The 72,089-nt window shown below is 38.7% G+C and overlaps 2 protein-coding genes across 5 annotated transcripts; one reads left to right on the top strand and one right to left on the bottom strand.

Moving 5' to 3' along the window:
* The first annotated feature begins 37,436 nt into the window (after positions 1-37,436).
* LOC104245312 (AP-2 complex subunit alpha-1-like) lies at positions 37,437-55,161 on the top strand. Of its 4 annotated transcripts, none has more exons than XM_009800903.2 (27): positions 37,437-37,757; positions 43,074-43,205; positions 43,694-43,819; positions 43,923-43,985; positions 44,075-44,172; positions 44,253-44,460; positions 44,716-44,787; positions 44,923-45,015; positions 45,442-45,543; positions 47,862-47,959; positions 48,342-48,423; positions 48,554-48,642; positions 49,120-49,225; positions 49,310-49,375; positions 50,254-50,360; positions 50,444-50,548; positions 50,666-50,786; positions 50,982-51,161; positions 51,258-51,503; positions 51,911-51,991; positions 52,079-52,243; positions 52,333-52,419; positions 52,657-52,782; positions 52,958-53,038; positions 53,135-53,206; positions 54,424-54,503; positions 54,596-55,161. In XM_009800903.2, exons 1-27 carry the CDS (start codon positions 37,626-37,628, stop codon positions 54,744-54,746), a joined length of 3,069 nt encoding a protein of 1,022 aa, XP_009799205.1. In that variant the 5' UTR covers positions 37,437-37,625; the 3' UTR covers positions 54,747-55,161. The 4 variants fall into 4 exon arrangements, with proteins under 4 accessions (XP_009799205.1, XP_070018510.1, XP_009799206.1 ...); XM_009800902.2 differs by lacking the exon at positions 37,437-37,757 and adding an exon at positions 39,980-40,362; XM_070162409.1 differs by lacking the exon at positions 37,437-37,757 and adding an exon at positions 39,978-40,362 and having other exon boundaries at positions 49,120-49,375.
* A 630-nt stretch (positions 55,162-55,791) lies between these two features.
* On the bottom strand, positions 55,792-65,870 carry LOC104245313 (DDT domain-containing protein PTM). The gene is made up of 10 exons (XM_009800905.2): positions 65,693-65,870; positions 64,519-65,424; positions 63,540-64,223; positions 62,189-63,377; positions 58,981-59,272; positions 58,708-58,832; positions 58,125-58,582; positions 58,014-58,042; positions 57,441-57,911; positions 55,792-57,336 (listed from the first exon to the last, which is right to left on the bottom strand). Exons 2-10 carry the CDS (start codon positions 65,328-65,330, stop codon positions 56,300-56,302), a joined length of 5,097 nt encoding a protein of 1,698 aa, XP_009799207.1. The 5' UTR covers positions 65,331-65,424; positions 65,693-65,870; the 3' UTR covers positions 55,792-56,299.
* Positions 65,871-72,089: the final 6,219 nt, after the last annotated feature.

Genomic DNA, 72,089 nt, shown 5'->3' with positions numbered 1-72,089 from the left:
ACTGAATACTCACCATGGGGTAGGAAACTTGATCACTTGATAGAGACTGGAAGGGACCGCTCGCATGGCGTGTATCCACGGACGCCCTGTGATGGTGTTGTAGGTTGTTTCTTAGTTTATGACATGAAACGTCGTTTCCATGGTGACTCCTCCGGCTAGAAGGGATAGAACTATCTCTCCAGAAGTCCGTTCAACTGCATTATTAAAACCTGTTAGCGTTATGCAGCGCGGTATTATTTTGTCTTCGAGTCTCGTCTGTACGAGGACTCAAGGATGGATAATACACGCGACGCTCCCGTCATCTACCATTATTCTTTTTACATTAGTATTTGCAATACGTAAAGTGATAACAAGAGCATCATAGTGAGGTAAAGACAAACCGTCGGCATCTAACTTATCGAAGATGATACGGCCTTCGAGGTCATCAAACCGTTCATAGGTGATTGATCGTTTGAGTTTATGTGTGGTGGTGAACTTGACATGATTGATTGTTATGCCATCGCCCCCACCGATGATCATCTGTATAGTGCGAGCAGGAGAAGGCGGTTTTGGAGTTCCCTGGAGCTGTTCGCGTCTGGGGGCGAAGTTAGCTCGTCCTCGATCGCTCAGCAACTCTTTCAGGTGTCCCTGGCTTAGCATTCACACTACCTTATCTCGCAGTCCTATGCAATCTTTGATTTTGTGACCCCTTTCTTGGTGAAATTCGTAGAAAGCATTCGACTTCCGAGTGCTGGGGTCTGACCTCATCTTTTTCGGCCATTGCACCTTTGTACCGAGTTCTCTAGTTCGTATACTATTTCTGAAGGAGAAACACAAAAATTATGAGTAGATAAAAGTGGAGTCATACCTTTCTCATGTCGATATGGTGTTGTATGTCGAGAAGGGGCATCCGTGTGCAGCGGTGGAGGCGGCACAGACGTCCTGACGTAAGGCTGATACCTTTCTCGGCCGAGACGGGGCCCAGACTGATCTCTTCAACCGTCGTTGCGATGATCTTTCCTTGCTTCAGTTTGAAATGACGTCAACTCTTGGGTCGGACCATTAAGGTCGTCCTCGTCGGCTCGTACCTCAGCGCAGTAGGCGTTATGGATTTCTTCCCAAGTAGTTGGAGGGTATTTCATGAGCCTTCTTAGCAATTTTTTGGTCGCTCTCGACCCGTTCCTATTTAGTCCATTCTGGAAGGCTGCTACTGCCATTCCCTCTGACACATTCGGCAAGCTCATTCTCACCCTCTTGAAACGAGCCAAGAAGTCTATGAGTCCCTCGTCGTGCATCTGTCTTACGGCAAATATATCGTTTACCCTAGCTTCTGCCTTTTTGGCTCATGCATGGGCGGTGACAAATTTGTCTGCCATTTCTAATCGGGTCCAACCCTACACCATTATAGAGTGGCAAGAGCGATCGATGTAGCTTTTATCCAAGAAGGTCGGGATCGAATCCACAGTGAGCTAGAATGATTGGTACTTGGATTCCTATCTAAGTTAGTAGTGTGTAGTACTTTTAATTACACTTCCAATCATATTTGTTTGTTTGTTACTTCTAAGTTTATGCTAATGATATGCAAAATTAAACTAAGTATGAATGTTTGTAAGGTTTTCTAAATGGTTAAAGAGGCACTAGGGAAGTGGCTTTCTCCTAGGTGAATACTTGACGGGTTCTAAAGCCTAAGGCAAAGTTATTATGTTGGGGATTGCGATATAGCCAATACACGAAAGTACTCACTCTATACCTCTCGGTAGCTTGAGTGACTTTGCCCTAATTGACTTTTTCAAGACCAATTGGTTGTCAAAATTGTGCTAGCAATATAGGCTCAAGTTGGGTATTACTATCTCTAGGTTTAACTCTTTAATTGGGGCTATCAATCTCTTGAATACACCCTAATTCCTTGTTGGACTGATTTTCCTAGACTCAAGCTCTCTTTCTCAAGAAGAGCCCAAGTCCAAAAAGGCACAAATTAGTGTTTGCAACCGCTAATTCAACATGGAAAACATAAATCAGTTCAAATATTAACCACCCATAAACATTTAAGCCTTAAAACAAAAGACCCATCAAATACTCACACTACAGTTGAGCCACAACCCTAGCTAATGGGTCTAGCTACTCATAATAATGAAAGAAATCAGATATTTAGATGAAGAATAACCCATAAAATATGATTACAAGCTAAGATTAGAAGATACAATGTTAAACTAGCTACCAAATTACTGAAAATAGCTTAAAATCGTCGTTCACGTGCTCTACTAAGATAAAGATACCCTAAAATATGAAAAAGAAGTATTTATACAAGGCAGAATTTTTTGGACAAAAATACCCCTGACGGAGGTACCGCGGTCCGCAAGAAATGGGTTGCGGCCATGGTGAAGCTTTTAGCTTCAATTCTCTGAATCTGGCCACCGCGGTCCGCATAAAATGGACCGCGGCTAGGGTGGCTTCACCGCGGACCGCATAAAGTGGATCGCGGACAGCGGTGTCTTGAAACTTCCAAAATCCCAACTCTCTAAATCCCCTCTCTGTGGACCGCATAAAATGGATCGCGGCCACAATGAGGTTATCGTGGACCGCAGTGCTTAGAACCCCAGAATTGCATCTTTCTGAACTTATCCACCGCGGAATACACAAAATAGACCGCGGCCGCGGTGGGTCTTTTGCAGCTGCAGTAGATTTTATACTGCAGCGGTGCTTTGACTTGTTCTTGGCACTTGTGCAGGTTTCACTCCTTTTTGAGCTGGTTTTGACTTCTTGTCACTTTTTTGACCAAACACTGCAAACAAGCACAACATTTAAGCTTTCGAGACTACTTGTATATATTTTAAATCCAAAACTCAAGCAAAAAGGAGTATAAAATAGATTAGAATCCCTAGTTATCAACTCCCCCAAACTTAAGCTTTTGCTTGTCCTCAAGCAAACAAAATAAGTCTCACCTCCTTAAGAATGAAACCAAGAAAATTTAGCTGACCTAAAGTGACCTCATCTAGCATCAATTGGGACTAACAATTGCCCTCAATTCAAATAAATCATTAACAACATTCAACCTTTTAAGCTCCATGGTTTTAGTGCGACATAAAAGCATCAAGAATTGACTCAACTCATCAAGGAAACTCTTTCTACTACTTTGGTCATTGTGGAACCCAAACTCATACTCCTCACTCTTCCTTAAGCAAGACCTCACTTTTAGATTGTAGCACTCAGAACGATGATTGTGGAAAACACACTCGTCCCTCTCAAAGAAAGGTCACAAGTCCGGCTCTAAGTACCATAAGCTTGTCCCTTATGTGAGTCATCACTAATGTAAGTTTCATTAAACTCAAGATCATATAGGGGTTTTGTGGGGATACAATGAAGGCTTTTGGTTCAAGGTAGGAAATATTTGATCTAAGTAGGTTTCATCTTCCTTTAAGCACTTCATTTGCTTCATTTTGGCACACATTCTCTTGACTTTTTGAGTCATTCACTTTTTTGGGGGGTTAGAGAGACACACTATCACCCTTTCTTGTTCATTTCAAACCTTTTTCTCCTTTCTAAACTTTCCACACCTTTCATCTATTTACTTTTATTGAATCCCTTCATTTCTTCTATATTGCTCATTCTTTTTGACTTTTTCATTTTTCTTTCTTTTTCTTTTCTGCTTTTCCTTTTCTTCATTTTTATACCTTTTACCACTTTGTTGCATTCCTCGTCTCTCCCCCCAAACCTATACTTTTGCTTTGTGCTAAGGAAAGATCTGGTGCCAAGAGAGGGGCTTTTTAGAACGGGTAAAGGCTTGTATCATGGTCTTTGAAGAAAAAAGAGCTATGGCTCAAAAGGGGTTGACTAGGGATATTATCATTGGTAGGCTATGGATGTTTTCAAGATATCATTCGGATCAAGGAGAGCGTATAATCACCTCTCAAGTCAAGCTATAGGATTGTTAAAGAGATACAGTCGGGGGCCTACAACAACCTTAGCTAAGATTTGAGCAATACAAATGGTCCCGAAAAATCACTTGATGATTATCGGCCAACACAAGAGTCTCAAGGTCACAACTGTCACCATCCTATACACACCAATTTGTTTTTGACCATAAGATCAAAGGCAAATGTGTTAGGCCCAAGTGAAGCTTTGCTTGAGTCACTATTGCTCATTAGCTACTATTTACACAAAAATAAAAAAAACAGATTCAAACCCTTAAGAAGGTTGTCATGTCATCCATCATCGGGAAGGGCCACCCGGTTTACACAAATTCTACATTTGGAAAGAACCGTGGCATTAAGAAAACCAATGACTTATTGAACGCAAAACTCAAAATAAGAAGCTACGAAAATGAAGTAGGAAGCTATGAAAGAAAATGCAGAAAGTAAATTGAATATGTATAATAGGGGATTTAAACGAATATACATAAGAGGGAATAAATATATACATCAGAAAGTAACTTTATATACAGACCAAGGTTGCAAAGTACAAAAAGTGAAATAAACTGGTAAAATTATATACATACCAAAAGTTGAAAAAGCATAATAAAAATGAAAATAGTATCATATTTGTAATCCAACATCATCAAAATAGGGCTACCCCCTCAAATGAAAGTTAGCATTGTCCTCAATGCTAACTAGACAAAAATAGCTCAAGAAAAAGATAGAGAGTAAAGAGAAACTCCCCATTGGTCCTCCGTCTGCATGAGATCATGAGCCTGGCTCCTTGGGTCCTATGACTGCTCGGGAACCTATGACTGGATCCTGGTATCCTGTGCCTGCACTGGGACCTGAGGCTGCTGAGCTGCTCTGGGGCCTGAGGCTGGCTCGAGGAACCTCCATGCGGGTCCTCCAACTCTATCACTGCATCATCCGTCTGTGGGATCACTCTCCTCCTTTTTGGTGCCCTCTCCATCTCCTGCTCCTGCTCCTGCTCCTGCTCCAACTCAGTATGAGTTGCTAGAGGATGCGCATGCAATAGTATGTCCAATGATAGACGATCAACAACCTTAATCTTCTCCACTTCTACCCTCAACTCCTTCACAGACTCCTTTAAAGCTCGAGTCTTTTTCAGCTTCTTTGTCTCCTTTTTCATCTCCTTCAATGCCTTCCTATGAGTACCTACAGCCTTCAATATCAACTACTGGTTCTCCAAGAGCTTCTTCTGATTGTCCAGAATCTCCTTGAGAGTCTCCTCCACTGAAGCTGGAACCTGTGGTTGTGGTGGTACGGACTGGGCTGCCACCGAGCTAGAAAGCACAAACAGCTTAGAAGTAGCTGTCTGCATCCAGTTGTTGATACTGGCAAGGGTTTGGCTCAAACGGTGGGCAGTCAATGGGTAAATTGAGGATGAGGGGATATCTGGAGCAGTGGCAGTAGAGGGTCCTGGGGCAATATCTGGTGTGGCTGAGGGAGGCTGAGAAGAAGTGACTACTACTACTGGCTTTTCAGACTGGCCAGTAGAAGTAGTGGCTTTACCTTTAGGATCTTTAGGGTTGTCATCACCTTTGAGGTTGTACCAGGAAAAGGGCATCTTTGGTTTTACCTTCATATCAAACTTCCTTTTCTCCACATCCTAGTCCTCAAAGTACATTGTCAGGAAATTTGGGAAGGGGTAGGATCTTTCACCTATATTTACCACCTTTGTGATCACCCCAGACATAACATTCCCGATGTTGATCGGGTACCCCACCATGATAGAAGCCATTAATATTGCACGGGAGACAGGAAGAGAGTTATCATGAGTAGTGGGGTCCAGCCTACTGCATACGAAAGTCTCCCACCCATTTGCCTTGAAGTTTAAAGTTCTCCTCAAAATTGGGACTCCTTATGTCAATCATTTGGGGTGGTACCCGGGAGTGCCAGGAATTCTGCTAACCACGGACGGGCTGCCTCATCCAATGCTACCTTTTCCAAGTATAATGATTCATCTTCCTCCGGAAAGCCCAAGTAGTCATTAATTGTCTTCCCATCGAACTTCACTGTTAAATTTCGCATCTTAGTTACTTTAGTGCCCTTTTTTATGTGGGCGACATTAGCGTAGAACTCTCTGACTAAGTGTCCGTTTGCATCCCAAACTTTTCTTGTAAAATATTTCCAGCACAGTCTCTCTCTGAATTGCCTCTTCACATTAGGGTTGTGAGGAAGAAGGTCCCCTCTCAATGAATTTTCGCTCAAGAATCAATTTCCTCTCGGGCCACCACTCTCGGAACTTGTGGTAAGCAATCTCACTAACAAATCTTCTTTTCCACACCTCAGGGTTTCTAGTTCTCTCCACACCCCCGGGTTGGGGCACACCACCTCCCTCTTCATCTGGTACCTCATCATCTATGTGATCCTCTCCAGGTGAAGAAGTTGTAGGGGAAGCAGAGGCTGCACTATCACTGCTCTCAGCTGAGCCCTCAGACGACTCAGAAGAAATTTGAACTAAAGCTTGAGCAGTAGGAGATCCCGGAGGTGTGGGCACGTCTCTCAATCTAAACCTCCCCGAGAAGTCAGGCACATATTCCGGCACTGAATCAGACTCAGATGCCTCCCGGAAGGGAACATACTCACTTCCCTATGAATGGGAAGCAGCTCTATCTGCAGCCTTTATTTGTTTCTTGGTTTCCCCAATTGCTTTCCGGACTTGGGGGGTCAATTTGATCATTCCTCGTCCTCTACCCAGGGAGGACTCTTCTTTTCCTTTCTGTTTTTCACTACCTCCTCTTGATTTAACCATTGTCTGCAAGTGGAATTCAGTTAAAGCTTGTCAGTATCACAGTACCAGAAGAAATAGTGAAGAATATGCATGAAAACAGCTTACTGCGGACCGCATAAAAAGCATTGCGGCCGCAAAGAAACCACCGCAGACCACATAAAAGAGCACCACGAATCGTAGTGGAGTGGGGTTCATACTACCCACTCTCTGATTCAGCTCACCGCGAACCGCAAAAAATGATTTGCGGCCGCGGTAAGGCACCGCGGGCCGCGAAAAATCAACCACGGACCGCAGTCCTTAAAGTTCAGCTCTTTAAATGTTTACCACCGCGGACCGCGGGAAAACACATTGCGGCCGGGGAGAGGCATCGTGGACCGCAAAAAATCCACCACAGTCACGGTAGGCCATACTTAGTAACACCGACCTAGGGTTTCAATATTTTTCTCATCTTTAGCCTTAATCTACATATTAGAAACTCACTAGGTAGTCAATCATTATATTTAACTAACTAATCCTAATCTAAACAACATTATGCAACCCTAATCTAAAAATTGAAAGAAAAGGGAAGAAAAAAGAAGTATGAACTACGAATTAAAAGAGAATAAAACAAAATTAAAGACTAGGAGAAGATTTGAAGTACCAGAGATGAGATGCAATATAGATGATTGATAATCAGTGTTTGAATTTGTGCACTTAGGGCGTGATGAACAGTACTTTATCTTTTTACATAGCAAATGAGCGAAAAGTATAAAAAGGGGCCTGAGGTCCTATTTATAGAAAAAGGATCTGGGACACACGCTACTTACCCACTGCGGTCCGCATAAAATGCACCGCGGACCGCGATACTTAACCATAAGAAGCACTGGCAAGGAGTTCACCGCGGACCACAGAAAATGCTTCGTGGCCGCGATAAGGCACCGCGAACAGCATAAAATGCATTGCGCCCGCGGTGACAACTTCAGAGAACCTCCACTTTTGACCATTCAACACTGCGGACCGCAATGAAATTTTGCCCCCGCAATAAGGCCATTGCGGCCGCAAAAAATGCAATGCGGTAGCGGTCCAAACCTCAGAGAGTGCAACATTTTTCTAATTTGGTCCTGCACTGCATCAAAACAACCCTACACACATCTCACAACCAGTTAGTCCAAAAGGAAATCCTACACTAAAAAGAAAATCAAATAAAAACAAAAAGAAAGACACATGGGTTACCTCCCAAGAAGCGCCTGATTTAACATCGCGGCACGACACGGGCTACTATCAAATCACTTTAGATGGATCAGTGCCACCATGTGGCTGTCATCAATCTTGCCAAGATAGTACTTGACTCTGTGCCCATTAACTGTGAAGACCTCTCCATTTTTGTTTTTCAAATCAAGTGCACCAAAAGGAGTCACAAGCACCACTTCAAAAGGTCCACTCCATTTTGACTTAAGCTTTCCCGGAAACAAACATAACTGAGAATTGAACAAGAGAACCAAATCACCCACTTTGAACTCCTTACGACGAGCATACTTGTCATGAAGGTACTTCATCTTGTCTTTATACAAGGATGAACTGGAGTAGGCATGAAATCGGAATTCATCAAGTTCATTAAGCTGCTCTACACGAAGATTTGCTGCCACATCCCATTCAAGATTCAGCTTCCTCAAAGACCACATGGCCTTGTACTCTAACTCAACCGGTAGATGGCAAGCTTTCCCAAACACCAACCGGTACGAAGACATACCAATCGGAGTCTTGTAAGCAGTCCTATAAGCCTATAGAGCATCATCCAATTTCTCTGACCAATCGATCCTATTTGCATTGACCGTCTTTGACAATATACTCTTGATTTCCCTGTTTGAGACTTCAACTTGGCCACTCGCCTAAGGATGATAAGGGGTAGAAACTTTGTGATTGACACCATACTTTGCAACCAAAGTGTCAAATCTCTATTGCAAAAATGAGACCCCACATCACTTATGATTGCTCGAGGAGTGCCAAACCTAGTAAAAATACTCTTCTTGAGAAATGCAACAACACTCCGGGCCTCATTATTGGGTAAAGCCACGGCCTCAACCTACTTTGAAACATAGTCAGCTGCCACTAGAATGTATGTGTTGCCATATGAACTAACAAACGGCCCCCATGAAATCAATGCCCCACACATCAAAAATATCAACTTCGAGATAGTATTGAGAGGCATCTCATCCTTCTTTGAAATTCCACCCGCACTTTGACATTCGTCACATCTCTTCACAAGATCACCCGCATCCTTGTACAATGTTGGACAGTAAAACCCATAACTAAGAACCTTTGAAGCGGTCCTCTCCCCACCATGATGACCACCATAGGGGGAGGAATGACAAGCCTCTAAGATACTCAATTGCTCCTCCTCCGGGACACAACTCTGGATCACACCGTCAGTGCAGATCTTGAACAAGTACGGCTCATCCTAATAGAAGTCCAAACTATCCCATTTAAGCTTCTTTCTTTGGTTAGAAGAGAGCTCACACGGGACAATCCGGTCACAAGGAAATTAGCAACGTCCACAAACCATGGCATACCATTCACCGACATGGAAAGGAGTTGCTCATCAGGAAATGAATTATTGATCTCTAGGCCATCACGAGGCCTCCCATCCTCCTCCAAGCGGGACAAGTGGTCCGCAACTTGGTTTTCACACCATTTCCGGTCCACAATCTCCAAATCAAACTCTTGAAGTAACAAAACCCATTGCATCAGCCTAGCTTTGGAATCCTTCTTTGTCATCAAGTATTGGAGTGCGGCATGATCGGTATGAACTATGACCTTGGCGCCCATGAGATACGGCCGAAATTTCTCCATTGCGAACACAATAGCCAACAACTCTTTTTCAGTCACCGTGTAATTCACTTGAGCATCATTCATTGTCTTGCTCGCATAATACACCGGATGAAACATTTTATTCACTCTTTGACCCAAGACCGCTCCAACCACAACATCACTCGCGTCACACATGAGCTCAAAAGGCAAGCTCTAATTGGGTGCAGTAATAATAAGAGTGGTAGTCAACTTGTACTTGAGGAGTTCAAAAGCTATCATGCATTCCTCATTGAACGCGAACTTGACATATTTTTCCAATAACTTTCACAAGGGATTCACTACCTAAGAAAAGTCTTTAATGAATCTTCAGTAGAACCCCGCATACCCAAGAAAACTTCTAACCCCCTTGACTGAAGTAGGAGGAGGAAGCTTTGAGATCACTTCAATTTTAGCCTTGTCTACCTCTATACCATGCTTCAAAATCTTATGGCCGAGGATAATACCCTCCTCGACCATAAAGTGGCATTTCTCCCAATTAAGCACAAGATTGGTTTCTTCACAACGGGCCAATGCCCTATCAAGATTTTTCAAACATTCATCAAACGAATCACCCACAACACTGAAGTTGTCCATGAACACCTCCAAAATGTCCTCCACCATGTCGGTAAATATGGCCATCATACACCGCTGAAATGTAGCCGGTGCATTACACAAACCAAATGGCATCCTAGAAAAGGCAAAGGTGTCATACGGTCAAGTGAAGGTTGTTTTCTCTTGATCTTCCGGAGCAATCAAAATTTGGTTGTACCTAGAATACCTATCCAAGAAACAATAGAAGGCACGCCCAGCAAGTCTATCTAGCATCTGATCAAGAAAAGGTAATGGAAAGTGATCCTTGCGGGTCACTTTATTCAACTTGCGGTAATCCACGCACACCCTCTATCCGGTGATAGTCCTGGTAGGAATCAACTCATTTTGCGCATTGGTAACCACTGTCATACCACCCTTCTTCGGCACATATTACACCGGTGAAGTCTAAGAGCTATCAGAGATAGGGTACACAACCCCGGCATCCAACCACTTGATCACCTCCTTTTTCACAACTTCTTGCATTGCCTCGTTCAACCTCCTTTGATGTTCCACGGAGGACTTTGCATCATCTTCAAGAATAATCTTGTGCATACAAAAGGTGGGGTTTATCCCCCGAATATTAGCTAAAGTCCATCCAATTGCCTTCTTCCATTTTTGGAGCACCGCCAAAATGGGATCTACATGTATGTTAGTAAGACAAGAGGAAAGAATAACTGGCAAAGTTGAACTAGGGCCTAAGAATTCATACCTGAGGTGTAGAGGCAACGACTTCAACTCCAACACAGGAGGTTCCTCGATTGAGGGCTTTGTTGGTGGAGTATTCCTATTCTCAAGATCCAAAGAGAGTTTCCAAGGCTCATAAGAGTAAGAGCTCATTCCATGTAAAGCATTGACACACTCCACCTGGCCTTCATCCTTATTTACATCAAGATTCAACAATACCGCCTCTAGAGGATCCTCCACATTGATCATTGAACTAGTATCATCAACTATCACTGCCGTGACAAAATCCACAAAAGAGCACACTTCAGAACTGTTGGGCTGCTTCATTGACTTGCACACATGAAAGACCATTTTTTCATTACCCGCCCGGAAGGTGAGTTCCCCTGCTTCCACATCAACTAAGGCCTTCCCAGTTGCAAGGAAAGGTCTTCCCAATATGATAGGAACCTCATAATCAGCCTCATAGTCCAAGATCATAAAGTCAGCAGGCAAAATGAACTTGTCCACCTGAACAAGAACATCATTAATAATACCAAGCGGCCTCTTCATTGTTCTATCCGCCATTTGCAATCTCATGGAAGTCGGCCTCGGTTGCCCAATACCCAAAGTCTTGAAAACGGAGTAAGGCATTAAGTTGATACTCGCCCCCAAATCACATAGAGCTTTTGCAAAGTCTGCACTCCCAGTGGTGCAAGGAATGGTGAAAGCGTCGGGATCTTTAAGCTTTAGAGCCATCGAATGCATAATTGCACTAACTTGGTAGGTTATCTTAATGGTCTTATAATCCATGGATCTTTTCTTTGTCACCAAGTCTTTCATGAACTTTCCGTAACCCGGCATTTGTTCTAGAGCCTCCACCAAAGGCACATTAATTGATAAGCTCTTCATCATGTCAATAAATTTCTTGAACTGGTTCTCATTTTCTATTTCGCGAGCCTTTGAGGATAAGGTGGAGGTGGCCTTGGCAAAGGGGTCTTAGCTTTCGGCACAACCATTTACGGCATGTCTATACGTGTTCCCTAGACGAGTTAACGTCATTCTGAGTTTCTACCTCGGTATCTTGTATATCAATACTCACTTCCTCATTCACGTTCTTATCAATCACATTCTCAACCACCAAAGGGATCTCATCCTCTTGCAACTCAACTTCATCACTCAAAATTTCTTTTTGTTTGGAGGCATTCACATCACCGCCTCGTCCACTTCTTACAGTTACCGCCATTACATGCCCGGAATTGTTCTCACCCTTCTAGTTGGCTACCATATCACTAGGTAGAGCCCCCTTAGGGAGAGTATTCAAGGATTGTGAGATTTTGCCTAATTGAACCTCCAAGTTTCTGATTGACGTATTATGGGATGCCAACTAGGCATCAGAGTCAACATTCTTTTTCATCATCTGTTCAAACATCATTTTGATTCTCCCAATTTCATTGTTGAAAGAACTAGGACCTTGGGATGGAAATGGGGGTGGATTGTTCGGTTGTTAATACATCGGGGGCCTTTGAAAGTCTTGCCCCCGATTTTCTTGATTGTCATTATTCCAACCACCCTGATTGTTGTTTCCACCCCAGTTGTTGTTGTTGTTGCTACTCCAATTACCCTAATTGTTCTGATTATGGTTCTGGTTGCCCCAATTTGTATTTTGGTTGTTGTTCCCCCAATTGCTATTCCCTTGTTGTTGTTGTTGATTTCCCCAATTGCCCTGGGGTCTCTATTGTTGTTGGTTAGAAGAATTGCCCATTTGTCCTTGATGGTTATTCACGTATTGCACTTCTTCATTCTACTCATCATACCCATTCTTGGAACCAACCACTATCTTGGTCATATTGATCCGAACTCTCTTGGTTCTGTTGACCTCTTTGTCTTCTTTTGTTCACTAACATGTTGACACCCTCCATAGCATTTACTTGTAATGGAGATTGAACCTATTGTAATTGTGCATTTGCTAGTTGGTTCATTGTTGTTGTCAGTTCTGCTATTTCTTGCCCATGATCATGGAGCTCTTTATGCAAATGAATGACCGTGGGGTCATCCTGTGGCACATTGGCTCTACTTTGCCAAGCAGAGGACGTATCAACCATCTCATCCAATATTGCATTAGCCTCATCATACGATGTGTTCCTAAAATTGCCCCCGAGAGTTGATTTACTATGCATTGATTTGTTGTGTTAATGCCTCGGTAGAATGTCTGTTGTATCATCACCTCAGTTATATCATTATTTGGACATTCCTTTACCATGGACCAGTATCCCTCCCATATCTCATGCACTGGTTCATTAGGCTCATGTTTGAAAGCTAAGATTGAATCCCTCAAGGTTGACATGTGGCCCGACAAGAAGAACTTTGCAATAAATTTATCCGCCAACTCATCCCAAGTAGTGATGGAATGGTTGGGAAGCCTTTCAAGCCAGTCCAAAGCCTTCCCTCTAAGTGAAAAAGGGAATAATCTCAGTTGAAGTGCATCCTCTAACACATTTGTTTGCTTGCTCCCCCAACAGGTATCCACGAAACCTTTAAGATATTTGTAAGCATTCTGATGGGGAGCACCTGTGAAATACCCTTGTTGCTCCAACAAAGTCAGCATCACATTTGTAATTTGGAAATTGTCTGCCCGGATCCGGGGTGGGACAATTACACTAGCATATCCTTGGTTTGGAAGCACCCGAGGAGCCACTCTTGGAGGTGGCGGGGGAGGGTCTGGAACATTATCATTAGCTTGGCGGCCTCTCCTTTGAGCTTGAGGCACTATAGGTAACTCATCATCAATATTGCCATCTACCTCCTCCCCCGGTGGAAGATCTCCAAGAGGTGCATTGTTGTTGTTTGCTGCCATTTTGTACCTAAGTTGGCAACACACACAAATTAGTAACACAGAAGGAAAGAAAAATAATACACAAAACTATTTAGATAGATAGCCAAAACCATTAGCTCCCCGACAATGTCGCCAAAATGTGATCGGGTCCAACCCTACACCACTATGGAGTGGAAAGAGCGGTCGATGCAGCTTTTACCCGAGAAGGTCGAGATCGAATCCACAGGGAGCTAGAATGATTGGGAATTTGATTCCTATCTAAGCTAGCAATGTGTAGTACTTTTAATTAAACTTCCAATCATATTTGTTTGTTTGTTACTTCTAATTTTATGCTAATGATATGTGAAATTAAACTAAGTATGAATGCTTGTAAGGTTTTCTAAATGGTTAAAGAGGCACTAGGGAAGTGGCTTTCTCCTAGGTGAATACTTGACGGGTTCTAAATCCTAAGGCAAAGTTGTTATGTTGGGGATTAGGATATAGCCAATGCAGGAAAGTACTCACTCTATACCTCTCGGTAGCTTGAGTGACTTTGCCCTAATTGACTTTCTCAAGACCAATTGGGTGTCAAAATTGTGCAAGCAATATAGGCTCAAGTCGGGTATTACTATCTCTAGGTTTAACCCTTTAATTGGGGCTATCAATCTCTTGAATACACCCTAATTCCTTGTTGGACTGATTTTTCTAGACTCAAGCTCTCTTTCTCAAGAAGAGCCCAAATCCAAAAAGGCACAAATTAGTGTTTGCAACCACTAATTCAACATGGAAAACACAAATCAGTCCAAATATCAACCACTCATAAACATCTAAGCCTTAAAACAAAAGACCCATCAAATACCTACACTAGGGTTGAGCCACAACCTTAGCTAATGGGTCTAGCTACCTATAATAATGGAAGAAATCATATATTTAGATGAAGAATAACCCATAAAATATGATTACAAGCTAAGATTAGAAGATTCAATGTTAAACTAGCTACAAAATTACTGAAAATAGCTTAAAACCGTCGTTTGCGTGCTCTACTAAGATACATATATCCTAAAAATGTGAAAAAGAAGTATTTATACAAGGCTGAATTTTCTAGACAAAAATACCCCTGACGGAGGTATCGCGGTCCACAAGAAATGGAATGCGGCCACGGTGGAGCTTTTAGCTTCAATTCTATGTTCTATGAATCTGGCCACCGCGGTTCACAAGCCACCGCGGACCGCATAAAGTGGATCGCGGATCGCGATGTCTTGAAACTTCCAAAATCTCAGCTCTCTGAATCCTCTCTCTGCGAACCGCATAAAATGGACTGCGGCCGCGATGAGGTTACCGCGAACCACAGTGCTTAGAACCCCAGAATTGCATCTCTCTGAACTTATCCACCGCGAACCGCACTAAATACACCGTGGCCGCGGTGGGTCTTTTGTAGCTGCAGTAGATTTTATGCTACAGCGGTGCTTTGACTTGTTCTTGGCACTTGTGCAGGCTTCACTCCTTTTTGAGCTGATTTTGACTTCTCGTCACTTTTTTGACCAAACAATACAAACAAACACAACATGTAAGCTTTCAGGACTACTTGTATACATTTTTAATCCAAAACTCAAGCAAGAAGGAGTATAAAATAGACTAGAATCCCTAGCTATCAATTTCCTCGAATGTTGCTATCGAGCGTGCCGGTAGTTGAGAGTACCATGTCAAGGCTCCCCCTATTAGGGTTTCGCCAAATTTTTTCAATAGTACCGATGGTACCTGCTCTTTTGAAAGATCGTTACCTTTTACAGCTGTGACGTAGTGGATGATATGGTCTTCTGGATCGGTAGTACCATCATATATCTTTAGGTAGGGCGGCATTTTGAAGGTATTTGGAATGGCGTAGAGGGTCTCTTCTTCACTGTATGGTTGCTCGATGAATCGACCAACTGTCATACCTCCTTTTTGCGCGCCTACCCCGAGGGATAAATGCGCGAGGGAGTTTTTCCAAATTAAGTGACAATATTCGAATTGGGATTATTTATTTAATTCAAAGTCGCCACTTGGGAAAGGTTTGGCTTTTGGTGTCCCAAGTCACCAGTTTATCTTGAATCCCAAATCGAGGAAATTTTTGACTTTTCCAAATGAAGTCTGCGAACCAAAAATTCTAAGTAAGGAATTATGTTGACCCGAGGGAAGGTGTTAGGCACCCTCGAATCCCGTGGTTCTAGCACGGTCGCTTAAATTGTTATAATGGCTAGATATCTGATTTAAATACATGGTGTGACTTATGTGCTTTTATTAAGTTTAAACCGCTTTTATTATTATCATTTATTTTTAAAGAATTATAACGTCGTGAAAATGCATCTCGAACCACGTCACAATCAATGCACCCGTAGTTGTTAACACATTTCGACTTCGTTGAGATTTGAATTTGGGTCACGTAAACGTGCACCCGAATTTAAGAATGTAATTTAATTAAATCGCGCCTAAAGAGTCTGACGCGTTATTATCTTTGGGGAAGGCAGTGAAATTCACTAAACAGTCCTTCCCAAATTTGAAGTATTTATTATGATCAATTATTGAGGGCCCCGCGATTTGCATTTTTTATTTGGCGAGGCTCGTCTCATTATTTGAAAGGATAAACCTACAGCGACTACATTTCTATTATGTTTGTCTCTAAAAAATAGAAGAAAGAAAATACATGCTAATTAAATTACATGCTTGGCCAATTCTGGCCTCTTATTAGTTATTGGATTAATTATCTGCGAAGTGGGGAATTTTGCGCCTTATTGAACATGCTTTCAATTTGATAAAAGAAATTGCATACAAGGTAAATAGCATGCTAAGCTCACCCTAGACGTCCTTCAAGTTTAAATTTAAGCAAACTTTTCAACTAGATTAATAGAATTGGTTACTAGAAGCTACTACCAATGGGATTCGGACGTGGTCCTATAAACTGCCTAACGGGATCCGATAAAGTTAAAACTCGGAAGATTAAGACTACATTGTGTAACCCTATACATGCAACATATAGTTGAAAGGAAATCTAGTTATCACTATGCCAATTAACTCGTGCATTCCACAAAATTGTATGATTATATCATTTGTACAACCAAACAAACTGTAAATCACAATACTTAAATAGACTAAGCTTCAATTAAGTACAAAAACTAGCTACTGTATTATGCTATTGAGTTACAACCTAACAAGTTGCACAAATCTAACAAACATCTACAAAGCTGTAATCACGCAACAAATGATTAAACTTCTTCACATCTTTCATTTCATGTTTTCACCGTTACATCAGTGTGGAATTCAAAATGTGTACCTGGATGCTGAAATGCAAAGAAGAAGAAGAAGGTAGAGAAGTCAGCAGCAGTAGCAAAGGATAGCAGCAACGACAACAAATACAGCAGCAATGACAAACCCCAGGCAGAATAATCCAAGCAGTAACTCAATGAAGCAGTACCCAATGTCCAAGTAAAGAACAAAACCCAGTTGAGACCCAGGAAAACTCCAATGTTATTCCAAACAGGTAATGGATGGATCCGATACAATAATAGAACACAGTTTCTGATTTTTCAAATACTCAAAGGAAAGACCCTAAGTCTGACAGAAACAGTAGCAGATTAATGCTAATTTCCAAACAGAAAAGATGAGGAAAAGCAGTGTTTTCAGTTTCAAGCAAACAACAGAAATTTCTCTTTTTTTTCTATCTCCTCCCCTGATTTCTGGAACCTCTCTTTCTGATTTTCAGAACTGTTTTTGCCTCCCTCTTTTTAGAACTCTTCACTATCTGTTCTGATTTTTTGAACTACTTTGCTGATTTTCAGAACTTATCCCCTGAACTCTCTACTCTCTTTTTCTAGTTTTTTTTTAGCTTCTATGTCTATCTATCTGTGTGTATTTGTATATCTACCCCCCTTCTCTCTTTCTATCTCTGTCCCCTTTTTATTAATGGCGTCCTCCTCTATTTATTCTAGCATCAGCCCATTCAAAACAGCCTGTTAAAATCCACTGAATCCCCTCACATGTTCCCCTCTCAAACCTTAGGGGCTTTTGTCAATTGAAAACTAATTCTCCCATCTTATTCCCTCTGTCCTTCCCACTCAAAACTCAAAAGAAATGTCTTCCCCCATCAGATTCCCTGACATCCCTCTTTTTAAAAATGGTTTATCATTTTATTAAACTAAACCAAACATGGGCAGCAGGAATGTATCCTGACAGCACATGCTGTCCAATTATTCTAATTCCCTACCTTCTGACCAAACACTTGCTGCCCAAAGTCAAAAGTGAGCATACATGCTATTAAATTGAACTACAATCTGTAATCCCTGCTAACACTAACATCTATCCAATCCTTAGGTGATTTCTGATTCAAATAAGTAGGCTACGCATAGTGAACTCAATTCTCAGAAGCCTCAGTAAGCAAATCAAACATATGAGTCAGATAAATACCATTCCAAATTGAAACTGATTGACGACACATATCGAATCGACTGTGTGAATTACAATACGCACAATTCAATAGCAGCTAAACAAATTTGAACAAACACAGATTATGTTTTTATGTTGACAGGCACAGGGATTTGTGGAAAACATAACTGATTGACGGAACTTATTCGACTTGATTACACAAACTGTAATTATGCATAATAAACTCAACAAAAACAAATTCGACCAAACAAAGATCTGGGCAAGGTGGATAGAAAAGTCGACACAGGAATGAAAACAAATCGAAATAACACTTAAACATATGAACAAACATTAAACAAAACAAACAAACATGAATTGGCAAGGGAAAGAAGAAGAAAATACCTTAAAGAATTGAAAATCAAGACCAGGCCCCGGATTTTGACTCGAACCTCTTTTGGGGTTGAACGGACTTTAATCGAAGTGTTCTCAACTGAGAATACTTCGATTAAAATCTATTAGACCTCAAACTCCTTGTTTGAACGGACAAAACTCGAATTTGGACTTTCAGGGCTCTTAGGGCAGATTTGGGATTCAGGCTTTTCTGGTTAGATTCGGACCAAACCAAGCCTGGTTTGGTCACGAGGGAGGTCAAGAGAGTGTCTAGTGTGAATCTGGGGTAGGTTGGTGTAGATCGAGGTTTTGCTCGAATCTTCAAATGAAGATTCGAGAACCTAGGGATTGATTCAAACTAAACGGTTGGTGGATTTGGATTCAGGGTGGTTGAGTGGTCTTAGGGTGTTAAAATGGTGGCCGGCGGCGTTGATGCCGCCGGGTTTCAAACGGGAGAGGACTAAGGCGGCTAGGGTTTCGTGTGGTTTGGGTCTAGTGAGGGAGACGAAGATGAGGGAGAGGTCTGGCTTGGGGGTACGGGGTGAGAGATGAGGAAACGACATCGTTTTGGTTAAGTGAGACCGGGTTGGTCTTTAGGTGGAATGGGTCGGGTCAAGTAATGGGTAAGGGAGATGGGACGAGGGCCGTCAGATCGACTTGGTTTGAATGGCTGAGATGGGTTGTTCTTGAAACGACGTAGTTTTGGTGTCAAACTACGTCGTTTGATGGCCTGGGAGGTGGGTCTCTTAGACCGGCTGCCTTGGGCTGCTTTTGGGCCTCAAAATTCTTAAAGAAAACAGGCCCAATCTGATTTTTAAACCAATTTGTACTCTTTTCTTTTATTTTCTAATTTAAAACACAATACCTAATTAAAGTGAAATTAAACACCCATTAATTAGCACTTAACACAATTATCACACACATATTAAAATATTTAAATAGGTAAAATCACACCATGACGACAAATAGAATAAAAGATGCATATTTTTGTGATTTTTCTTTTAATAACCGAATTATGGTTTAATTACACACGACATATATTTTTTGTATTTTTGTTTGATAAGACTAAATAAGAATGGACAAGACCACAAATAACTACCAAAAATGTCACGTAAATTCCAAAAATCGTACAGCAAGACCATTTGTTATTATTTTTTGATTTCTTTTGGAGTGATTGTCGCGTAAACAAAAATCACGTGCTCACAGCTGCCCCTCTTTGTCCGAAAACACGAAGGGTTTTCGTGCAAAGATAAAGTGAGCGTATATGAGCGATTTTTGCCTATTGGAATACTCTGTGTGAAGCACATTTTGAAATATTTGACCGAATCTTCGCTTCAAAGATTTCCTACATATCCTGGGCTAAACAGGAATCAGGTCAATGTAGTTCGGGAAACTTTAGTAGCTGGGACTACCAAGGGATTGCAATGCTTGTTGTTACTGCTGTTGTTGTTGCCGCTACTGCTTACCGACCCCCTTATTACAACCAAAGGAAATTGAAATTGAACTAACTATTTATGCCTGTCAACCGCTAGTTACAAGATTCCTATCTATAATTCTTTTGCAACTTGATCTTGGGTCTTAGCTGATTCTGCTTGTAGACTTTGATCCGAATCTTGATGCTCGCAAATTGTAGGTGCTTGTTTATTTCTGCGATATTGAGTGAGACGGGATTGGCGGAGCTCAGGACCTTGATCAAATTTTGGAGTGATCCGCCCTTTGTTTGTTCTAATACCTCGGAACATCTTATTTTTGTCCTTTTCTTCTTTTCTTTATTCTGGATTGAAACTCATCCCGTAGGTCGTCTCGATCCATGCGCCTCGATGTCAGACCTGTTGAGACAAACAAAACAAACGAACGAAATTTTCTGCCCCAGTTTCACTAGGGAAAATTTCGTGAATTAATCGCCATAATCAACTTACAGAATTGATGAGGGGATTGGAAAACTCTAGTCTACAAAACGCAACTCAGGGATTGGAGTCCTAATGTTGCCATAAGGTAAAAACGCTCAGTTCAGAGATTGGAGCCCTAATGCTGGCTAAACAAAAAATAAATGCTCAGTTCAGGAATTGGAGCCCTAATGCTGGCTAAACAGAAAATAAACGCTCAGTTCAGGGTTGGAGCCCTAATGCTGGCTAACAGAAAAATGCTCAGTTCAGGGTTGGGGCCCTAATGCTGGCTAAATGGAAAATGCTCAGTTCAGGGTTGGAGCCCTGATGCTGGCTAACAAAAAAAATGCTCAGTTCAGGGTTGGAGCTCTAATGCTGGCTAACAGAAACAATGCTCAGTTCAGGGTTGGAGCCCTAATGCTGGCTAACAGAAAAATGCTCAATTCAGGGTTGGAGCCCTAATGCTGGCTAACAGAAAAATGCTCAATTCAGGGTTGGAGCCCTAATAATGGCTAACAGAAAAATGCTTAGTTCAGGGTTAGAGCCCTAATAATGGCTAACAGAAAAATGCTCAGTTCAGGGTTAGAGCCCTAATACTGGCTAACAGAAAAATGCTCAGTTCAGGATTGGAGCCCTAATGCTGGCTAAATGGAAAAATGCTCAGTTCAGGGTTGGAGCCCTAATGCTGGCTAACAGAAAAATGCTCAGTTCAGGGTTGGAGCCCTAATGCTGGCTAACAGAAAAATGCTCAGTTCAGGGTCGGAGCCCTAATGCTGGCTAACAGAAAAATGCTCGGTTCGGGATTGGAGCCCTAATGATGGCCAAATGGAAACTTGCTCAACTTAGGGATCAGAGCCCTAAATTGGGAGGATTGTCAGGTTATGCTGGAAACTGTCCGGGTTATGTCAGAAAGATTCGTCGGGTTATGCCGGAAAAGGGAAAGAGTTCTCGGGTTATGCCGGTAGGTCATCGGGTTATGCCGGAAAGATTCATCGGGCCATGCCGGGAAGATTCATCGGGTCATGCCGGGAAGATTCATCGGGTTTGCCGGGAAGATTTATCGGGTTATGCCGGAAAAGGTCCACGGGTTATGCCGGAAAAATTCATCGGGTTATGCTGGGGATTCATCGGGTTATGCCGAAAAAGTCATCGGGTTATGCCGAAAAAGGGTCCACGGGTTATGCCGGGAAGATTCATCGGGTTATGCCGAAAGATTCATTAGGTTATGCCGGGGAAGTCATCGGGTTATGCCGGAAAGATTCATCGGGTTATGCCGGGGAGATTCATCGGGTTATGCCGGAAGATTCATCGGGTTATGCCGGAAGATTCATCGGGTTATGCCGGGAAAGTCATCGGGCTATGCCGAAAAGGGTCCATGGGTTATGCCGGGAAGATACATCGGGTTATGCCGGAAGATTTATCGGGTTATGCCGGAAAAGTCATCGGGTTATGCTGGGGAGATTCATCGGGTTATGCCGGGGAGATTCATCGGGTTATGTCGGAAGATTCATCGGGTTATGCCGGAAGATTCATCGGGTTATGCCGGGAAAATCATCGGGCTATGCCGAAAAGGGTCCACGGGTTATGCCGGGAAGATTCATCGGGTTATGCCGGAAGATTCATCGGGTTATGCCGGGAAAGTCATCGGGTTATGCCGGGAAGATTCATCGGGTTATGCCGAAAAAAGTCCACGGGTTATGCCGGACAAGGAAAAGAGTCCTCGGGTTATGCCGGGGATTTGGATTGAAAAGCTCCTTGGGTTATGCCAGGGAGATCCGTGGTTTATACCGGGATAGTTGAGGAATGAGGTCCTATGCTACCATGATTTGTTTTTCTTTTTGGGATTTTCATTTTTATTTCTTGTCTTCTTTCTTTTCTTTGGTTTTCCTTTTTTATTTCCTTTTATTTATCAAAATGCATGAAAGAATTCTGGGGAAACTTCCTTTTGGTCGTTTTCCTGCTGCAAAGTTGTTTCAACACTCGCGCATTTCATTTCTTTTTGGGTTACACCTGCTTCTTGCACGGTTGCTTTGGATCGCACATGTCTCAATTTTCCTAAACAAAGAAAAATTTCCAGTTTGAAAACGGTGGTTGGTTCGGTGGCCTTGATCGTTCCAATTGCTTGGTCTCGGCCTAATTCCTGTTGAGAAACTCTGCCATTGATTGGATTCACAGGCGACCCCTTTTTAAACTGATCAGACTCGCATTTCCGGATTTCGTGATGATTTGCCCGTGTAAGGCTTTGGTTCTTTCATCCCATTCTGCTTGGGGATTCTTTACGAGGCCAACTCAGTGGGATTTTTATTGGGGAGACTCTGTGGGGATTTGTACAAGGCAGACTCATTGGGGATTTGCTGGGGCAGACTCTTTGGGAGATTGTACAAGGGGAGACTCGGTGGGGATTTTTACAAAGGGAAATTTTTTATCCTCAAACCTAACTGTAATGGCTAGTCGCGTGTGACTTAACCTTTCCAACTTTATTTTGCCTTCGTAGGCCTTTCCTTTCTTTCGAACGTCTTTACTTTGGAAGCAAATCAACTACCATGGTCAGTCGGGATGGGACTGACGCACCACTGAGGCCGTGTATTTTCTTTGACTCTTGCCAGGCGGGGCCCTGTGAAATCGGTCCTGCCACCTTTTCTTTGTAATTGTTACGGAATCAGAGTTAGACCGAAAGGGATTCAAAGAAAACTATGCAAAAGGAAAGCATATGAGTTTAAAGAGAAGCGTCCCTTTCGGGGGAAAAGAAGGACTTATCTGGAGTGCATGCTGGCTTCAAACTGACATGACATGCTTTTTGGACTGGATGTCCGATCCGTATCAGCTTCTCATGAACCTATTGATCTGTGTTTCCAAACCGGAGAACCTTTCCAGGACTTTTAGTGATGAAGTATCCTTTTTCCGGTCGACCACGCCCTTTGCGGGTTTTCGCTAATCGACCTCTCTCATTTTTGATTTCTCTACTCTCATCGCCTCATGGTGCCCGAAGGTTTTCACCGATAAGACTTTCTCACTTTATTCTTCTCAATTTGATTTCTATCAGATTCCAACAATGATGTTTTCCACTTTCCTGTCTTTGTTGATTGATCAGAAGGACTTGGACAAGGTTTGGGGTGAAAAGAATTGGGATTGAACTACAACTTTGGAACCTTTTGGGCGGGATCATTGCCGAACCATTATAACTTCTGCCCCAGTTTCACTTTTGGGGGACTTCTTGGATTTTTATTTTGGTGTGACTGAACCCCAGGGAGAGGTTGCCTACGTATCCTTTCGGAATCAAGTCAGACGTAGTTCAGGCCACTTTTGTTTTTGGATTTTCTTTTTGTTTTTCTGCTTTACTTTGTTTTTCACTTCCTTTTCCTTTTCTCATTTTCATTGTATCTTTTCTAATTAATTTTTTTTTTTCATTTCAATTTCTCTTTTTCTTTCATTTTATTTTCAATAATACTTTCAGGTTTCAAAGAGGGTAACCAAAGAGGAGTAACCGGCTCAAATGGGTTTGCAAAGGGTTGATAGTGTTTGGGTAGCGAGAATGAAAGCCTTCGTCATCTCAAACTATGAAAAGACATCGCCAGAGCGATCTAGACATAGTGTTGCATCTGCTTTCATAGCGGGATCGGCGTCATTTCTTTCGACGTCGCCCAGATACAAATGCTCTTCTTGGCAATATTTTCCAATGACGTATGGACCCTTCTTTGTCGGTACAATTGCTCGTGACAAACCGCAGTCATTAAGGTTAACATTCCGTACGGGTCTAAACCCATTTACTGTCCTCAAACTCTGCTTTAGTGACAGACATTTTCCAAACCATGAACCAATTTTCTTTAGTTGTCCCTATTTTCTCAAATTCTTTATATTTCAAATTTTGACTCATTATTTGAAGTCTGACGGAGTTCTCGGGATCTGGGCATGAAGTCCGCAAGCATGTCATGTTATTTAAAGCTGCATCATCAGAATTGAAGAGAACTAAAAAAGAAAATATAGCAGATCTCTGAAAAAGAAAGTGAGCGATGAAACATGATTTCATTTCTTGGAATTTTGGGAAGATAAAAAAAGGGTTGACATTCAGGAAATTAAAAACAGGAAACTAAAGAAAACATCTGAGTTACACTCTGGGGTAGCTCGTGGTGCAGAGAAAGTGGCAGGACAGGTCCATTAGGACTTCCGTTTGATCAAGAATGGCGTAGCCTTCCAGTTTTGAAGCTTGGCGCTTGGTCCCATGTACGATACCTCAGCGGTGCTAGTGCCCTCTCCTGGCTGGACCATGTGTGTTTCACATAGCTTTTTCCTCATCGCCTCACATATTCCCTCACTCTCTTCGAGCGGGAACACCTTATCATCTTCCTCTTTACTGTATTTTGGCTTCTATGGTATGCGTCCAACAACCACTGGCTCGTTCAGCCGAGGTGGTTTGATCGTCCCCCATACCATATAGGCCTGCTTGGATACATCAATTTTTCCTTTTTCTTGCTCCGGGGTTGCCTTGGGCTTCCTTTCTGTATTAGCAATAGCAATTATGGCCTTAAGCGCCGGATCAAATTCCTTGTCTTCACAAATTATCCCAATTATTGGCCTGTTGTTGTGGGCGGGCAGCGGATTATTGGTCACATTTGGGACATCCTCGTCTTTCAACACAATCTTCCCTTGCTCTAACAAATTCTCTACAGCTTGTTTCAATGTCCAACAGTTATTGGTGTCGTGCCCTTCTACCCCTGAATGGTATGCACACCTGACACCCCGCTGATATGATGGTGATCCCGGGTTCTGCCCGTTTGGTGGTATGGGCTGCAACAAATTCATCTGGACAAGCTTAGGGAATAGGGTGGAGTAGGGTTCACCGATTGGTGTATAGTTGGGTCTCCTGGGTGGTTCCCGAGGACGGAAATTATTCTGGGAAGGTCGAGGATTGTAGTGGTTTTGGTGAGGAGGCTGATTTCTGGGATGTGGAGCTTGGCCCCGATTGGCTGGCTGCGGCCGCTGGACGTAAGGCTGGGTGCTCATGACCATATAGGGCTGAGGAGCATAGGTCACATTTTGGTGGGAGAAATAATGTTGCGAGGTTCTTTTCGAAAAACAAGGCCTGGGATTATGATATTCTCCTGCCTCTGATGCCGCCATGGATGTCTCTTCCTTTTTCTTCCCTCTTGCCATTCCTCCGGACCCGCTTTGGACGGCTTAGGAGGTTGCACTTATGGCTGCCTGACTCAAAATTCTACCCGTTTTCAGACCATTCTCCACCATCTCCCCAATCTTAATCGCTTCTGCGAAAGGCTTTCCCATGGCTGACATCATGTTTTGGAAATAGTCGGACTCTTGAGCCTGGAGGAAAGTAGTGACCATTTCTATCTCGTCCATGGGAGGTTTTACCCTTGACGCTTGCTCGCGCCATTTGATGGCGTATTCTCTGAAACTTTCCGAGGGTTTCTTCTTCAAGTTTGACAAGGCATTTCTGTCCGGTGCAATGTCAATATTATATTGAAACTGCCCTACGAAATCTCTGGCAAGATCATCCCATATATGCCAACGAGATATGTCCTGGTCCATATACCACTCTGAGGCGATTCCTACCAGACTTTCCCCGAAGTATGCCATCAACAATTCTTCTTTGCCTCCGGCTCCCCGCAGTTGGTTGCAATACTTTTTTAGATGAGCAATGGGGTCGACGTGCCCGTCGTACTTCTCAAACTTTGGGGTTTTGAAACCCACGGGTAAGTGCATGTGAGGGAACATGCATAGATCGGTATAGGAGACACTCTTCTGCCCGCTTAAACCTTGCATGTTTTTCAAACTTTACTCGAGGCTCCTCATCCTTTTCGCCATCTCATCTTGTTCAGCAGTTTTGGGGTTTTGATCCTGCCCAGGTGCAAACTCGTATTGAGGTTGTTGAGGATGAGTGCTGGTGGTGAACCGAGTTGGTTCCAGTGAGAATGAGGGTGCTTGAAAAGTGAATGAGGAAGAGTCAAAATTGGGCCTGTGTGTAGTGGGTTGTGCCATGATTGGACAGGGCAGTGCGATGAATAGGCTTGTAGCGACATCCGTCGTTGACATCCAAGGGCAAGACTCAGAGGGTGATCCTGCGGAGTGGGCTGAAATGGTCGGGTACCCGAATGGAGTAGTTGGATAGCTTATGGGGACGTTGGAAGTCCCACTTGTCCTGGAGAACAACTCAGGGAACCCAGGGATAACACTTCGTGGCTCTTTTCCGTTATTCCAGTCATCCAGCATTTCCAACATGCGGAGCCGCAGGATTCTATTTTCCTCCGCAGTTGCGGATTCGGGCGTGAGGACGACCGAGATTGAACTCTCCTCGGAAACAGGAACTGTCGGCAAAGGAATTTCTGAAGACATTTCTATGTTTCCCTTTGATCTTGTGAAGTAAGTGTGAGTACCCCCTCTTGACTTAACAACATGTAATTGAACACTCCCTTTCGACCTCGTGAAGTACGAATGTGAGGCCAGACCTTCACCAAACCAACCGCCTTTTCTAAAACCTGGAAGGACTCAACGACAAATGAACGGTTAGTTCGAAACAAATAACAGATAGGTAATGTCACGTTGGGGCATGATGCACCTATACAGTTAAGTGAATTCCTACATGTTTGCAACGAAGGCATGCGTCATTCCGGCTTCTTTTTAGGCTTCCCTTTATTGTTTTTTTTTTTCATTTTTCTTTCTTTCTCTTTTTTTATTACTGTTTTCAATATTTGCAGTTAAAATGTGACCGGATCCGATGAGGATTGCCTACGTATCACGATGTCGCGTGAATCAGATCATTACGTAGTTTAAAACAGATGAGTGTAAAAGAAGCACACATTTTATTACTGAACAATCTATTACAAACGAACGCTCTCGAAAAAAAAAGAAAATAACAAGCCTTGAAAAAGGTACAGACTCAATAGACTAATACACCTTGATGCAAAAGACGGACAGACTCGACCTATGAATACATTAAGGTTTCGAGAATCAGCGCCCGCGGGGCATCGTTCGGCCTCGCCGCGGTCCTAGGTGTGAGATCCCTTTCAAGTTGTTCCAGCTCATGCATGGTCTGCTTGACATAACCCATCACTGTCGAGAGAACGGTAATGCTGGTCATGTTTTCACACCGTAGACACCGTCTGATGATGGCGTGGGCAATGGTCCTGATCTTATCTCTGGTTTGCTTCTTCTCTATGAGCATGCGTTTTATCTGATCACTGCACGTTTTTAAAACCTGAGAATCCTGCATATGCTGATTCTTCAGTTGCCGCACTTCTACCTTCATTTGGGCCAACAAGTCGTAACAGTATCTGCTCTCAATTTGGAAATCCTCAGTCTGCTTAACTGCTTTAACCTCAAGTGTAGCCATCTCTCTCTTCATTTTGGCAACAGTTTTCTCATGGTCGCGTTTCAATTTATTCAAGTATCGGCGATGCTTATCTGCTCTTGTACCCCACTGTACCTTGAGCTCTGCCATGACGTTTTCAGAATCTTCTAAACCATCTCGCCATTCCCTGACTTCACTTTTCAGCCCTTTTATCAACTACTCGTCTGATCGACTCCTTGGTTGTTTATCAAGAGCCAATCTCAATTTCTGGATTTGGGCCCTAAGTTCTTCATTTTCTTGGGCCAATCTATTCTTTTCGCCTCGATCCGCAACGATTTGCATACTGTTATTGAATTTCAGACTGTCAACCTGTTGCTTCAAATCACCGATCTCTGCCCGATACCCCTTTTCCTTTGCTAACCAGTTCCATTGCTCTTGGGATGACTCAACGAAATCTTTGAGATGAGGTCTTTTAGCTGGTCTCTCGCAGGACATGTCACCTCTAGACCAAGCGTGATACCCCGGAGCAACTTCCCCTTTAGCCGTATCCCTCACACAAGTGTTTGCTGTCAGATGTTGGCACTCACTCCAGATTTGGCGAACTTCTTCTTCGGGGAAACGACCGTCCGGACTGATTTCAATCACTTGGGTACTCAAGTCTTCATCTTTCGGCACTACTTGATACCTCCCAAGTTGCCTCAAAACCCAATACGGTGCATAGGTTGGATGCTTTTAAGTCCCATCAACAGAAAGTGGGGCCTGGTTGCCGGCATGTATATGATTTCCTCAACAGGCAACCATCCGAGCGTCCACTGGATTTGGTTGGCAGTAAGAGTTCGGAAAAATGACGTCCAAGCTGTGACTCCCTCGGGTAGACTAAACCCTTTGATTCTTGTGTAGAATTCTCCAATACAAGTTTTCTCGGGTGAACCGTAACCCAAGAGCGGGGAGCGGTGGCATAAATGATCGGTCATCCACATTTGCAATAATAGGTTACATCCTTCGAAAAAGTCGCCCCTGGCTCGGCAAGCAGTGAGAGCCCGGAAGATGTCAGCCATAATCATAGGCGCCAGAGTACTTTTATCTTGGGTGAGCAAGGTACTGACGACCCCAATTACTTTTAGATCGATGTTTCCGTATTTCCTTGGGAACACTATAAGACCCAAAAAAGCTGTCATAAACGCTACCAGCCTGTGTTCGTCCCACTTTTGTCGGTTACCTCTACTGCATAGTTTGAAGTCTGGCTTATTGAACCCGCCCACGTGGCCGTATATAGCATATATGAGGTGGAGACTACAGAAACCTTTGGCAAGATCTGGATGGTGAAATGTTCGGGGTATTTTTAGGAAATCCAGAAACCGGTGAACCGTGACGGCCCTAGGTGCAATCAAGTACTTGAACCTTAACGGAGCTTCATCACTTCTGATGTATCCCGCTATTTCTTCCAATGTCGGGGTGAGCTCAAAGTCCGAGAAATGAAATACATTGTGTGCTGAATCCCAGCAAGTGACCAATGATCTGATAATATCACCTCGAGGCTGAATGTCTAGTAAATCCGGGAGATCTTTCAGATACTTCTTTACTTTGTCTTGCCCCTCCTTGCCTAAGTCATTCCACCATAATCGCAACTCAAAAGGGATCTTTGTCATTATTGAAAAGGGTTTGTTTTGTATCGTGCTCATCCTGCACATTTATTAAGGTGATTATGCCAACGAAAAACTTTCATTAGACTCAAAAAAATAAAATTATCTATGTTTTTTTTTTTGTAAAATGATGGACTCGGTTTTCGAGTGCGGCCTTTTAGCACTTCGGGAACGAAGATTTTAAGGCTACGAGGATCAACCGGTCGAAAAAAAATGATGACCAAAGATGACTGTTTATGCAATGTCAGCCTTCCGCCATCCCTTTCGGGAACATTCGGTTGTTTTTGACTTTTTTTTTTAGAATGGTGAACCGACATTGGGAACACGGCCTCACAGAGCCTCAGGGACGAGGATTCCAAAGCTGTTGGGCAAATTGGTCAAAGTTCAAAAAATGACCAAAAATGGTTGTTTGTGCAAAGTCAGCCTCCCAGCGTCCCTTTTGGGAACATTCGGCTATTCTTGACAAAATGGCATCACCCGACTCATAAATTAAAATTCTGACATTTTGGCTATTTCTGAAAAAAAGGGAGGTTGGACTCGATGAGGGTTGCCTACGTATCTCGCACCCTGTGAGAATCAAACCGGCGTAGTTCGGGCTTGATCAAGCGTAGAGTAAAACCCCTTCTGAATACAATCTTTTAAAGAAAAGGAAAAATATTTTTCTGGATTTTTATATTTTATTTTTTTATTTTTGAAAAGAGATAAAGACTAAAGAAAAATCTTTTTAAGGAAGTATTTGGACTATTAGTCTGAATTTATAAAAAAGAAACAACATTTTTTTGAATTTTGAATTTTCCCTTCTTTTTTTTTACTTTTAAATAAATATATATATTTTTTTGATTTTGAAATTTTTTAGATTTTGAAAGTGATTAAAAGGAATTTTTTTATATATGTTTTTTTTAATAAATCAAACTAAAAGACAAACTTTGTTTTCATTTTTTCCTTTTTTTTTCTTTTTTAAGAAAATTCCGGCAAGGTTTTGACACTACTTGGACATTAGTTTTATTTTTCCAAAAATAAGTAATTATCTCCCTACGCTGCATTTTTTTTTAAAAGTTTTTTTTTAGAAACCGGTCAGCATGCAGACTGAAGCAAATAAATGCACAAAACAAACGGGATGCAGCAGGATGGTCTTTTCATTTCAGGTTGCCTGTCCTAGACGGACCCAACCCCTGTGTTGAGTCCCCTATGTCAAATGCAACATGATGCAAATAAACGTTCCTACTAGGGATCCGACATGATGTTTTGTTATACTAGGTTTATAACCTGGGTATATGTTCTAGACTGTGTACCTGAGCGGACAACTCGAGTCGAGAAGGGGGCAACTTACCGGGAACCAAAAGGCCATCCGGCTTCGTAACTTGTCCGAGCCTCTTTTTTATTTCAGGGTATGACATTAATAGAATAGGGAGTCTCAACCAGTAAGCACATCCCCGGAGGTGAAGAGAGAAGGGTTCGGCACAGTTTATATACAGTTCAGATAATATCAAAGCGGTAAAAGACAACATTTAGCACATTCTGCCAAAACATGTAATAAAGATCAGATAATAAAGCCAAATATAACAATTATTCTAAGCTCGAATTCTTGAACCCTGAACCAGTGGTTCTGGGTTCAACAATCCCCAGCAGAGTCGTCAGAGCTGTCACCCCTCCTTTTTGCGCGCCTACCCCGAGGGATAAATGCGCGAGGGAGTTTTTCCGATTTAAGTGACAATATTCGAATTGGAATTATTTATTTAATTTAGAGTCGCCACTTGGGAAAGGTTTGGCTTTTGGTGTCCCAAGTCACCGGTTTATCTTGAATCCCAAATCGAGGAAATTTTCGACTTTTCCAAATGAAGTCTGCGAACCAGAAATTCTAAGTAAGGAATTATGTTGACCCGAGGGAAGGTGTTAGGCACCCTCGAATCCCGTGGTTCTAGCACGGTCGCTTAAATTGTTATAATGGCTAGATATCTGATTTAAATACATGTTGTGTATTATGTGCTTTTATTAAGTTTAAACCGCTTTTATTATTATCATTTATTTTTATAGAATTGTAACGTCGTGAAAATGCATCTCGAACCACGTCACAATCAATGCACCCGTAGTTGTTAATACATTTCGACTTCGTTGAGATTTGAATTTGGGTCACGTAAACGTGCACCCGAATTTAAGAATGTAATTTAATTAAATCGCGCCTAAAGAGTCTGACGCGTTATTATCTTTGGGGAAGGCAGTGAAATTCACTAAACAGTCCTTCCCAAATTTTAAGTATTTATTGATCAATTATTGAGGGCCCCGCGATTTGCATTTTTTATTTGGCGAGGCTCGTCTCATTATTTGAAAGGATAAACCTACAGCGACTACATTTCTATTATGTTTGTCTCTAAAAAATAGAAGAAAGAAAATACATGCTAATTAAATTACATGCTTGACCAATTCTGGCCTCTTATTAGTTATTGGATTAATTATCTGCGAAGTGGGGAATTTTGCGCCTTATTGAACATGCTTTCAATTTGATAAAAGAAATTGCATACAAGGTAAATAGCATGCTAAGCTCACCCTAGACGTCCTTCAAGTTTAAATTTAAGCTAACTTTTCAAATAGATTAATAGAATTGGTTACTAGAAGCTACTACCAATGGGATTCGGACGTGGTCCTATAAACTGCCTAACGGGATCCGATAAAGTTAAAACTCGGAAGATTAAGACTACATTGTGTCACCCTATACATGCAACATATAGCTGAAAGGAAATCTAGTTATCACTATGCCAACTAACTCGTGCATTCCACAAAATTGTATGATTATATCATTTGTACAACCAAACAAACTGTAAATCACAATACTTAAACAGACTAAGCTTCAATTAAGTACAAAAACTAGCTATTGTATTATGCTATTGAGTTACAACCTAACAAGTTGCACAAATCTAACAAACATCTACAAAGCTGTAATCACGCAACAAATGATTAAACTTCTTCACATCTTTCATTTCATGCTTTCACCGTTACATCAGTGTGGAATTCAAAATGTGTACCTGGATGCTGAAATGCAAAGAAGAAGAAGAAGGTAGAGAAGTCAGCAGCAGTAGCAAAGGATAGCAGCAACGACAACAAATACAGCAGCAATGACAAACCCCAGGCAGAATAATCCAAGCAGTAACTCAATGAAGCAGTACCCAATGTCCAAGTAAAGAACAAAACCCAGTTGAGACCCAGGAAAACTCCAATGTTATTCCAAACAGGTAATGGATGGATCCGATACAATAATAGAACACAGTTTCTGATTTTTCAAATACTCAAAGGAAAGACCCTAAGTCTGACAGAAATAGTAGCAGATTAATGCTAATTTCCAAACAGAAAAGATGAGGAAAAGCAGTGTTTTCAGTTTCAAGCAAACAACAGAAATTTCTCTTTTTTTTCTATCTCCTCCCCTGATTTCTGGAACCTCTCTTTCTGATTTTCAGAACTGTTTTTGCCTCCCTCTTTTCAGAACTCTTCACTATCTGTTCTAATTTTTTGAACTACTTTGCTGATTTTCAGAACTTATCCCCTGAACTCTCTACTCTCTTTTTCCAGTTTTTTTTTAGCTTCTGTGTCTATCTATCTGTGTGTATTTGTATATCTCCCCCCTTCTCTCTTTCTATCTCTGTCCCCTTTTTATTAATGGTGTCCTCCTCTATTTATTCTAGCATCAGCCCATTCAAAACAACCTGTTAAAATCCACTGAATCCCCTCCCATGTTCCCCTCTCAAACCTTAGGGGCTTTTGTCAATTGAAAACTAATTCTCCCATCTTATTCCCTCTGTCCTTCCCACTCAAAACTCAAAAGAAATGTCTTCCCCTATTAGATTCCCTGACATCCCTCTTTTTAAAAATGGTTTATCATTTTATTAAACTAAACCAAACATGGGCAGCAGGAATGTATCCTGACAGCACATGCTGTCCAATTATTCTAATTCCCTAACTTCTGACCAAACACATGCTGCCCAAAGTCAAAAGTGAGCATACATGCTATTAAATTGAACTACAATCTGTAATCCCTACTAACACTAACAGCTATCCAATCCTTAGGTGATTTCTGATTCAAATAAGCAGGCTAAGCATAGTGCACTCAATTCTCAGAAGCCTCAGTAAGCAAATCAAACATATGAGTCAGATAAATACCATTCCAAATTGAAACTGATTGACGACACATATCGAATCGACTGTGTGAATTACAATACGCACAATTCAATAGCAGCTAAACAAATTTGAACAAACACAGATTATGTTTTTATGTTGACAGGCACATGGATTTGTGGAAAACATAACTGATTGACGGAACTTATTCGACTTGATTACACACACTGTAATTATGCATAATAAACTCAACAAAAACAAATTCGACCAAACAAAGATCTGGGCAAGGTGGATAGAAAAGTCGACACAGGAATGAAAACAAATCGAAATAACACTTAAACATATGAACAAACATTAAACAAAACAAACAAACATGAATTGGCAAGGGAAAGAAGAAGAAAATACCTTGAAGAATTGAAAATCAAAACCAGGCCCCGGATTTTGACTCGAACCTCTTTTGGGGTTGAACGGACTTTAATCGAAGTGTTCTCAACTGAGAATACTTCGATTAAAATCTATTAGACCTCAAACTCCTTGTTTGAACGGACAAAACTCGAATTTGGACTTTCAGGGCTCTTAGGGCAGATTTGGGATTCAGGCTTTTCTGGTTAGATTCGGACCAAACCAAGCCTGGTTTGGTCACGAGGGAGGTCAGTGGAGTGTCTAGTGTGAATCTGGGGTAGGTTGGTGTAGATCGAGGTTTAGCTCGAATCTTCAAATAAAGATTCGAGAACCTAGGGATTGATTCGAACTAAACGGTTGGTGGATTTGGATTCAGGGTGGTTGAGTGGTCTTAGGGTGTTAAAATGGTGGCCGGCAGCGTTGATGCCGCCGGGTTTCAAACGGGAGAGGACTAAGGCGGCTAGGGTTTCGTGGGGTTTGGGTCTGGTGAGGGAGACGAAGATGAGGGAGGGGTCTGGCTTGGGGGTGCGGGGTGAGAGATGAGGGGTTATATACGGGGGGTGTGTTTTGATCTTGGCCGTTAGATCAGTCGAGATCAACGGCCTGGATCTCTCACTTAAAGGAAACGACATCGTTTTGGTTAAGTAAGACCGGGTTGGTCTTTGGGTGGAATGGGTCGGGTCAAGTAATGGGTAAGGGAGATGGGATGAGGGCCGTAAGATCGACTTGGTTTGAACGGCTGAGATGGGTTGTTCTTGAAACGACGTAGTTTTGGTGTCAAACTACGTCGTTTGATGGCCTGGGAGGTGGGTCTCTTGGACCGGCTGCCTTGGGCTGCTTTTGGGCCTCAAATTTCTTAAAGAAAACAGGCTCAATCTGATTTTTAAACCAATTTGTACTCTTTTCTTTTATTTTCTAATTTAAAACACAATATCTAATTAAAGTGAAATTAAACACCCATTAATTAGCACTTAACACAATTATCACACACATATTAAAATATTTAAATAGGTAAAATCACACCATGGTGACAAATAGAATAAAAGATGCATATTTTTGTGATTTTCCTTTTAATAACCGAATTATGGTTTAATTACACACGACATATATTTTTTGTATTTTTGTTTGATAAGACTAAATAAGAATGGACAAGACCACAAATAACTACCAAAAATGCCACGTAAATTCCAAAAATCGTACAGCAAGACCATTTGTTATTATTTTTTGATTTCTTTTGGAGTGATTGTCGCGTAAACAAAAATCACGTGCTCACACCAACGTCGCATTTTGGCAACAACTTTGGGGCGCCTGGTATTTTGTCAACCCTCTCTTGGTGTTCCTTCATTTGGTCACGGAGTACCTTATTCTCATTTTCCATCTCCTCCATTTTCTTTAAAACAGCTGCAAACGTATCATTACCTGCGTCATTAACGACATGAGTGTTACCTGTACGGGGGGCATCTTGCTCATCAGCGTTTATCGTGACATCTGCATGTGCAACATTCCTGTTATCCCTTTGGGCGGGTTTATCAAGTATGGTGTTCAGAGTACCGGTGGTGCCTCTCCTGTCGGTGGTGCCTCTCCTGCCGGTGGTGCCTCTCCTGTTGCAGATGTGGAAGCTTCCTTCTCGCGCGAAGTAATTACGCTTTCGTGTGGGAGAGGTGAAGTGTCTCCCCTAGGTGTGGTGTTCGATGTCTCGTTTTTGTTATCTTCGCTGCTATCTTCGTTGATGGTATTTAGGAGGTTGGTTGTGATGCCTACTATTGCTTTTTGCCTTGCATCTCCTTTCCCTGCCATTGTTAATTTGTGCAGAGCTAGGAAGAGGCGATTATCCCTCTCAAGGGTCTAGATGAGACTAAACTCTTAGCTAAAGAAATCTCCACAGACGGCACCAAATTGTTTGACCAAAAGATATCGAAACCTTTTTGATTAAATCAATTAGTGAAGATGAAGAGGTAAATCTCAGCCAAGCATAATAAAATCTGGATTGAAAGATGCAAGGGATGAACAAGGTGAATAATATTTCTTAATATGTCGAAACCAAATGATTAAGTATAAATATGATAACCTCGATGTAGAGAAATATCGCAATGGATGCTATTAGCCAAGATGAAAAATGATGTGTGGATTCCAGAACTGTAATAAGCAAAAGTTGCCTTTTTGTATTCACTTTTCGATGCCCCTCTTACAAAGTCTTCTCCCTCTATTTATAAAGGACAATCCACTCTTGAACCCTAAAAAGTATAACATAAAGAATATTCGAAAAGCATATTCCTGTCGTCTCCTACTACGCCTACGCTACTACATATGTTGTGCGTTTACCAACCTCTGTCAGTCGTCACCCTTTACAACGACCAAAGGACGTTGCGTCGTAAGGGCCTCGTCCCTCGCCGTACTCGTTAGTGGTCGTGGTCGTCCAAATTTAGACCTATACAGGATGTTATTGTTAAGAGAAGTTACAACAACAACAACAACAACAACAACAACAACAACAACAACAACAACAACAACAACGACAACATACTCAGTATTACCCTACACCATGGGGTCTGGGGGTAGTGTGTACGCAGATCTTACCCCTACCTTGTGAGGATAGAGATGCTGTTTCCAATAGATCATCGGCTCAGGATAGTATAAGTATCACATTAATGAAAATATAGGCAAAAAGGAATAGTATCAAAAAGCTATATAAAAGCAGAATAACACAATAAGATAGTAAAGTGATCAACAGTGAAAGAAAATAACGGTTAATCATAAAAACCTACTACTAGAAAACGAGACTAAGAATTTGAAATTTGAAATGTGAAATATATCTTACACTGCAGAAAAACCCAAGCTATTCTTTCACGACGATCTTGATTGATTGCATGTTCACTTCCCAAAAGTGAGAGTCTATGTTATAGAATACTTTTAAAGAAAGAAAAGAAAGAGAGAAGTGATTAAAATGGTATACTTCACCTATTAAAATGGTATACTTCACCTATTAAAATCATTCAGAATTTCTCACTGTTTACCTTAACTGGAGGCATCATCCTCTCCTCCGCTTCATACATTACCGACCAGAAAACAACAGACAAAAGGGAAAGAAAATACTCCAGTTGTTACTACATCTAAAAAGGGTGTCTTTTAGGATAATATAAAATTACAGCCTGTCCAAACAATATTAAAGTATGTAACAGTATAGGCTCCACTGTCACAAAACAGTGTAATAATCAATTTATTCTCATTTGCCACAAGAAATAAATAAAATAAAATATAGAAACTCCAAAGAAATGATTTTTCCTGTAACTAAGGGGTGTTTGTTAGGAGATATTAGAAAAAATAATGCAAGCATTAGCTCTATGCATTATTAATACCTTGTTTGGTACCTTTTTTCAAATTGTGTATAACTAATACTTGTATTAATTATACATTATACTTGACATTATCCTATGCATAAGTAGTGCATAGAAAACCATGGCATTAGTAATACCAAGGCTTTAATGCATGCATTAGCATGGCTAAAAACAAAATTGTCCTTAAAGTCTCTTAAAGTTAGAGAATATGGAGGGCATTTTTGTAAGCAACTATTTTAAAAAAAAAATTATGCAATGCATTTATAATTTTAATACACCACACCAAACAATAGATAAGAAATAATATTTGCATAACTAATGCTTTCATTACTAATACACATTATTCCGCACTGTTCTTATACACCCTACCAAACGACCCCTAACTGTATTGAGTCAACAAAATCATTAACATAAAATTAAGAGTCGTCTTTCTACCGCTGGCACTGAACTGAACCGACGGCTTTTCCAAATTTCTCAGCCCACCTCGTCCTATATTTCTCTCTCTACCTATACATACACATCCCTATATATCTATACATTTTCTCGAATCACGATTATGATATTCAGAGAAGACATAGAACGACGTCGGATCAAATTAGGAAATCGGAGGTGCTGAGGATATCGATGGCGTTATCTGGTATGAGAGGTTTATCTGTGTTTATCAGTAATATCCGTAATTGCCAAAACAAAGAACAGGAACGCCTTTGCGTTGACAAACAACTCGGCAGTCTTCGTACTCGCTTTAAAAACGAAAAGGTCTCTTCTTTTCCAATTCCCTTTACTCTCATAACTAAGTCTAACAATTTCAATGTTTCATCTTTTCATAGCTTAGCACTTTTGAAGATCTAGCAGATACAAATTAAATAACCATGTCGGTTTAAATTTTTAAATGAAGTTGTTTACACAATTTAAGCTATTTTTTGTTATGACTTATTATAACATACTACTCCTTACTAACCATTTATATTTATTTATTAATAAAATTACCTCAGATGAATATATTTTTATACTATCAATGTACAATATTTAAACTCTATCAGAACGAACAGAGTGGACTGTGGAGGTATGGTGCGCCGTGGTTCTGCACCATACCTCGAAATAGCTGCAATTTCAAACCAGAAGTTTCTTCACTCTTCACTCTTTCCTCAATTGCCAAAACATAGGGAGAAAAAAAAAAGCTTGAAATTGCATTCCATTTTAGGATAATTTTTTTGGAAAAAAGAAAGACCAAAAATAGACTTAGTAGACATGTTTTAACTTAAACCCAATCTGTCAATTGTCATCTGTGTCAATTTTTTTTTCTGGAAATAAATTAACATATATTTTAAATTAAAGCTTGAAATAATTTTGTAATTCTACAGCAAAAAAGAGAGGGTTCACATGGAGGGCAGAATTGAATAAAAGATGTAATGATTGAAGTCCTTTAGACTTTACCCATCTACATAATGACTCGAAATAAAATAATTATGATTTCCTTTAGTTTGTTTTAATTTTTTGTTTTGTTTAAACTTTAACATGATACCTTTTTGACACTTTTGGAAAGTATTACTATGACCAAAGCAAAAAGTTTACTACTCCAAGTTCCCAACAACCAATAATCTGTTTGTCTATAGTAATAGCCTAATTTGTGGGATAATAACATTTTGGGTCCCTCAGATATTAGTAAATTTTAATTTATCTTTGTGATGTATGCATATGTTCATTATCTTCAATATATTAAGATGTGGGTTTTTGGCTCCTTTATATATAGAAAATAATAATATATTACATCTAGGCTATTTTTATAACTATATTACCCTCAAATATGAAGTAATAGTACAAATTTAACATAGCATGTAATAGTATATAATTCATTAAATTTGTGAAGATTTACAAGCAAAGAATTAAAAGTGTATATTCTTTAATTAAAAGTTAAAAGTGTTACTGTTAAACAGTGTCTAATTCTTTAATTAAATATACAATGTCTGATTCTAGAACTATAGAGTTAAACTATTAGATCTTGTACCATAATGTACAACTTTTAGTTTTCATTGTCATTCTTTTCCTTGGAAAATAACTTCTCTTACCTTAGCTCAATTCTTTACTTCCTAAAGGTGTCAATGAGATCTTTAAAAACTGATTATATCAGTCGAACTGAACCGTATCAATCTGATAATTAGATTTCTTTTAATAAAATCATAGGTTTTTATATAAACCTATAATTGTACCGAATAATAGGATAAGCTTTTAATTTTATAAAAATAAATCAAAAAATATCGAATCGTACCTAATAAATTTGTATATGAAAAATATATTTTATATACTAAGTTTAAAACTAACAAACCATTACGTTTTTTTTCTTGGATCTTGGGATTATTGAAATGGATGCAAGTGGCCAAATAATCAATATCCAAAGTACCAACTTCCAAACTTATTCTACTACTTATATCGAAACTAAATTAGTTCTAATATCTTGAGTAGCAAGCACAAGGTATTACACCGATAGCAAGTCATAAGGTATTGAATATTTTTTCCCACATATGATTTAGATTTCTCTAGTTGGATACTAATCTTCTAATAAGCTCTATACAAGGAAATTTTTTAGGATGTTAAATATTAAGCTGCAGTCGATATTTATATCAAAATTTAATAATTCAATTTTAGTAGTAAATATTAAAGTGAAAATATATACTCCATTTAATTATGATTCAGTAATATGTGGGGATTCATATTATTCAATATGTTTGTTGTTGGTTAAGTAGAAAATGTGTGTGTGGATATTGCATATCCCAATCTAGTTGCTAGGTCAAAATGTACTAATTAATATTGGTCATAATACAAGAAAACCACCCACAAAATTCAAAAATCCAGTATCAAACAGTCAATTGTTCTCTTACTAAAAAGAATCACAAAAAAAAAAAAAAAACAATTGGAAACTCAAAGAAATGATGCTTTTTTCTGTGTTATGTCATATCGTCAATAAAAATAATTAAACTAAAATTAAAAGTCGTCGTCGTCTTCCAACTGGCCGACGGCTTTTCCAATTTTCTCAGTCCACTTTCTCTCTCTAGATCAGCCTTCTTTCTCTCTCTACCTATACATACACATCTATATATCTATACATTTCGTGCGCAAAACACGTAGAGCCGCCATTACCGTTCGTAATCTGAACCTCGATCTTTCTTTGTGGACCGTCGGATCAAAGAAAAAGACAGAGTGAGCGGACCTTATCGGCTGGATCTGAACGGAAATGGCGTTATCTGGAATGAGAGGATTGTCGGTGTTCATAAGCGACATTCGTAATTGCCAGAACAAAGAACAGGAACGCCTTCGTGTCGATAAAGAGCTCGGCAATATTCGTACTCGCTTTAAAAACGAAAAGGTTTCCTCTTTTTTGCAATTACAACTCTGTTAACTCTGTGATATGGTTTATTAGGAAATGCAAAATTTCAACTTTGAATTTTACGTCAGTGGAGAGTAATTGAGTTTCTGCTTTTTCTGCATTATGCTAGGGTTATGTTGGACGTGCTATAGTGATGGCTTTAACAGTTAGTTAAGTAAACACTAGGTTATTTCTTCCCACATGTCTAAAACTTGGTGGACACAGTTAGGTACCCTGTGTAATTAGTCGAGTTGTATGCAAGCTGGCCATAAGGAAAAAAAGAGTAACTTGCAGTAATTTATGAGAAACTGATAGGGCAACTCAGTTTGGAAACCAATTAGATTTGCACTCAATAAAAGAGAAACCAATTAGATGCTTATGCTACTCGATCTCTTGGTTCATTTTTATGTGATGTATTTAACTGAGTGTAGAGTTTAAGATATTAATTTGACATATATATTTATTGGTGATAGTAGAATGGAATAAAGTAATGGTTGATTAGTTAATTCAATAGAGAAAACATCAAATCAATGTTTAATATTTGAATATTTAATGACAGTGTCAAATTAGCAATAAAAAATATAGTGTCAAGCATTTGTAACATTAATGTTATATAAATTGGGACAAAAGTACTTTTTAGACAAACAATGTGGGGATCTGGTTACTAAAGGAAAGATAGCAGTTTGAAGGTGGCACATATTTCAAGGTCTGTTAGCTACTGTATGGGGACCTGTCAAATAAGGGGTTTTCACTTGATCATTAAGTTGAATAGTAGTCAATAACAGCAAGTTGCCGATGGTGTATACCAAAAATTAAGGGAGTGTACCTTTGGCTATGCCAATCTAACTGATATCCATTTATGTACCTGATATCACATTTGAAATGGCTGTCACGAGTGTTGTGGCAGCTCTCCCCAAGGAAGTGTACCTGAATTATTACTTTGCCCAAGGCTGGAAAGACAGAGATATACTTTTTTACATAAGCTATTGTGACCTAGAAATGAGGTAAATGTGGTATTCCAAAGAGATGCTCAGTAGTTGATTTGAAGTATGAGTATGATCGAAAATGATTTGTGGTTGCTGATGGTATGACTGGTTTTAAAAATATTAAACTTTTACTAGGATATTCTGAAAATTAATTTGGAAGCATATACGCCTTACAACCAGGATTATATCAACTTCTTTTTCTACAATCCCTTTGATGCAAGGTGATGCTCTTGTTAGGTGTAATTAGCATGTTAATATTCAGGATAGGTTGCCTTTGTTTCGTTGCTTCATTTTTTATCCTGAAAGTTGTTAGATCAAAAAACAAAGACGCCCCCAGGGCTTTGGTTCAGTGGTAAGAGTGCGGCTCTTGATGTGTGTTAGGTGCATGTCAAGCGTTCGGAACCGCTGCAAACAAAAACCTGGTACTTAAGTGGGGAAGGGTAGAGGGCGAGCCCATTATTCACTGAGTTTCCGACCATGCGCCAATTGGCCCTCAGAGATTTCTCGTTTATTAAAAATAAGAAGAATAAATCGGTTATTAAAAATAAACAAAGAAAGATGTAGAATGGTCAGAAATTGGTTGTCTTGAAGCTTTGTCCATGTCATTTTCCTTAAGTTGCTAGGAAGGAGTCATTTGAATGGAGTTGTTTTAGGTATTGGACTATCCTTCAATGGCAGCTGGTGATAAAGTGATAATAAATCTCAGTTATTTCTTCTCTTGTTCAAAAGGGTATTTGGTGAGAGGGGGGAAGGTCTTTCTTCTCCAGGCTATCAATGGTAACACGAGTTTTATAGTGATCTACTGTAAAAGGGAGGCGCAGAAATTATATTTATAGTAGTTTAGACGCATTATGAACTGACAGGTACTTGATGCTCTTCCCTAAGCTGCTCAGTTATAGCAAGGCCAAAACATTAACATATTTATAATGATTAACTCAATCAATTGTAAGTAGTGTAACATTCAATTTCCTTAGGGGTAAATGCCAAAATGTATTCCTGATACAGATGTTATTATTTTATTCTTTTTTAATCCTTAAAATGCCTGATAACCAGGCCGCAATCCTTATAGTGACATCTTCTCTGACCCCGTCATCCCCAAAATAACTGGATTTGAAGAATATACTGGAAGCTCCCTCTTACTGGCCACCTAAATTCACTATGCTTGTCTCATTTTTTTGTCTCAGTATTTTGCTGGAGTTTTTTTATCGTGAACCATGAAATAAAACTAGTGTTACTACCATAGCAAACAAAATTCATTTTCAAGCAAGAAGAGACTAGGGCCACTTCTTTCCATCCTATCCAGAACATCTCCATAGGGGGAATATGTTCCTCAAATGAAACTGACAATCATATTTTTCTTACCAGCTACGTTCATATTCAAAACAAACAAAACATTTTTCTATGAAAAGTTTCGGAATATAGATTCTTTTTCTTCTCTATCTCTCTCCCCCTCTTTATCTTTCTATCTTTCTCTCATTTTCTTTGTTTCCCCCTTTCTTGTTCTTTCTGTTGACTTTTTATTCAGTTCAGCATAAGTCTTGCAAACTATGCTTTGTCATCAGGGACCAGAACCTTCCATATTTGTTCACTGCTTTCCCATGTTTGCTTCTTATAAAAAAATCATCTTTTTTTTCCTCCTAAAATCATCACCCATAGACCTGCATCGTGTGTTAAATTAACATAGATGTTGCCCCTGAATATTGAATTATATTTTGCGTTATACAGGGTTTGACACCATATGAAAAGAAGAAATATGTCTGGAAAATGCTGTATATTTATATGCTTGGTTATGATGTGGACTTTGGTCACATGGAAGCTGTATCTCTGATATCTGCTCCAAAGTATCCTGAGAAGCAGGTACCTTCTTTTTTCCTTTTTCATTTCTAGACATGGATAACTCATCAAAATTGGTTTAGGTAAGTTTAAAGTCTTTCATCTGTTTGATTGAATTGATGTATATGCCTAGTAAATTGAGAATGTATGGAAAACACAATTTGTTTTGTCACATCTTGCTTTTTATACTAGTACTAGTATCTTGGTGACCTTATTCATGTTGAATGCAACGCTCTTATCTCTTTAGTCTATTCATAATGATCGTGAACCTTCCAGAGGTTGATAAACTTGATATTTCTCATAAAACCGTTTTTGTCACGGTTTAACATTTGATCAAATTGGAGAGTGTTGTGGGTTAACAATGTCTTGTTTTACTTTGTAATGTCCATGCATTCATATTGATAGGTGAGCTAGCATATGCCACTCTTCCTTGTGTTGCACCTTCCGCTTTTTATATAATTTTTTTGAAGCAAAGGCTTAAAAGTTCAACTGATTTTTTTGGTATTTTGTAGGTTGGGTATATAGTGACATCATGTTTGCTCAATGAGAATCATGATTTTTTAAGATTAGCCATTAATACAGTACGCAATGACATAGTCGGCCGCAATGAGACTTTCCAATGTCTAGCATTGACATTGGTACGAATTTCAGATCTTTTCTTCTTTTTTTTCTTCCTAGAAGCAGATCCGTTGTTCTTTGTTAGTTCGTTACAAGTTTCAACTGTTTGATATATCTGTACAGGTTGGAAATATTGGGGGAAGAGACTTTGCAGAATCTCTAGCTCCTGATGTTCAAAAGTTACTTGTAAGTGATATTTGCAGTAGCCAGCCAGTATCCCAAGTCTATGACTGACGTGGGCTTTCTATTTGTTTTTCCTTTTTTTGTTGATTCAGATATCAAGCAGTTGCAGACCGCTGGTGAGGAAGAAGGCTGCATTATGTCTCCTACGTCTTTTCAGGAAAAATCCTGATGTCATGAATGTAGATGGCTGGTAAGTGTAATAACTTATATGGATGTTTATGAATTGACTTCATTTATGTCCCAACAATTGGAGTTTTCCTCATAATCCAGGTCAGATCGGATGGCACAACTGCTAGATGAACGGGATTTAGGTGTCTTGACATCTTCCATGAGCCTTCTAGTTGCATTAGTGTCATATAACCACGAAGAATATTGGAGTTGTCTTCCAAAATGTGTTAAAGTATTGGAAAGGCTTGCAAGGAGCCAAGATGTACCACAGGAATATACCTACTATGGGATCCCATCTCCCTGGCTTCAGGTTTATTTACTTTTCCTGTGCAATCTGCAATAGCCATTACTTGCTTAAGAAAAAAACTCAATATGTTCTCCTGAAATTTATAAATACTAATATGTTTTGCAATCGGATGAGTGATCAATTTATGCACATTGAATGCATGAAATAGAGTTGGGCGCACAGATAGGATGTCAAATTTGACGCATCAACATGAAAGAATATGTCGAGTCTGGCATCTCTGCTTAAGCATGGTCTCAATTTTGATGATTCTCGTTTCAGGTAAAGACTATGAGGGCTCTTCAGTATTTTCCTACTATTGAGGATCCAAATACTAGAAGATCACTGTTTGAGGTATGCTCGCCTGCTAAATAGAAATAATCTTCTTTTGCTGAGAGCATATCACCTTTTTCTATTTGATCTTTATTTGTCCAAAAAGAATCTGCAGTAAAATCTCAAAAATGTTCTGGATTCATTATAATCAATCAGGTTTTGCAAAGGATATTGATGGGAACCGATGTGGTGAAAAATGTGAACAAGAACAATGCATCACATGCTGTCCTCTTTGAAGCCCTTGCCCTTGTAAGTTTCTAAATGTATCAACCATTATCCTTTCCCTTTAAATCTGTGCTCTATATGAGGATTTCTTGTTCATATGCTAATGACAATGGCATCTTACATTGAGTAAGTTAGTGCTCTATGAATAATGATATTCCTGAAGTGGAAAGCCTGGTGATTAGTTATTCAAAACTACTATGTGGTGCTTCTGTTCTCTTTTTCTTGGACATTTGTTATGATGTCAACTTCAAACTTATACATCTTCTATTTCTTCCAGTTTCCTGACAAATTCAGGATTTATAGCTACATGACAAGATCTCTGTTCTTTTTTTGGTACATAAGATGGACTTGTTGCATTATCTGAATTTTCAAAGCCTGGCCGCTGTATTAAGTTGTCCTTTGCTTTCTTGGAATACTTACTAAGTTAGACTTCTAATTGATTTGCTGCAGGTCATGCATCTTGATGCTGAAAAAGAGATGATGTCTCAATGTGTTGCACTGCTTGGGAAATTCATTGCTGTCCGTGAGCCAAATATTCGTTATCTCGGTTTGGTAAGTTTTAGCCGCATACAAACAACTCCCTCTGTCCATTTTTACTTGTCCACGATACTTAAAAAAATGTCCATTTTACTTGTCTAGTTTAGAAAACGAAGGGATAATTTACTTCATACCTATTTTACCTTTATTATTAAGTACTACTAATCATTTTCAATTCGTTTCCCAACATTTTGGATTTATAATAGTCAAGTTAGTGTTCCAATAGTTAATGAACACATCAGGCAATGTCCCTCCATTACCACAACTAATCTATATGTTGTATGGAGTACTTATGCTTCTTGTTAAACTTAATTAGTGCATTAGGCAACATCCCTCCATCACCCTTGTTTCTTAGCAGAAATTCTTCATAGTGAAGCATACCTTTGGAGTATTTTGGTGAATTTGTCTTGTAGCTATACATTTGTGATCTCTCTCAATAGAGTGAAACATTTTTAAAAGGGTTATTTTCTGTGGAAAAATTTTAAAAAAATGTATAAGATGAAAAAAGGGTAAACACTTTTGCTCCAATTTTTTAGGAGATGCGTGAAAGAGTTAAAACCAATATTTAATTATTGGGTTGCAAACTTGAGCGAACTATTAGTTGGCTGCAACTAGGGGTGACAAGCGGGTCGGGTCGGATATGAGCGGATCGAAAACGGGTAATGCAAAAACGGATAAATTATCCGACTCGACCCATATTTAATACGGATAAAAAACGGTTTAAACAGCGGATAAAATGGATATCCATATTACTTATGACTTCTTGAATGTGATCACTTTTGGGAGAATTCCTAGTCTCCCAAACTGGAACCCCCAATTTGAGGATTTATAAATGTAAAAGTTAAATCCATTAGTTATCCATTTTCTAAGTGGATAATATGGTTCACAATTTACCTTATCAAAAAAAAAAAGTAAATAATATGGTTCTTATCCATATTTAACCCGTTTTTAAAAAAACTCATTATCCAACCCATTTTTTAATGGATAATATGGGTGGATAACTGTTTTCTTTTAACCATTTTGCCACCACTAGCTGCAACTTTTATGTTTGATTGATTTCAATTATTTAGATGGCTATTCATAATTAGGGTGATAGAATGAAATTATCACATTATTAATTGCTTCTTAAGGGATGTGCCTAGTCAAATATGGACGTCCATTTTTACTTGTCCATGTTTTGACTAGGCACACCCCTTAAGAAGTAATTAATAAAGTAATAATTTTACTATACCACCCCAAATTATAATAAGTCATCTAAATAATTGAAATCAATCAAACATAACAGTTGGTTGATTGTTCAAGTTTTCAACCCAATAATTGAATATTGGTTTTAACACTTTCATTTAGTCCTTATAAAAAAAATTGGAGCAAAAGTTTCACCCTTTTTTCATCTTATACAATTTTCCCACCAAAATAACTCTTTTAAAATGTTCATTCTATTGAGAGAGTTCACGAAGGTATGGCTACAAGATAAATTCACCAACTTACTTTGAAGAATGTTTGTAAGTGTAATGGAGGGAAGTTGCCTGATGCACTTATTAAGCTTAACAAGAAACCTGTGTTATCAAAGGTGAAAAGCACAAAAAAGCTCTACGATCTGTTGGGACTTTAGGCGCAAATAAAGTGTGGGCTTTTAACGAAGAAAGGGACAAATGGGAAAAAAATACAAATATGTATGTGTAGTCCAAGATCAATATTATAAGCACGAATAACAATTATATGGACAAAGAAGTTAAAATATATATATGATAAAATGAAATATCAATTGTTTAGTGTCGCCTCTTCAGCATTGCACTCATTGACAAGGAAAAGTATATCTTAGAGCCTTGATGATGACATTGAAGCGCCCGCTAGGCGAGGCAAGGCGCTCAAGATGTTTCGCTTAAACGTGCTTTAAGCGCGCCTTTGACAACATCGCAAGAAGCATAAGTACTCTATACAATATATAGATTAGTTGGGGTAGTTGAGGGACGTTGCCTGATGCATTTATTAACTATTGGAAAACTAACTATGATTATTATAGATCCAAAATGTTTGAAAATGAATTGAAAATGATTAGTACTTAATAATTAAGGTAAAATGGTAAATTATATCTTGGTTTACCAAACTGGACAAGTAAAAGTGTACAGCTTTTTTTAGTGTAGTGGACAAGTAAAAATGAACGGAGGGGTATCTTATTGTTGTGCATGTAAGAGGTTTTCATTTCAGCAGCTGCACTTTCACACTTGTAGTTCCTGATATGCTATTCTCACAAACTGTTGGAACTTGCAATAAAGATCCAGTTACCCTGTATAAACCACTGTCTGATTTCCACATCTCTGTATTCCGTGCAGGAAAATATGACTCGGATGTTGATGGTCACAGATGTACAGGACATCATAAAAAGACATCAAGCCCAGATTATTACCTCACTGAAGGATCCTGATATCAGGTTATTTGGAGCTTTTCCGTTTCCTTATCATCTATTCCCTGCTTTTGTTTTTCAACAGAGGTACATTAAGTAAACTATGCTGCTGCAGCGATTAAGTGTTAAAAGCTCAAATTTGTCTGCTCAAACACTTTTTGTTTGTGACATGTGCATTGTTACTTCTTAAAGAGAGCTTTGCTTATCAATTTACTGACATCAAAGCAGTACATTCGGTATCTCTGCTGTTTTATTCAGATATCCTAATCTTTTCTGGTGAAATGATGGAAAAGATGTTAGTAATAGTCTCTCGTGTGTGCGTGTCTATTTTTTTATTTTTAGCCTATGTTAGTTCAACTTTGAAACTATCAAATTGCTTTCTTTTACTGACATTAAGCATTACAAACAGTATAAGGAGGCGTGCCCTTGATTTACTATATGGAATGTGTGATGTTTCCAATGCCAAGGACATAGTGGAGGAATTATTGCAGGTATCAGGATTCTGCATTGTTACTTTCTGAATTTTTCTTTTCATGGTTATTTTATTTATATAATATGTAGAACAAAAGTTTTGATTGGGCGAGGTAAAAAAATACACAACTGATCTGTTTTGTTTGTCAGTATCTTAATACAGCAGAGTTTGTGATGCGTGAAGAACTGTCACTCAAAATTGCAATTCTTGCAGAGAAATTTGCTCCTGATTTGTCATGGTATGAAATAGATATGGACATAATGAAACTTCACTTTTCTTGAGCTGCTTAGCAATATATGGTTGCCTTTTGGAATTTGGAGTTTAAAAAACTTTGCATATATGTTCCTTATCCGAAAAACCATGTTGCCTACATATTCTGACTACACTGCGAATCAAGGATATAGCGAAATATCATTTCTCCTGCTTTTGAAGTTGATGAAATTCAAATATCTTGTCTTCTCGAAGTCCTTCAGTTTGGTTGTTGAAGCCTTTTCAGGGGATTTATTCAGTCAATTGTTATAAAAGGGACCATCATGAGAAATATATCATTCAAAGATTGTGTTGCTCTCTTTGTGCATGTTAACTCCAAATCTGGTGCTTTTAGTAGCTATCAAGCACTCAGAATTAGATGAATGTGGCTGAAACTGTCTAATCTTGCTTTACGGATCTACAATGTGATAACAGCTAAGAGTGTCCCTCGTGGTTTGGCATGCAGGTATGTTGATGTCATCCTTCAATTAATTGACAAGGCTGGTGATTTCGTCAGTGATGACATTTGGTTCCGTGTTGTGCAGTTTGTTACAAATAACGAAGATCTACAGGTAACTCTAGCTGCTCTTTTGTATATGCTACTTTTGTTTGGTGTCTCTTTAGATGGAGCTCACTACTTTCAACCCCTTCCTCAGCCTTATGCAGCTTTGAAAGCCAGAGAATATCTTGATAAGCCTGCCATTCATGAAACAATGGTCAAGGTGAGCACATTCTCTTTCAATGCTAATAACCTGTTACACACACACACACACACACACACACATATATATATATATGCCAATGGTATGAATCCTAATGGATTATCTCTGCTTACTTATCATGCTAGACTCATTGGTAGCTGGTAATATGAATGGGTAGTCCAACCTAAGTCATTTTGACATATAATAGTTACATGAACTTTAAGCTCCAAGTCTCTATGCAGCATACCTTTATTTGTTATTTTGGCATATAAATTAAACTAGAGGAATGTCCTTGGAGGTCGGGAATTCATTTGAAGCCGTGTGCATGAGAAGGGAAAACCAAGTCTTGGATATGTACTGCCAAGTGGAAGAATGAATGGAGTTACCTTCTGAGACAAGTTTGGAAGAGATGTTGGGTTGAGCTGTTCCTGAGATAGAAATAGCTTGCACCTTGATTTAATCATGCCCTTATACCAAGAACAGGCTTGAGTCAAGGATCAAAATTTAAGGCATGTATTGTCAACAATTTGAGACCTGGTTTGATGCCTCCATTTTACATGGATGCCTGCTGTTAATCCAAGGCATTCGAAACTCATATATAGCTCATTTATATTGTTTAGGCTTCCATTGTGTTGACCTAACCTGGGTAGCACTAATTTTATGTTCAAGCTAGATTTTCATCACCCTATTGTTAGAACTTTTTGTTGTTTCATTTGCTCTTCAAGTTTTATGTTAGTTGCCTCACAGCCAGAGATAAGCACCTAAGAGCAAAATAATCATCTTCGTGATCTATATTTTGAATTCCGATGCATCTGCTGTCCTTTTCTGGTCAGTTTGAAAAAGAAAATATATTGGGAAGCTAATTGAAAATGTATTTTCGATGTTATGTGATGGAGTAGGTCAGTGCATATATCCTTGGAGAATACAGCCATCTTCTGGCTAGAAGGCCTGGATGTAGTCCAAAGGAAATCTTTAACATCATTCATGAGAAGCTTCCTACTGTTACGTAAGTACATTCAGTGTTTGATCTCATTTTGTCATTGTTTTTTATTATCCTATCTGATATTTTACACAAACTATGTTATTCAGGACTTCAACAATTCCCATTCTTCTGTCAACTTATGCAAAGATATTGATGCACACACAGCCACCAGATCCAGAGCTGCAGAATCAGATTTGGGCAATATTCAGGAAGTAAGATAGTATTAATTTATGGTGTTGTAATTTCTGTTTATCCTGTACGGTCGTTTTTTCTTCTGCGTGTATTTCCTAAGTTATTGCGATAATTTATAGAGCTGCATAATATCCCAGATATGAAAGCTGCATCGAAGTTGAAATACAGCAACGGGCTGTGGAATACTTTGAGTTGAGTAAGAAAGGTGCAGCTTTAATGGATATCTTAGCCGAAATGCCAAAGTTCCCTGAGCGACAGGTATGCATGCAGGACTTCTCAACTCTGATTATTTATTTTCTGCAGTATTCTGCATAATTGATGTATTAGTTCGACGGGAGTCCTCCTTTTGCATCATATAATGTAATATTTCAATTTTTGCAGTATGACATTGTCCTTTTATTATTGTTATTGTTATCATTGGTGATAAGCGACTATATTCTCTTTACGATGTAGTCTTCACTGATAAGAAAAGCTGAGGATACTGAGGCTGATACCGCTGACCAAAGTGCAATCAAGTTGCGTGCACAACAGCAAACTTCTAATGCTTTAGTAATGTCAGACCAACGCCCTGCTAATGGAACTCCACCAGTCAGCCAGCTAGGTTTAGTAAAAGTTCCAAGCATGAGCAATGTGGTAATGTTTCTCTCTGACCATTTATGCAAAAATTGAGGATATAATTTTCTATGTTTTTAGTATTAGATGGTAACCAACAATTTACTTTATGGACAGGATCGTGATTCAGCAGATCAAGGGGAGACTCAGTCAAATGGAACTTTGACTGTTGTGGATCCTCAACCCCCTTCAACCCCTTCGCCTGATCTCCTGGGTGATCTTTTAAGTCCTCTGGCTATTGAGGTCCCTCAGCCTGATGCTAACCAATCTGACCATAATTTGGGTGCTGGTGTTAAAGGTGCTCCAACTGCAGAGGATGCACTAGCACTTGCACCTGTTGAAGAACAGATGAACACCATCCAGGTACTGCCTTCTTTTACGTTTGTTAATATATGCTTTACCCACTAGCTTTCTTGTTATGACTCCTAATTTAGTGATAGGAAGTATCAGATTCAGGTCTCTCAGTTCATCATATTTTCCTATTCTTTGAAAGTTGTAAAAGATTTCTGTTTTTAATTTTGCTGAAAGCTGCTGGGATAAGCTTTAAAAGTGTTTGGCTAGTAAAGGCACTTGATTGGATGACCGCAAATACATGTTCATTACCATTTGCCAGTAGCACATTCATTTCATTCTCTGCAAAATCAACTAATAATTATCGCCTTTTCAAAATGAAGGGAGATTTTTGCTGCACTTAAGATTTTTATTAGGGTGCAGTCACCTCTTCGGAAATTAGATATTCTGACAGACAGTTTTACCTTTCCTGGTTGTAGCCAATAGGAAACATTGCAGAAAGGTTTCATGCCTTGTGCCTTAAAGATAGTGGTGTATTATATGAGGATCCATATATTCAGGTAGATGATCGATCCAGAGTTTTGTTGTTTTAACTGTCAAGTGATGGACTTCTATGGACTTAGTGCTTTTGGTTGGCATAATTCCAGATTGGTATAAAAGCAGATTGGCGGGCACATCATGGACGACTTGTTCTCTTCTTAGGAAATAAAAATACCTCTCCACTGGCTTCAGTACAGGCTCAAATATTGCCTCCATCTCATTTGAGGGTGGAACTATCATTAGTACCTGAGACTATTCCACCACGTGCACAGGTCAGATAGTTATTTACTTGTTTCATGAGTTGAGTTTTTGTCATTTGATAGTCACATCTTCTAATCTCCAACTAAATGAATTTCTCCAGGTTCAATGTCCGCTTGAAGTTGTTAACCTTCGTCCAAGTAGGGATGTTGCTGTTCTTGACTTCTCATATAAGTTTGGAACCCATCTGGTACTAATTCTTTATGAATTGCGTTTTTCATATGGTTTGAGATATAGAAGTCAGTGATATCCTAGTGATAAGGACCCACTACTTCAATCATGAGGTTGGGGGTTCAAGTCACCTAGGGAATAGAGTGAAAACAGCCTCTCTCCTGGGTAGAGGGTTTAGAGCTCGGGTGTCTAATGTTCTGTCATTGTTAAGTCAGCTCTTGTATTTATTATTTTCACTTTGTTGTGCATTTTACAGGTTAATGTTAAACTTCGTCTTCCTGCTCTCTTGAATAAGTTTCTTCAGTCTATCTCAGTATCTCCAGAAGAATTTTTCCCACAATGGAGATCACTATCTGGGCCGCCATTGAAGCTCCAAGAAGTGGTATGTCCATTCTCTTTGTTGAACTTTAGCAATATACTTGCATATGGAAATTTGCTCTTACGTGTGTATTACTAAGCACATCACAATTCACGAACGAATACCTAGATTTCCATCTCAAACTTACGTGCGCACATATCTGACATATGGCCTCGAACTAATTTTCTATTTTGACCAGGTTAGAGGTGTAAGACCATTGCCACTTCTTGAAATGGCAAACTTGTTCAACAGTCTCCGGTTGGTGGTGTGTCCAGGACTTGTGAGTTTCTGATCTTTCGTCTATTTTGGCTTGTTCCCTTCAAGATTTTTTACCTTCACATTAACATTATGTTGCAACTCTTGATTTCTTATGCAGGATCCAAATACAAATAATTTGATTGCTAGCACAACTTTCTATTCTGAGAGTACGCGAGCCATGTTGTGTTTGGTAAGCTAGTGATCTTGTGATACTGCTGCCTTAGAGCCCGTTTGGCCAAGCTATCAAAAATTGCTTATTTTTAGAATTACTTTTGTTCAAAAGTGCTTTTCGAAAAAGTGCTTTTGCAAAGTAGCAGTTTGTGTTTAGCCAATTCATTGAGTAGTGCTTTTTGCAAGCAAATTGTGTTTGGCCAATCATTCCAAAAAGTACCTTTGAGTATCAAATTACAAAAAAGGACCGTAAAGGTTCAGTTTGCAATTAGTATTATTTAAAAAAGATAATACATTTAAATATCTATTATAATAAAAATATAATTTAAATGATAATTTGGGGTATCTAGTATTATTTGTTGTTTACATGATGATTTAAATATATCAAAATAGATCACTCAATATAAATTAAAAATCTACTCTTATAGATCACTATATAAAAGAAGAGATCTATTTATAGTAAAGAGAATATTCCAAAGAGAAATAGGACAAAGAGAATAAAAATATGATAGAATAAAAAAGAGAAGAAATGTATGGTAAAAAGAGAAAAAAGAAATAAAAATGTTAAATTAATGAGGGATAATTTGAAAAATATAAATTTAATGTAAGGATATTATTGTCTTGAATAAATTAATTTTTTGCTTCTGGTTCTGCTTCTTGGAAGAAGTTAGAATTTGTAGCTGCTCTTCAAAAGCAAAACTGTTTCTCAAAAGTACTTTTTTATTTTGGTAAAACATCTTAAATTTTCCGGAAAGTACTCTTAACCAAAAAAAAGTACTTTTTGCTTCCCAAAAGCTTGGCCAAACATGCTCCTAATGCTCTAAGAAAATACCATAATTTTTATTGGCTCGGTGGAGTTGAACACGAGCATTTTCTGCTGCTTAGAGATATATTTTAATAATTTACTGAAACATTTTTTTTAAATATAATATGACTAAGTTTATAGCAGTATACGAGTTAGCTCACCGTATCAGTTTCTTCTTCTTTGGGGAATTTGCCTTCTACCTGGATTGAGTAGAGCAGTTTGTCCAAAAAACTTACATGACAGTTGATAGAAGTGGTCATTCCTTCATGAGAGAAGGTGGAAACTGTGTTTTTTTTTTTTTTTTGGAATATGTCATTTTTTTTATGGAAAAACCTATGACAAGAAGATGTTATCTTTATGGTTTATCATTTAGTTTAAAATAGAGAAGTGTTCTAGAAAAATTATCCAACTTCTTTAATTGTGATATTCAGGTAAGAATAGAAACAGATCCAGCGGATAGAACTCAACTGCGTATGACAGTTGCCTCTGGAGATCCTACACTGACATTCGAGTATGAGCTAAATGTGCTTTCTAATGTTAATCCTCTTAACGCTCATTACTGACGTTTAAATCACCTATGGATTCTCTTCTAAATATATGTAGGTTGAAGGAGTTCATTAAGGAACAATTGGTTAGTCTCCCTACAGCTCCTGGGGCGCCTGCACCACCCACGCCTCTACAACCACAACCACAACCAACAAGTCCACCACCAGCTGTATCAGATCCTGGAGCGTTGCTTGCTGGTTTGCTTTAAGTGGCTTTAAATATGTTGGGAATTGCATCCACAGTCAACAGTTGTAAAATTTGTTTATACTGCAAACTGAAACGTCGCCAAAGGCAAGATTGGCACCTAACAACACGATGCAAGGGCTGGCGGAAGTGAGGGTGGCACTGATTTACATAGCTCATGATTGGGATTCTCGGAAGGGTTGGGTTGAAATTTTGAGATTCTTTGCACAATATGTTGTTCTTTGGTGAGGTTTATAGGTTTAGATAATAGGGCCTATTTATTTTTTTAGTTCCCCTTAAAATTTCATGTTCATTTCGTCAGGTTTTACACCATTGGTTTCTGTAGTGTCAATAGCGCAAGTCATTGTAATCGCTGCTTTGGTCTGTTCCTATGTATTCTACAAAAATTATAATGAGGAAAAAGAAGTATTTGGCTTTGAGTGATCTTTTCTTAATTCTTCTACTAAGGTAGTGAAAATGTGTTATGATTTTAAAATTCTGTTGAAGCAACTGCAGCACACAAATCATTTCATATATAGATAATAGTTTCTCAATCTATCGTCAGTCCTCTATTTTTTGTCATATAGCGCCTTGCTAGTTCATTCAGCTAAGGGGTTAAATTCGATTGGCTACTTCTTCCTTCCGAGCTAAATGGTAGTGGCTATGCAAAAGGTAAGCTTTCCTCTATCATTAAATGTAAACTAAAAGATCGTATAATTAGGTGTTATTTTAAGTATCATTTTTGTTCGTAACTGATTGGTTGGTGAAATAAAATCCAATCGCTCTTATTAGCTTCCTCACATTAGTCTTAAGCAAATGAAACAAAAAAGGCATATGAACGTATTCAACCCGTCCTCATTAAACCTTGGAGGCAAATAATATTTTCATATCTAATAAAGGAATTTTAGTCTCTTTTTATATACCCAAACATATTAAATCTTTTAAGCCAAATCATTTTATAGAATAACTTCTTGACATTGCAATGTTCTATTTTCTCTTTAAATCACTCGGTGGTGTTTAAAAACGCGGATAGCGGTCAGAGTTATTTCACAGTGATAAAAAAACTATACGAGGAAAAGAATTCCTAACTAATGGCCTCTTTATACAGTCAAAAAAATCAGATAAGCACCAACTAAAAAGAGTTGCTTATCTGCCAAGGTTGGAGCAAATACCACAACCTCCCACTAATCATTTCTACACGTATATTGCGCACAATTGTTTTCCTATCATCCAGCTATAATCATTCAAAAGAAATAAGAGACCTGCAGATGATGAAACCCCCTAAATTGGATGGGGGAAATTTGCCAGGTTGCAAAATTGCAGCAGCCCTTACCACTGAATCTTAAATATGCGGAACGTGCTCTAGCGCCTGCTTAGCAGAATAATTACCTACTAGCAACACAAGTGACTTCGATTTCCTTGTCTATTTGTGACAAAGCAACAAGTAGACTAGCATCCAAAACTGCATCTTGTGTAGTTAACCAACTCTTAGACCGGTGAAGTCAAAATATATCACATTCCCTCTAGCCGATGCACCTGACTCCAATCAGTAAGATCACAAAATGATAAAAGCATCGACTATCTCCAGTCCCTACAGTTGCCACACCTCCAACCGGCTTCCCCAAACGACTCCTCAATCCAAGGTGAACAATGACTGTGGATCCATATGCCACACATTTGACAACAAAGATCAGGGCATGGTTCAAAATGGGAACACATCTTACAAGGAACAGCAACAGCAGCAGATTCTATGCTAAACTCAGGCTCGTGCTTAAAGTAAGACATATCAGAAAGTCGATCAGAAGGAAACCCCAATGATGTGTCAACATTGTCTGTCAAGTTAGCAGATCCATCCAATGGGCCGCAATCATCAGATGCAAGCAATTCGTTGAAAGAGAAATAGGTCTGAGGTTCAAACTCCATATCCTCATAGTGGAGATCATCGTATTCAAACATCATGCCTTCCTCAAAATCATTTCTGGAAGTATCCCAGTCAACCCCATGAGGTGTTGATAATTCAACTTCCATAGAGTTGTTGGCGAAATGCGTATCTGAGTTCTTCTCCACTCCTCCATGTCTTCTTACTGGCAGTTTAGTACCTCGTTCAGCATTAGATGGTATTTCTTCTGCAGAAATCGTTATGTTTCCTCCAAAAAAATCAGCATGGGAAGGATTGCTTGCAAAAGAAGAATCCAAATCATTCTCGTTCTTCACATGCCTCCTTACTGGCAACTTTTTAGGCCCGGGCACAGACATGGTTGCAGCATTCCATTCACAATCAGCTTCTGAGAATTGCTCGTAGAATTCTTCCGGAGTAGAAACAAGAGAATTATCATCCTCTACATATATGTTTTCCTCTTTTGAGGGCACCACTTGAGTAGACATCTCATCCTCCATATGCCGCTCCGGAATGATCCCAGAGTGAAACTCCGTTCCAGGATTATCCATCTTTGAAGCCCTTGAGCGCATTCTCTTTTCTTCTAACTGCTTTTTGCTTTCTGGATCCAAATAAGGACAGATGGGTATTCTAGTCCTACGGCATCTAGAACATTTGAACCCCACAACTTCAGAAACCTTCGACTCCTCAAGCCCAACAGAATCAGCATGAAACCAATCTGCAAACTCACGGTGCATTAATTATTTCTCCAAACCTAAAAAGTAATGAAACATATATTCAAGATTACGAGGTTAAAAGAATTCCTCCCAGGGACAAACTTACTTGTACACGTTTCACAGCGGATGTACATCAAATCAGGATTGTATGGCTTGCGACAAAGGTAGCAAGTAAGTCTGGGAAAATCTCCGTCTAGATTGCCCTTGAGAAAAATGTTTCTTAATCTAAACTCAATGCCAGTGTCCTCATTCTTCTTTCTCCAAACGACACCCAACTTGTGCTTTTTTTTCGTTGTGGAATTCGAAGAATTACCATGCTTCCTATCAGAAGAATGCTTCAATGTGGCAACGGAGGCTGAAAGACGGCTAGAATTACCAACATTTACTCCTTTCTTGGCTGATATTTGCTTTGGAAAGTATTGCCCTTGCAGGAGTAAAGGACTTGTTGGAGATTCATCACTACATTTAACTCGAGTAAGGGCTCTATTTTGGTAACACATTTTGCAAGTGTTTGTGTACTCAACATCGTCGTTATCGTCAACTGTTGAACTAACTGTACACAGCTCGTGACAGAGACCTACAAAATAAGATAACATCAATGAGCTCCCAGACCAACTAGCTAACCCACATAACAACATGATAGGAACTGATACAAGGGAAATAGATGTTATTATAGTACCTTGGCATGTATTGCACTTCACCGCATTCCTGAGAAAATGAGATAGCATAAATAAATGAACATAAGAAAAAAGCAGAAAAAGGAATTTCGATAAATGCATTAAATGGATACCTAAATGGCACATCCGCTCGACATGAAGCACAACAATACTTATCATTGCCATCTCTCTTCAGTACTAGATAAGTAAAGATATCTTTACAAGGAGTCCTCAGGGGCTTTTTCTTTGTAAATGCACTTCTGGGTTTGTTGGCTGAAGGCAGATCTTTTCCCACTTTTTCTTCATACTCTTTTATTAGATACAAAGGAATCCGCAACTCAGAAAACCAATATTTCTCCTTTCCATCCTGTGTTTGCTCTACTTCTACTATACTCTTCATCACGCGAGATGGGAGATGCTTCTGATTTCCAAAAGCAACACCATACCTAATCTCACTTTCAACAACTCTTTTGTCGCATATGTAAGCATTTCTGAAAGCAGAAGCTTCTGTTTCTGGACCTTTTCCATCTTGGACGCTCTGTTCAGGGCGAACAAGGTCACCCCACCTCACATGCATGTCTAGGTACCTCACCTGTAGCAAAAGAAAACAACTTTATTCACTAGGATTGAACATCAGAAGAAACACTCAATCCAGACTTGCAACAAAAGCTTGCCACAAAAGAAGAGCTCAAATCTTTATCAATATATCTCAATCACCTGAAGCGCGAGCTGTGATGTCGTCTTACACATATCAACTGCAGCCCGCCAAACAAGCTGCCTATTTCTTTTGGCGGTCTCAGACCCTTCAGCATAATAAATACCAGGTATCTTTCTAACACCACCTGCAAGAGAATAAGCTGTTAGTGAACTCTCATGGCATTTATATATGTACGCCACCAAATCTATAGTAAGACAAAATAAAATAATTCTTTTTTTTGTTGACAACTGAAGACGTTTTGCATAACAAAAAAATGAGGGTATCAAAGACACCTTGACGTGCTGCTTTCTTCACCATCCTTCGGGGTAGAGTCCCTTTCTGGAATATAAACTTTGAAATCAAGCCACCTCTCCACCAAGTGAAGTCAGTCAGTATATCCTGGGACTGATCGGCAGTGGCTTCAACAACAGCCATTGGTTTCCTACCACGTCTCCCTGGTTTACGCTTATTTGTTGATCCAGCAGCACCAGCAGCTGAATGGGTGAGAGAAGATTCAGATGACCCACCATCAACAAGCTTGGTCCACTCCACAGAAAATGCAACTAAGCGGATATTCTCCTCAAGCTACAAACATAAAACCAAATCACTTAACTCAAAAAACAGACACAAATTAACAAAGGACATATTATCTATAGATAAAATCATATGTAGAAAGTAGTCTTAGATGCCAAATGTTAGGGCACATAAGGAATCTATGTTTCGAATTATTTTAATAGCACATATGCGCTATGCAGCAGGGAAATATCATCAATGCTGTTAAATGCAAAGTTTCCACAGCAAAGCCAGAATTGCCTAATCCTTCCATGTTCTATAGCATCTAATAAATTGGAATATTCTGTTGCAGTTCAAAATAAATCTGCAACTAAGAAATCAAGGCTGCAACTTAAGCAAAGTGGAATTTGCCATTAGTAATGCTGGATTTCATACTTTCTTATTACTTCATCAAAAAATGCTGGATTTCATACTTCAGGTTCACGATTAATGAACCACAAGCATAATTAAGGCACAGGACCTAAGCACTTGGCCCACTTGCAGCAAAAAGAATATTCACTAAGCAAACACAATGGTAGGACGGAAATTACATGTGCAGATATCCTGTATCCTGCACCACGTTACTTGAAAGTGGTTCACTGCTGCTGCCTGATGGCAATATTCTCTTTGCCATGCAAAACTCTCTCATTATTTAACCACAATTACATTTGTCTTAAAAGATAAAAGGCTAAGTAAAAAACAATTGGTTTTCCAGTAGTATCCTGATTTAACTAGACTTTCCTCATATTCTTAAAAGGACCGTTTATTAACCATGGCATCTAAGGTACAAGCTTCTACACCATTAAAATATTTATCATAATTTATTCAATTGCTTCACATTATTTCTTTAACTAGACAATGACTGGTTGGGGTGAAAAGAGGAGAAGTAGGATACTTAGAATGTAAAAGACAATAAATAAGGGCTAGGTTGGGCATGATGTGTGGGTTAGGGGCACGTCTTTGGCTCGAACCTTGCCGCGGACAAAAGTCTGGTATTTAAGTGGAGAAGCATAGAGGGGCGAGCCTATTATCCACTGAGTTTCAAATCGTGCACACTCGCCCTGGGGGTTTCTTTTCTCGGTTATTAAAAAAAAGACAAGAAATAAGAGTTATTTCCCATGGTGCTTACAACGTAAAAAATGAGACGAAGTATATATGGATGAATCTGCACCCCTCCAAGTTGGCATTTTCAAACCTCTCAGATGTAGCAACGAGAAAATGATATTGGAATACGCTCCATTTATAATAAACAACATAAGCAAAATGACAAATGTGGAACCAAAGAGAAGTCAACTGACTTATGCCTCCTGCTTAGCCTTCACATCACCCCCACCGTTTTTATTGGATAAGTACAGCTTTTGGATCTTCTCACCACAACAAAATATAATGTGGAAAATCGTTCACTCAGGAGTCAAAACTTTAAGACTAAGGGACTGTTTAATAATAACTTAAATTTGAAGACGAGCATCTAATAAATCTTCTAATCAAATTTAATCATATTATTTTCTATTTAAAATTTTTATTGAATTAGGACAAAACGGAGCATATGGCTGAACATTTGTCATTACCATGAATTTCAAATGTATATAAGTCAAAATCAAAGAAATCCTTGAGAATAAGGGAGATCCTCCTATGCCTAGTTTTGTGTGATTTCATGTCTCATCTAGTGGGATAATCCTCTATAAGTATTCTCCCTCAAATTGCCCTAATTCTTCCATAGCAGACATATGACAACACCTCGGCTAGCTTATACAGCTCAGCAGAGACCTCAACAACTGGGAACTTGACTAATACATGCTCTTAACATCTCTTCTGAATGGGGCACCACCACAGAAACACTGTCTACCAAAAATGATTACCCTTTCTGGAATCCTAACACCAAAGGTGATTTATCTGTTAGGAGCTGAGTATTCCTCTTTGACAGGCTCTGCCTCTTCAGTTTCCTTGGAAATCTATTTAGAAGAACAAGGCACCTTATAAGGTCAAATGCTTCACCTGGCATGCAGCAGAGCTAAGTGTCTTATTCTGAACAATCTCTAGAAAAGAGGCATTCCATTGTGCACTAGATGCTCTCTTTGTAAAGAGGGCGCAGAGGAGATCAAACATGTTTTTCTTCACTGTAATTTTACAGGTCCAATTTGGCATTTTTTCTTTAAAACCCTAGGCATCAGGTAGCTTCACCTAGAGCTCCCTTGAATTTTCCTCCTAACTTGGCGAAAGAGGGGCATGACCAGCTTACACACACCTTCACTAATTCCAAAGGGTAACTGCTACAAGCACAGATACCGTGTAACTTTGTCCACCAAGGCTTGGACAAACAAGAGGGTCAATATCGTGAACCTTAAACACAAATGAATATGTTCACTCAACTTTCTTTAACATAGCCACTACCAATGTTTTAGAGTTGGTTGCCATGACAGATTTTCTTAGCTCTTTACATTCTCGGTAAAGTTCTCTCTTTGGATGTACTTACTCCGACAATTTGCCGACATACATCAAATCAATAAAATACTCATTACCTATAAAAAAGTATTCTCTCAAGAGGAAACAAGATCCATACATTTTGAAATATATGTGTGTGTGTATGTGTGTGTGTGTCTATATATATATACGTGTTGGCTATCCAACATGAGGTTTTCTTATAAGTATTGACTTTCCAACATGAATTCGTAACTTACTTAAGACATAGTTACTTTACATAAATGGTTGCCCATTTTCAGATTCGATTGTAAGTGCACTTCAGTTAATTGGATTATGCTACCAAGTAGCCCCTAATACTACTAGCACGAAGTATTATTCAATGATCAGAAACGATAAACAAAATACAAGATTACCAAGTAATCTAGTCGATCAAGAAGTGGTAACAAACATTTTAAGAGAAATGACGGAAATGAAAGTGGACATTATGTTAACCAACATTAACATAAACAAATTTCTGCAAAAACTTACTTCAAGCAAAAGAGATTTTATCACACTGCAACTAGTAGCTTGTTCTGCCTGTTTACGCCATTGCTTTCTGAAAGCTGCACTCCGGAAATCGCCAGATATCAAACCAGTTAAGCTCTCCTCCATCAATACAATATATGTAGCAATACCGGGAAGACTTCCATCACCACCCTTAGCAGGACGTAGACCACTAAGTATCTTCACAGCCCCCTTAATGGCATTTGATGCTGCAGCATTCAACAAGCATCCTCTCTTACTAACCACAGGAGCCTTACAACTAAGACACCAACTACATCTTTCCCTTGGTACTTCCACAAGTCTCTTTTCAGTATTTGGCCAGAAAAAACGCATTGCTACTGATGAGAAAGCTTTAGCTTGAAGTAGGAAATTTGCAGACATATGTTTCCGCTTATTTTCTGAAACACGAGTCTCAGAACCCTGGTTTTCTTCAGAAGAAAGGACAGCTAGACTAGCAGCGGCAGATGCAGCAAAATCTCCATGCAGATAACTATTTATATATCCTTGAGGTTTAAAAGATGAACCCATGTATAAACAACCTCTTCCATGAGACACTGTGACACCAGCATAAGTACCACTAATTTGTTCCAAGTAGTTATTGGGGCTTCTTGAAGTACATATAGCCGTCTTTGCCAAATTTGGGCCATCTTGTTCAGTCCACTCAGAAGGAATAAGATGCTGGTCAACTGAACCAGTGCATACAACGGGCTTCACTTTAATTTGTTCAGATGGCAACGAGTCTAAAGGAGTGTTACTCTGTCTTGCTATAGGCTCAATATTTGCCAGACAAAGACCATCAGGTTGGGAAACTGCATCTAAATTCTCATTCTGCGTAGGTTCTGTCGAGAAGTTGCCTAGAAGATCACTTCCTGGACCAAATTCAGTGACACAACTTACCGTATTCTCTTCCCCAAGACTTTCCTTAACCAGAGAATTAAGTGATGGCATAAGGCGACCACCTGTTGTGTCTTCTCCTTGCCCACTAATTTCAAATAGTTCACCATTAGGGAATATGACATTGACTGGAATTTCCCAGTACTGCATAATTCCTTTGCATATTTCCAAATATAAGGGATAATGTTGCACGTTGGCATTAAGTACTTGCAGGACCTTGGGTATGTCTTTGTTATAGTAGTATCTGACATTAGACTCTATACCAGCTAAAGCCTTCAACCTATAATAGAAGATTAAGAATGCATTTAGAAAAAGATAACCAGAGGAAGATTTCAGCATGAACTACATAAGATAAGGGAATTACAAATCTCCACATAGAATATCCCACAATCAAATACTGCAACTTAACGGAGTCAATCAATATAAAAGTTAAGAGACATACACAAGTAGATGATTGCAAGTACCCATAAAGATTTGTCCATAGGGATCAACACCAAAAAACTCTGATCCTCTCAGAGTTGTTCCCCTCATAATTTTAGGCTCAAGCTCACTAACTGTGCACTCAGGGCAATACCATGCTCCTTCTGGTATATACATCTTGCAAACACCAATGCACCTAGCATGGTAAGATGAGGGACAGCCGTCACAGCAAAGTAAAGTCCCATCCATACCGCAGAGACGACATTCATCACCATTACCATCTTGATCAACATCACGGAAAGCATCTTGTCCACTAACTTTGGAAACCAAAGAATTAGTATTAGTTTCTTCGCTAAGCTTGATGGCTTCTCGGTCCTTGCAGGCAGAAGTTTTAGAGTACCGTGGATGCACTCTACGTGGTCCAATCACAGGGGCTAAAACTGTACCCGCATCTGAATCAATGCCTACCTCTGATTCTTCGCGCATGTCAATTTCTGCTCTTAGCTCTTCAGAATCTAGGGCATTGTCACACAAGATCTGCAGAACTATGAGTTTCCTGCCAGCAGACAGTGAGTAGTATTCCTTCTCCAAAGTATGGGGATAAAAACCCTCCCAACTATCTTCATTTGTGTATCCCATTCCCGTCAGATAATGAACTAGATAAGCAGGCCAGGTCATTGTATCAAGCAAGCTCCAATCAATGTTCCTATGAACAAGCAGAAATAGTTAAGTTTCCAAAATGCACCTCACTAGATTTTATAATTATTAACTTTCCACTCATTTGTATTCTTCTTCTGACAAATCTAGCTTTTAGTTTATTTTACCATACCATAATCAAGAAATTTTCAAGTTCAGTGGTGTATTTTTTGGAAGGACGGCATAACAGGAAGTACCTCCCAAAGGATTAAGAACCAAGACAGCACTAAAGTAAACCAACTGACTAGAACTTAGTTCAACAGTTTTTGAAAAATATCCTCCATAAAATAGGCAAATGTACTCACCTTAGGCATTTTGATGCAAGCTCGGAACCATCAGATGACAGATTTTCAAGATGACGCTTCAAAACACGCATAAGGGCGACATGAATAGAGTCCAACAATGAGTTTGGAACAGAACAGTTGAGTGCACCCACAAAATCGTCAAGTCCAAAGGGACTCAGAAACAACGTGGTACTAAACATCCGTAAAAAGCTATAAACGGACAAAAGGTGTGATACATAGTCCTCCGGAATACCAATATTTCCAGAAGAGGGGGGCAATTCAGGTGCAGGAACAAGAGGCTTTTCCACCTCCGAACATAACTCCTGCTCCTCATCATCATCAGGCGAATCGCTCAGTGAATCAGCATCAACATCTACTTGCATCTTTTCAACCTCAACAGGACAATCATTTTCCAAATCACTCGCAACTGGCACTTCTTCAATCTTATCAGCTACAGCATTTATCAGCTCAGCCACAATCTTTACCTCCCTACTAGCTACCAATTCATTTAACTTCTTCTTCCTATCCAACCACTCACCAACCAACTCATTGTCTTCAACCAAAACCTCTTTCACTTCGGCGGTATCCAAATCTTCACAATCTCCATCGTCGTATTCAACCCTATACAACCCCGAATCATAAAACATAATCTTTCCCAAAAATAACCCGTTCCCCTCAAAATCCTTCCTTACATACCTACCCACCAATGCTTTGGGTCTCAATCCAACAGCAGCCCTTTTCTTCCCATCTTGATCAACCTCCACATTTTGCACATCCTTTCTTCGCCTTTTCCTCCCTCGCTTTTCTAATCTAACCACACCACCACCCTCCATTCCACGAAAACTCCCCACCTCGATACCCGATCCAATTTACACCATAAACCTAAATTTCCTTCAAATTCAAAATCGCTGGTCTTGACAATCGAACCTATTCAAAAAAAATCAATCAGATTTTAGGGCTCTTTCCTTCAGATCGCAAAAACACAACAAAAATCAAATCAAATCAAACAAAACAAAACAAAAAATCAGCAGAATCTCAAGTATTTTCAAAAATTATACAGCATTAAGGTTCAAACCCTTGCGCCTATATATAAATCTATTGAGTAAGATAACATATAATATAAAAATACGGTATGCAATATATTATAAAAATATATAGGTATGTGTATGTATACTATGTAGATGAAAAAACTTACCTTGTTAAGGAAAAGGAACCGCCATAGAAGATGGAAATGAAAGAAGGGAAAAGGGATAAGGGAGAGAAATGAAAGGGGGAAAAAGACTGATAGCCCTAAAACCAAAAGGCAAAAACCAGGTCCAGATTCTTCAGGAGCCAAAGAGTTTAATGGTGTGGGCTTTCTGGATGGTAGAGTATTATTTTCTTTACCCCATCGCAAAACTCAGTGAGTTCGTGTCCGAGTTTCTAACGATTGGCGGTGCTGAGTTCCATAATAAATTTGTAAACAATTCAATTCAATATTTATTTATTAAGAAAAAGAGTATAAAACAATAAAAGTTAAGTTAAATTTAGATTTGAACTTTTTCCACACTTTGTATGATGAATATATATATTTCCATAGTTGGCTGCTAAATATCTTTTACTGAATGGAAAAATAACTTACTTCACTTCACTATTGCCATAATTATAGATATCATTATCAATCTTTAATATTAAAAATTTTCATAATAAATACCACGATTTAATTTGCTAATATTATCATTAATATTTTGTTAATACCTTTTTATTAATTTCCTCAAGAAAATATTAAATTTATATAGGTTAGTTTTCACAAAGTAGAAACAAAAAAAAATACTCTCTTACATTATGAAATATTTAGAAAATTAAAGTTTTAAAGGAAAAACATATTTATGTGTGTGTTCCTTCTCTAAAACATAAAAGAACAAATATGTATTAATCTTTGATTAAATTATTGGTAGTATTTTCTAATAAAGTATTATTATTAAAGAATGTCGAATAATTATGATGGTTCTTTTGAAATTTCAAACACAACTGAAAATGTTCGATAGATAATTTAAAGAGTATCATAATGATTCTCCATTTTATACAAAATATACAAACAAATTATGCTATCTCGTAACATCAATAACAACATATACTAACCATTTAACTTGAAAAAACAAGAATATAAATGTTTGCCAGCAAAGTTTATAAATGGTATGTTTATATACGAGAAAAAAAGATTAAAGGAAAAAAGGAAGCATAATTTATCACCGAGTGGTGAGTCAACTCGGTCTCTTTTTTATTTCCATTAAGCTTGTCCTCTTTTTTTTTTTTTAGGGACTTACACAATTAAACAAACCAAATAACAGGAAACCTATTGGCGGGAACAAAGCTTTAGTGATTTTGTGTTACCCGCCAAACATCTTTATAACTTCAAAAAGATACTCTAAAATATTTTGTTTTTAACGGTCATGTTTTCAATATTCATTTGGATTTTTACATTGGTTATCACATTTTACTAAATAAAAATTATCCTAGGCCAGGTAGCAAATACTCAATTAAAATACCAACTTTTAATATCATCATAAATAGCTAACGTAGAACATTCATATAAAAGTTTTCTATCTATGCTATTGTGGTTGACAAACTTGTTCCATTACAATGCCAATAATAAATGGAATTATATTATTTTTAACTTGATTGGGGTACAAGTATATTTTTTACTTGTATGTGTGTGTATTTTTTGCGTATTTGATGATATATATATTTTTTACAGAACTGCACGATAAATTCTTGGGATGAGATGTTGTATTCCTCTGTGGGAGGTGCCAAATCAGATAACCTATATTGTTTAATTCCTTATTGATTCGATGAATTCTCTACTTTTTGACTTCTTCAATGGACACTCCTAAATGATTAACTAGATTGGGTGAAAAACTTAAAATTCGAAAACGCAATGAACTAGGAAGCAACACTCCTAACAAAAGACAAAGAGAATCAAGTTCCAAAAATGAGCTACGGATGATGCTGACGAGGGAGAAACTGAAGGTGCTAACGAGAAAGAAATCTTATAAAATTGTTGAATATGATGTGATGGATGCAAATGACCCAAACATCTAAGAAGTAGAGATGGTTTCTAAGAGGGTCTCACCATTAATGGAGATAACAAAAAGGCTTACGGGGAGAAAATTTATAAGAGTCAGATTGTCCGAGAGAAAAAAATTAGTCATAAACTTTTTATGTTGGACACAAAGAAACCACACATTTAGAATGTAAGGATGATCTCTAAAAAATTTCCGACCAATAGAGATAATAAGAAGGGTGATGAGGACAAAGCAAATGGCAAATCTCATCCTAAATTTTAGATATTAACTGTAATTATAATTTCATTTCGTAAGAACTCTATTCTCAAAGGTAGAAAATTGCTCGACATTTTACTTTTGGATGTTTGCATTTGTAGAAGCGTTAATATTATTAACTTTTGTCTGCCATTTCTCTCTCCCTTTTATCTTTATATTCTTAAATAGTTCTAATTGTTAATTGTAGTTTTCAAGCATTATATAGAAAACCAATGAAGTGAGAAATTTTATTTATGTAAGAAGGAGTTAAAATATATTATGAAATTATATTATAGTTCGTGATCACGCCCAACTATGCCTTATAAAAAGGACAATGCAGTCGTTGCAAATATAATCCGGTTTACAAGTCCGGAGTCGAATCCCACAGAGAACTAAGGCTTAGCTACAGCTAAGGGTGTACAAACCAAACCGATAACCCGCACCAACCCGAAAACCCGAGTTAACCCGGAAAAAAAACCCGACTAGTGGTTTGGTTTGACTTGGTTTGGTATTGAAAAATAAAATCCGACCACAATAGGGTTGGTTTGGTATTAACTAAAAAAAGTCAAACCGAAACCAAACCAACCCGATATTATATGTATACATATTTTATATATTAGATAGATAAAAATATTTATAGAATGTAAGTTATAAATATTTCTTAATTTTTATTATAATTTATGTATATAGCATAATATTTTAAGTTGGTATTATAGCCCATGTAAATGTTTGTTTTTGTTTGGCCCATAAAAGAATAATTGAGCCCAAACCAAAACCTAATCCTAAAGCAGCAATACATTGTCCTAAAGTTGTTCTGAAATACGTAAAGGTAAACAATTGAAATCATCTTTCCTCTTATCCAAAGGCAAAAAAACTACGCTCTTCCTTTGCTCAATCCATATCATTGGTAAAGCTCTTTTGCTCTCATTTTACAGGTTTTCTTTTAGCTGCATACATATACCTTGCTTTTCCCCAATTAACTAAGATTTTTCTTTTTCCGATTAGCAAGTTTTTTTTTGTAAATTCTGTTGTATTCCTCCCTACTGTTGAATTCATTTGTTTATTTTGTTTCCCTTAGATGCTTAACATGAGTAATTGGTTGTTACTTAAAAAGATATTGAAACTTGTTTACTTATATTTTGAATCATCTGGTTAAATAATATGAACTGTGTAAAATTAAGAGAGATGTATTTCTTACACTGTTATGCGATTTTGTCTTATTTTGTTTCTCTTAACAGATTTTTGGCAAATCTGGTGTATTCCTCCTTACTGTTGAATTCATTTGTTTATTTTGTTTCTCTTAGATGATTAACATGAGTAATTGGTTGTTAGTTAAAAAGATATTGAAACTTGTTTACTTATATTTTGAATCATTTGGTCATTTGTTTATTTTAATATATTCTCTTTTTGTTTGTTTTTAGGACTCTTGGGTGTAATATCTACTCTTAAAAAGTTGGTGATAATTCTTATGTAGAGTGCAATATAATATGCAGTTTATATTTTTGGTGATAATTTTCTTTCTGCCTACTTCCTAGTGGGTGGGAGGTCAATGCTAATAGTTGAGGTCAATGCTAAAAAATAAGAAATTGCTGTTATTGGTAAAATTGTATTTAGGACTATAGAAATATTTGGAGCACAAGTTTATCGGAACGAAAAACCCGAGAAACCCGAGAAAATCCGATATTGAAAAACCCGACTTTTGTTGGTTTGGTTTGATCTATAGATTTAAAAACCCGATACAATTGGTTTGGTTTGGTAATTACAAGTCCGGAGTCGAATCCCACAGAGAACTAAGGCTTAGCTACAGCTGTTCACTATCACCAAGAAGACAAGCTTGAACAGTTCCTAACTTATAGATATTTAGATTCTTGTGTTTAACTAATTGATTAACAAATTAAAATAATAAATTAACAACTAAAGATACTAAGAGTTAGAGACAAGATTAAGGAGGTCTAGAGTTATGATTTCCCCAATTGTCGGAATCCTTCCCGCTATGTCTTCTATAATTTCGCCTAAGTATTCTCTACCGATCATGAGCACTCTTATTACCGTAAATCTCTCCCGAGTAATCACGACAATTTACTAGACGCACTCTCCCGAGCTACGCTAGCTGGCTTTTGATACAGCTCACTTCAGATCGCACCCAAGGTTTCGTTATCCATAATCCCGCCTTTAAACCCTCGATTATTAATCCCTCATATACTCTGGGAGTGGTGTTGTTCAACAATTACCTAAATATGCACTCTCTCCCGAGTTATGCATACTAAATAGGCACAGCTAATTGAGAGTTCTTCAATTAACTACAATAAGAACGTAGTTGAACAAATAGAGACTATACTACGGCTCAATTATATAAAAACATAACAAGAATTTATCCTACAAAAGGTTCTATCAAAACTTTAGATAACAAATTAGCTATTCATAATAGTATGTAAAACTACAATACTAAAAGTCATAACCAACAATGAAAAATAGGAAGAGGAAAGAAAAAACTTGTAGAAGAATTCTCAAGCCTTGCTCCTATTGTGTCTCTGCCTCCTTAGGTCAAACCTATGTCAAAAATATGTCCAATACTTTTCTTGGTCGGCTTCCTTGGTTTAATATAGGGTTTAGGGCTTAAAATCTCGTGTTTTGCACTCTGGTCCCTGAAATTTACGCATCCTGCCGCGTTTCCACGGCGGTCGCGCCGGAACCGCGGCCAAACACCCTCTCATATTCTTCAGTTGTCCGCGACTGCCCTCTGCCGCGGTTCTGCTGCGGTCGCGATTTTTGACCCTGTTCCATTTGGAATTTGAAAAAACATAAAACATGAAAGTTGTATCCCTTTGAGTTAGCTTTCCAACAATATATTGTGGAGCCCAAATGGAGTTCTGAGTAAAAGGTTATGTCTATTTTACTAGACAGTGCGCAATATGCCTCTTCGAGTTTTTGTTTTGTTGTTTTATCATCCGTTGATCCCCGAACGCGATCCCGACTTAATTCCTTGAGCTATTACTCAGACTTCAAAGCTCCAAACCACTTAAATTTATTACATAACATCTATATAGCTCGGAATCACACCTACAAGGCATAAAACACACAATTAGTGCAAAACACTAGCGATTAAAGCGCAAACTCAACTAAAGTGCAGTAAATTAGAGTGTAATAATCGACTAAAATACGTAATTATAGTCTATCATCAACACCCCACACTTAAACCATTGCTCGTCTCTCGAGCAATCAAACTACACTTTTTTTTATAGACACGACCTTTTTAAACAATTCTCCTAACTCATCACACCAAGAGTATTTAAAATAGACTAAGCACAAAAGCGTAACATCTTCACCTCAAGATTTGACTCATAAGTACCACGCATTATTCACAATTCACCTACTTACTCTAACATAGAGGTCACTGACATTACCTTTCCTTCATGAATCAAGTGCCCTCACACAACAAAAGAGAGTAGTTCCACACAATAAAATTTAAGAACACTTAGGAACTCAAGATAGAAAGAATTCACTCACTCTCAGAAATAACATTCATATGCCACAAAAGATGCACCATAAGCTTGCCCGTAGTGTACTACTCTACTAATGGAGCTCATTCAATCTAGGATCAATTAGGATTTTATTTGGTTGTAATGTAGGCTACGGGACAGGTATGATACATTTAGATATAAGAGTGACTACAACTCCCTTAGCACTTTAATACATATACTTTAACATTCAAACCTCATACTTATGTCAAGCCAAACTCCACCTTCACATCAATATACATCAACTCCCAAATTATTTAAGCACAATTATATCAAGAGTCACCACTGTAGACACCTGATTTTTGACCCTCCCCGAGGATTTTCACATTTTTTTAGCTTAAATATTTAATTTAGGACTAATATAGCTATTTTGACTATTTTTACTTTATTTTCCTCGCAAAAGAAAAAATTACAAAAAATACATATATAAATTTTAGTTTATGTATTTCTCATAAACTTGAAAAATACAAAAATTGCACTTTATTTTTGTGCTTTATATAATTTCGAAAATAACCAAAAATATAGTTCTATTAATGTTTTGTAGTCATTTTAATTGTTGAAAAATTAAAAAATATTACTTTATATTTTATCTTTATATAAAAAATGAAAATTACAAAAAAAATAGTTTTATTAATATATTTTTGTAGCTATTTTAAATCTAGAAAAATATTTAAAAAAGATATAGTTTTGTTTAAATATTAGTCTTATTTTTGGTAGTTATTTTGCTTACATAGGACTAGTTAAGCAACATTTTCTATTTCTCGGGTCCGGGCAA

The sequence above is a fragment of the Nicotiana sylvestris genome, chromosome 11, assembly GCF_000393655.2.
Source record: "Nicotiana sylvestris chromosome 11, ASM39365v2, whole genome shotgun sequence".
NCBI lineage: Eukaryota > Viridiplantae > Streptophyta > Magnoliopsida > Solanales > Solanaceae > Nicotiana > Nicotiana sylvestris.
The sequence above is the reverse complement of the archived record's forward strand: the minus strand, read 5'-3'. Positions and strand labels throughout refer to the sequence as shown.

Coding starts and splice junctions, on each gene's coding strand:
- LOC104245312 (XM_070162409.1), top strand. CDS start 40,231: ATGGCGTTATCTGGAATGAGAGGATTGTCGGTGTTCATAAGCGACATT. Junction 43,206..43,693: donor CAAAGTATCCTGAGAAGCAG/GTACCTTCTTTT, acceptor GGTATTTTGTAG/GTTGGGTATATAGTGACATC. Junction 51,504..51,910: donor AACAGATGAACACCATCCAG/GTACTGCCTTCT, acceptor TCCTGGTTGTAG/CCAATAGGAAACATTGCAGA.
- LOC104245313 (XM_009800905.2), bottom strand. CDS start 65,330: ATGGAGGGTGGTGGTGTGGTTAGATTAGAAAAGCGAGGGAGGAAAAGG. Junction 58,043..58,124: donor CGAGCGGATGTGCCATTTAG/GTATCCATTTAA, acceptor TCATTTTCTCAG/GAATGCGGTGAAGTGCAATA. Junction 57,912..58,013: donor GAAGTGCAATACATGCCAAG/GTACTATAATAA, acceptor CTTATTTTGTAG/GTCTCTGTCACGAGCTGTGT.